The sequence below is a fragment of the Chiloscyllium plagiosum genome, unplaced genomic scaffold (genome assembly GCF_037043375.1).
Source record: "Chiloscyllium plagiosum isolate Xiang-an unplaced genomic scaffold, Cpla_swu_hap1 HiC_scaffold_5, whole genome shotgun sequence".
Taxonomy (NCBI): domain Eukaryota; kingdom Metazoa; phylum Chordata; class Chondrichthyes; order Orectolobiformes; family Hemiscylliidae; genus Chiloscyllium; species Chiloscyllium plagiosum.
The window spans coordinates 122,136,138-122,208,226 of NW_028270143.1; the positions used below are offsets into that span (position 1 = coordinate 122,136,138).

Below are 72,089 nucleotides of genomic sequence, written 5' to 3' on the forward strand. Positions count from 1 at the left end.
ATCAACTTCACCAACACATTCCACCCTGACCTTAAATTTACCTGGACACCTCCATCTCTGACACCTCCCTCCCCTTCCTGGACCTCTCCATCTCCATTAATGACGACCAACTTGACACTGACATTTTTTACAAACCCATTGACTCCCACAGCTACCTGGATTACACCTCTTCCCACCCTACCGCTTGCAAAAATGCCATCCCGTATTCCCAATTCCTCCGCCTCCGCCGTATCTGCTCCCAGGAGGACCAGTTCCACTACAGAACACACCAGATGGCCTCCTTCTTTAGAGACCGCAATTTCCCTTCCCACGTGGTTAAAGGTGCCCTCCAATGCATCTCGTCCACATCCCGCACATCCGTCCTCAGACCCCATCCCTCCAACCGTAACAAGGACAGAACGCCCCGGTGCTCACCTTCCACCCTACCAACCTTCACATAAACCAAATCATCCGCCGACATTTCTGCCACCTCCAAACGGACCCCACCACCAGGGATATATTTCCCTCCCCACCTCTTTCCGCCTTCCGCAAAGACCGTTCCCTCCGTGACTACCTGGTCAGGTCCATGCCCCCCTACAACCCACCCTCCCATCCTGGCACCTTCCCCTGCCACCGCAGGAACTGCAAAACCTGCACCCACACCTCCTCCCTCACCTCCATCCAAGGCCCTAAAGGAGCCTTCCACATCCATCAAAGTTTTACTTGCACATCCACTAATATCATTTATTGTATCCATTGCTCCCAATGCAGTCTCCTCTACATTGGGGAGACTGGACATCTCCTAGCAGAGCGCTTTAGGGAACATTTCCGGGACACCTGCACCAATCAACCACACCGCCCCGTGGCCCAACATTTCAACTCCCCCTCCCACTCTGCCGAGGACATGGAGGTCCTGGGCCTCCTTCACCACCGCTCCCTCACCACCAGACGCCTGGAGGAAGAACACCTCATCTTCCACCTCGGAACACTTCAACCCCAGGGCATCAATGTGGACTTCAACAGTTTCCTCATTTCCCCTTCCCCCACCTCACCCTAGTTCCAAACTTCCAGCTCAGCACTGTCCCCATGACTTGTCCTCCCTGCCTATCTTCTTTTCCACCTATCCACTCCACCCTACCCCCGCCCCTGACCTATCACCTTCATCTCCACCCCCACTCACCTATTGTACTCTATACTACTTTCTCCACCCCCACCCTCCTCTAGCTTATCTCTCCACCCTTCAGGCTCTCTGCCTTTATTCATTATGAAGGGCTTTTGCCCGAAACGTCAATTTTACTGCTCCTCGGATGCTGCCTGAACTGCTGTGCTCTTCCAGCACCACTAATTGAATTCTAGCTGTTACAACCTATGTGTCCCTGATGTAATGTGGACATGATATCCTCGCATAGTGCCTTTGGTATCAGGACTGAAAGCGACTGGTTGGGATATTCCAAGTTCATCTCTGTCAGGCCAAAATCAACAAATCCTCTCAGATAATTTTTTAATGCTGTCAGGCTGATAATGAGCTTTTGCCACTTTTGTAGTTGCTCAACTTTGGCAGCTGTCAATTGCGGCCATTCACACTGACTCTGGTCAAAGTCTAACAAATCAAGGCAGAAAGCATCAGAGACAAAAGTATCTACAGTGCACAGTGGTTGGTACTGCTACCTTACAATACCAGGGACCCAGATTCAATTCCAGCTTTGCACATTCTCCCTGTGTCTGCGTGGGTTTCCTCCCACAATCCAATGATATACAGGTTTGGATATCCCTGCCCTCCCCTTCACTGTTTGATCACGCAGCATTGCCCTTTCACGTGAAAGAGCACTGTTTGTCACTGGCCACTTGGGTGTTTCTTTTCTTCCTGGTGGTGGAAATTGAATAAAGATTTACAAACCCTGTGTCTTTCACTGTGTCTCACACCCGCACACACACAACGTGGGTGCTGGGGTAAAATAAGCACTACAGCAGATAGGCAGTAGTGTGGGGGATTTTCAAAAAAAAAACAGGAGTGTTGGAGGTTCTGTTCACTCTGAGAGAGCTGGAACCAGCGTGGAGTGAAGGACTCTGCTCTTTAAAAAGAGGAGATTGATTTTTGTTGGCATGCTCGCATTGAGGAGATTATTTTGAAGTTCTTTGTTTCTTCTTTATTATTTATTGAGATTGTTTGTTTGTTTTCTGGCTTTTCTTTTCTTTTGAAGCTGTGAAAGAGAAAAGAAAAAGAACGAGTTTATGTTCAAGCCGGGTGTCCCTGGAGAAGGAGCACGCGGTGTCCACCAACACCCTCGAGATTTTCAGGGAAATGTGGGCACTGCAGGGAGTGGAGTGTATCATTTCCCTCTCCAACTCTATTTTGATTTAATCCCTGCCTTCCCCTTCACTGTTTGATCACACAGCATTGCCCTTTGAGAAGGGCACTGCTTGGGTGTTTCCTTTCTTCCTGCTGGTGGAATATGAATAAAGGTTTACAAGCTTGCTGTTTTTCACTGTGTCTGATGTCTGCACACACACGACATGGGTGCTAGGGAGAAATAGACATTGCCGCTGTGAGGTGGTAGTGTGGGGGAAAGGAAAAGCACAAGAGTTTACGTTCGAGCATGGGTGTCCCTGGAGAAGGAGGACACGGTGTCCACCAACACCCTTGAGATTTTCAGGGAGAGGTGGGCACCTCAGGGAGCAGAGTGTATTATTTCCCCCTCCAACTCAATTTTGAGTTAATCCCTGCCCTCCCCATCACTGTTTGATCACACAGCATTGCCCTTTGAGAAGGGCACTGCTCGTCACTGGCCACTCGGGTGTTTCCTCTCTTTCTGATGGTGGAATATCAATAGCGATTTACACACTTGTTGTTTTCACTGCGTCCGACACCTGCGCACACAAAAAAAGGAAAAAAATAAATAAACAGGAGTGTTTGAGGTTCTGTTCATTCTGAGAAAAATATAAACAGGAGGGTCAGGGGTTCTGTTCACTCGGATAGAGCTGGATCAGTGAGTGGAGTGAAGGACTCTCCATTTTTCTGTGTTAAAGGAGGAGAGGAGACTGACTTCTGAACAGCCTGGCCCTACAAAGTGTATGTCATTTATTGCTGTTGGTGTCTTAAAAAAAAGGAGTTTACATTCAAGCCCGGGGATCCCTGGAGAAGGAACACGTGGTGTCCACCAACACTCTCGAGATTTTCAGGGAGAGGTGGGCTCCGCAGGGAGTGTATTACTTCCCCCTCTAACTCTATTTTGATTTAATCCCTGCCCTCCCCTTCACTGTTCGATCACGCAGCCTTGTCGTCCGAGAAGGGCACTGCTTGTCACTGGCCACTCGGGTGTTTCCTTTCTTCCAGGTGGTGGAATATCAATAAAGATTTGCACATGTTGTTCTTCACTGTGTCCCACACCTGCATACACACTACATGGGTGCTGGGGTAAAATAAGCACGACTGCAGTTAGGTGAACAAGAAAAACAGGAGTGTCAAAGTTTCTGTCCACTCAGAGCTGCCTCTGAGGGAGCTGGATCAGTGCCTGAAGGACTCTCTACTTTTTTGTGTTCGGGAGAGGAGACTGACCTCTGAACTGCCTGGACCACACAGTCAGCGTGTCTTATTACCACTGTTGGTGCCTCCTACTGAGGAGGGTTTCCTCTCCTGTCTCTTCCCCTTGTTTCAGGTAGACGTTGCTTTGATTTCTTTATTGTTTATTGTGATTTTTTTGGGTTTTCTTTCTGTTAATTTGAAGCTGTGCTCAGCTGCACAGGCAGCTACTACCATTGCTGCAGCCTGGGCCTTGCTGCTGGGGCCCCACTGATGCCCTGGTCTGTACTGCTGCCTGGACCTCACTTACACTCAGGACTGCTGCTGCCTGGGCTTTCCCAACACCTGAGACTGTTGCTGCTCGGGCCAAACCCCTCTGCTGACACTGCTATGGCCCCAGCCTCTGTGTTGTGACCATCGTTGCCTGAGGCCCAGGAAGTGGAAGGTGTTATGAAGGTGTGGGTGTACCTTGAGAGATTAAAAGCAGCAGAACTACTCAATAAGGTAACAACGTAACCCTTGCTTGAACAATTCGATTAGCTCGTTGCCCGGAGACTAAAACAAATTTGAATTCGGCCAACCAGTTTAAATTATACCCAGAGAAATATCAAGCTCCAATCCAGATTGAATTTAGTATATTGACAATCTTAAAAGCCAGTGACAATCTGATGCTTTGGGGGGGGGGGGTATAAGACCAGGGAAAATTGAACAATTGAGAGGAGAACTGACACACCCAGCATGTAAACAGACTACCTGAAAAACAGCTCTCTTAAAAAGGTCCCTTTTCAATCAGTAACCTGTGACGAAGAAATTCCTAAGAAGAAGAAAAGATGACACAGGAAGATCCCAATAGAAAAACGAAAGCTGTCTGGTTTTGAGATAAGATTTACAGAACAAGACTTCTTAAGTGGGAGTTTTATTGGACCAGCATTATAGAAGGGAACGTAACAGATATGTTAGAGTAAGGAATGGTAAATAGTTGTTAGTTAATTATTCTCTGTTATACTTTAAGAAATAAAGCTGTTAATTTTTACATTAAATAGTCCTTGGCCACTCAAAATTTTACAGATTACTGCATGGGATAAATTATTTCTGTGCTGTTGGTTTTAAATTAAGCTGGAGGGTTTGTCCTGTGTCGTAACAAAGGAACACCAGGCTCACCCAGGAGCACATTATGGCGAGCCCAAAAGCAGCAGGCCCTAGCCGTATCTATGCTGGGGTAGCCACTGCCTTAGGCTCGGCTGCTCCAGGCCAAGCTACAACGCTGACCCCCTTCAGGGTCCTCACTAAACACCTGGGGGGGGGAAGTTTAAGGCTAATCCCCACATGAGTATGACCATTGAGGGCTGTAGTAAGGTCATGGTCGGCCCTCTAGCCATTGTTGCTGCAGCCCAGATGTACGGGGAGGCCGTACTTTTCTTTCAGACAGAGCAGGCGTCCCACCTAGCTGTGGATAGGGGCCTCACTGTGGGTGAGACCTTTCTCCCTGCTGACCCATTGGAGGTCATGGCCCAGAGGGTCGTGATCTCCAATGCCCCACCTTTCATTTCCAGTGAGCTCCTTCTCCCCCACCTCAACATGCTCCTCCTGCTTGGTCTGAAGGACCCTTAGGCACGTCTACTCCTCCCAGCGCCAGATGTTCCTTTGCCTGGCCCGGAAGGAGTTCACTGAGAGTTCATTTACCCTCTTCCATGAGGGTGTGGCCTACCGCGTCTTCTGGATGGCAGATAGTGTGCGGTGCCACCTGTGCCACGAACAACTGCCCCACACAGAATGCTGCCCAGCCCACATCAGCCGCCACAGGTGGCGCTGCCGAACCCACACCCGTCCCCCGAAGACAACACTGAAGGCCTCATCAGCGGGGGTTAAGCCAAGGGCTACCAGTGCCTTGGTCTGTGGCGGAGAGGGAGGTGAGCATCTGGCTGGACAGAGGGTGCGAAAAACGATGCAACACACCAAGCCCACCACGGTGGAGACAACCCTGCCCCCGCCTTGAAATCTGACCTTTGCCCTGCCCCATCCTGGCACAGAAATGCCCCTGCGACTGTGCCAGCGTCACCCCGGTGTGGGAACCCTGACCCCCCGCGCTCCGCTTCTGTGCCTGAACCCTGCCCTATTGTGACAACCCTTGGGGCAGCAGTGACTGACCCTCGCCTAATTGATCTTGGGATCCCTGAGCCTGAACCCTGCCCCACGCCTCCAGGCCCCAGTTTTGACCTCAGGGAACCTGCTGCAGCTGTCTGTCTGGGTTTTAGGCAGGAAGCTGGGCCCCTACTCCGCCCGCCATCACCTGATAGCCCAGGGACAGGACAGGAAGTGACATGGATGCCCCTCGCTGACCTTGCCAGGCCGGCTGCCTTCCCAAGCCAATCATATTCAGAGAAATGCTGAGGGGAGGAGCCTCAGGCCCCATGACCACCAGTGCGGGCAGGTCAGGAAAGCGTTCCCCACAGGCACTGTCACCTCAGGAAAGAGTTGTCGTCCCCAGAAGGGGGAGGGCTTCCCTGCAGCACACCTTCCGCGTTACTCATCCCTGGCGGGGTTGCCCGTGGTGCCTCCTGCCTTTCCCACACCGCGGCCTGAATGACCTGGAGTCCTGGAGGGTGCAGCGGAATCCCCTGCTGCAGCTATTCCACCACCTTTTGGGGACAAACCTGTGCCCTGTGCAGGCTGCGGTGCAGGCTGTAATAATATCTTTAATGCTGTCGGGTCATTGAGTGGTGAAGAGGAAGGTGTTATCCTCACTCTTCCCTCCCAGACTGCTTTTCCAGGCACCTTGGCCCTGGGGGAGAACTTTCTCACCAAGGAGGTGGGCATCCCGGTATTGGGAGAGGAGTGGGGCCTCAAGCCTCCACTGCCCAATAGAGTCATAGAGATGTACAGCATGGAAACAGACCTTTCAGTCCAACCTGTCCATGCTGACCAGATATCCCAACCCAATCGAGTCCCACCTGCTAGCACCCGGCCCATATCCCTCCAAACCCTTCCTATTCATATACCCATCCAAATGTCTCTTAAATGTTGCAATTGTACCAGTCTCCACCACATCCTCTGGCAGCTCATTCCAAACCCTTTCAAGTTTCACAACATCTTTCCGATAGGAAGAAGATCAGAATTGCACACAATATTCTGACAGTGGCCTAACCAATGTCCTGTATAGCCGCAACATGACCTCCCAACTCCTGTACTCAATACTCTGACCAATAAAGGAAAGCGTACCAAGCGCCTTCTTCACTGCGACTCCACTTTCAAGGAACTATGAACCTGCACTCCAAGGTCTCTTTGTTCAGCAACACTCTCTAGGACCTTACCATTAAGTGTATAAGTCTTGCTTAGATTTGCTTTCCCAAAATGCAGCACCTCGCATTTATCTGAATTAAACTCCATCTGCCACTTCTCAGCCCATTGGCCCATCTGGTCCAGATCCTGTTGTAATCTGAGGTAACACTCTTCGCTGTCCACGACACCTCCAATTTTGGTGTCATCTGCAAACTTACTAACTGTACCTCTTATGCTCGCATCCAAATCATTTATGTAAATGACAAAAACGAGAGGACCCAGCACCGATCCTTGTGGCACTCCACTGGTCACAGGCCTCCAGTCTGAAAAATAATCCTTCACCACTGCCCTCTGTCTTCTACCTTTGAGCCAGTTCTGTACCAAATGACTAGCTCTCCCTGTATTCTGTGAGATCTAACCTTGCTAATCAGTCTCCCGTGAGGAACCTTGTTGAACGTCTTACTGAAGTCCATACACATCATGTCTACCGCTCCGCCCTCATCAATCCTCTTTGGTACTTCTTCAAAAAACTTAATCAAGTTTGTGAGACATGATTTCCCACGCACAAAGCCATGTTGACTATCCCTAATCAGCCCTTGCCTTTCCAAATACATGTACATCCTGTCCCTCAGAATTGCCTCCAACAACTTGCCCACCACTGAGGTCAAGCTCACCGGTCTATAGTTCCCTGGCTTGTCTTTACCACCCTTCTTAAACAGTGGCACTACGTTTGCCAACCTCCGGTCGTCCGGCACCTCACCTGTGACTATCGATGATACAAATATCACAGCAAGAGGCCCAGCAATCACTTCTCTAGCTTCCCACAAAGTTCTCGGGTACACCTGATCAAGTCCTGGGGATTTATCCACCTTTAACCATTTCAAGATATCCAGCACTTCCTCCTCTGTAATCTGGACATTTTGCAAGATGTCACCATCTATTTCCCTACAGTCCATATCTTCCATATCCTTTTCCACAGTAAATACTCATGCAAAATATTCATTTAGTATCTCCCTCATTTTCTGTGGCTCCACACAAAGACTGCCTGGCTGATCTTTGAGGGGCCCTATTATCTCCCTAGTTAACCTTTTGTCCTTAATATATTTGTAAAAACCCTTTGGATTCTCCTTAATTCTATTTGCCAATGCTATCTCATGTCCCCGTTTTGCCCTCCTGATTTCCCTCTTAAATATACTTCTACTTTCTTTATACTCTTCTAAGGATTCATTTGATCTATCCTGTATATACCTGACATATGCTTCCTTCTTTTTCTGAACCAAACCCTCAATTTGTTTAGTCATCCAGCATTCCCTATACCTACCAGCCTTCCCTTTCACCCTGACAGGAATACTTTCTCTGGATTCTTGTTATCTCATTTCTGAAGGCTTCCCATTTTCCAGCCGTCCCTTTAGCTGCGAACATCTGCCTCCAATCAGTTCTTGCCTAATACTGTCAAAATTGGCCTTTCTCCAATTTAGAACTTCAACTTTTAGATCTGGTCTATCCTTTTCCATCACTATTTTAAAACGAGTAGAATTATGGTCGCTGGTCCCAAAGTGCTCCCCCACTGACACCTCAGTCACCTGCCCTGCCTTATTTCCCAAGAGTAGGTCAAGTTTTGCACCTTCTCTAGTAGGTACATCCACATATTGAATCAGACAATTGTCTTGTACACACTTAAGAAATTCCTCTTCTTCTAAACCCTTAACACTATGGCAGTCCCAGTCGATGTTTGGAAATTTAAAATCCCCTACCATAACTACCCTATTATTCTTCCAGATAGCTGAGATCTCCTTACAAGTTTGTTTCTCAATTTCTCTCTGACTATTCAGGGGTCTATAATACAATCCCAATGAGGTGATCATCCCTTTCTTATTTCTCAGTTCCACCCAATTAACTTCCCTGGATGCATTTCTGGGAATATCCTCCCTCAGCACAGCTGTAATGCTATCCATTATCAAAATTGCCTGTAGCATTTGTATCCTGGAACATTAAGCTGCCAGTCCTGCTCATCCCTTAGCCATGTTTCCATAATTGCTATGATATCCCAATCCCATGTTCTTAACCATGCCCTGAGTTCATCTGCCTTCCCTGTTAGGCCCTTTGCATTGAAATAAATGCAGTTTAATTTATTAGTCCTACCTTGTCCCTGCCTGTTTGACTCACTTCTGTTCTCAGCTGTACCCGTCTCAGATCGATCTCTTTTCTCACTATCTCCCTGGGTCCCACCCCCCCCCCCCCCCACCTTACTAGTTTAAATCCTCCCAAGCAGTTATAGCAAATTTCCCTGCCAGTATATTAGTTCCCTTCCAATTTAGGTGCAATCTGTCCTTCACAGGTCAACCCGAATCCGGGGCACTCCAAGAAGTTACCACCAGTGACGCTGGGGTGGCGTTGCTGGGGGTTTTATGGCCAATTGGTGGTGCCAGACCAGCCCCCACTCTCACCATGGAGGTGAGGTCCGGTGACTGAGGGCAACTTCCCGGAGGAGGGTTCAAGTTCGATGGTGGGCACTGGGGACGATGCGGAGTCCGTCCCTGGGAATTTGTCGAGGAAACTCGTAGTTGCTGGGACTCGATTGCTGGAGCTCCTTTGAGCTGGTTTACAGAGGGCTTTTGTCCGAAATGTCGATTTTCCTGCTCCTTCGATGCTGCCTGACTTGCTGTGCTTTTCCAGCACCCCTCTAATCTAGACTCTGGTTTCCAGCATCTGCAGTACTCACTTTTGCCTGATTTACTGGTCAGCCCAGGCTCCTTGCCAAGCACCTGGGCCGGATGCAAACCAGTAAAAGCGCATCAGAATCTTCCTCGGTGCACTCCTGGTGAGGGAGAGTGATTTCATCGTCCCTCCTTCATCCTTCCAGTAACTGTATATAGGTTAAATCATATTGGTGGTGGTTGCACAATACTACTGATGTGAAGACAACTATGGCCAGCCTCAACATCAATGGCAGCAGGGAGTCACAGCACAGATTCCAGACCTTGGTCCTTCAGGACAAGAAGTATGAGGTGTGCTTCCAACAAGAAGCCCACTCTATCCCGGGAGACGAAGCCACCTGGCTCCTGGAGTGGCAAGGGGGGAGGTCTATAAGAGTCACCTCACCCGCAGATCTTGTTGGCTCCACATTTTCAGCCAGAGATCTTGGGGGTCAGGGAGCCTATGCCAGAGCTTCACCTGGGGGAGGGAGGGCGCAGTGCTTCACATGGTGAACGTTAACACTCCCTTGGCCTAAGAAGTGTCCACTCATCTGTCCTCTATCGACGAGAGCTAGTGCGTTGTCCTTGGGGGAGATTTTAACTGCATCCGAGGACAGAGATCACGGTGGTGCCCAGTCTGGTTGGGGAGGAAGTTGGGGGACTTAGTCAAGTCCTTTGACTTGGTGGACATCTAGCGGAATCTCCATCTCGACTCCATCGCCCTCATCTTCGTGAGGCCTGGAGTCGGAGCATCCAGAATTGACCAACTGTATGTTTCATGGGTATACACTCCTGCTTTCTGGTGGCCTCCATGTGTCAGGTTCCATGCACGGATCATCATCTGGCGTGGGCGGAACTCCTTCCATTTGGCGTCCAACTTGGGTCTTCGTACTGGCACTTTAACAACCTGCTGCTGGAGGACGACTTGTTCCGGGACTCATTTCGTTGGTTCTGAGCCAGCTGGAGAAGGAAGCGGGGAAGCTTCCCCTCCCTGAGGTTATGGTGGGACATGGGCAAGGCTCACGAATGCATTTTCTGTCATGAGTACGCAAGAAGGTCGACAAAGAGGTGGAAATCCAGGATCAAGGAGTTGGAGAAGGTGGTGTTTGACCTGGATTCATGTCTCAATCAGCGTCATGTGGACCTGGCCCTATGCGGGGGGATGTACAAAGCGAAGAGGGCCTGCTCGTCGGGTCCGGGGTGCGTACATGAGGTCATAGATTCAGTTCCTCCAGGATCTGGACCGCAGCTCCCCCTTCTTGTAATCGCTGGAAAAAAGGCACAGCACCCGTCAACAGTTCCTTGTGCTGCTGGTCGACGACGGGTCCCTTGTCTCGGATCCGCACTGTGTCAGGGCCCAAATTCACTCCTACTACACGGCTCTGTCCTCTCTGGATCCGTCCCGCGAGGATGCTCGCAGAGCTCTGTGGGAGGACCTGCCGCAGCTCAGCCCAGAGGATGCCAGAAGGCCCGACTCTCCCGTAACTAGAGGAGCTGACCTGTGCCCTCGACCAGCTCTTGAGGAGCAAGTCCCCGGAGCTGGAAGGGCTGACTGTAGAGTTCTTCAGGGCACTCTGGGATGTTCTGGGGAGTGACCACACACAGGTCATGGGTATGTGTCGAACTGCCAGAGAGCTGCCCTTTTCTTGGCACAGGGCGGAAGAGGGGGGACCTTCGTTCTTTAAAGAACTGGCATCCAGTCTCCCTCCTCAGCACAGATGACAATGTTTACCAGGTGTGTTGTCTTCTTGCCTGGCTTCTGTGCCGGCCCACATGATTCATCCAGACCAGTCCTTCATGGTCCCGGGCCAGAGGATACATGACAACGTCCACCTGGTCTGGGACCTGATCCATTTCTGTTGATGTGCTGGTCTACGGGGCGCCTTCTTTCCAGAAGAAGGCGTTCGACAGGGTCAATCACGAGTATCTGCTTGGGACTCTGTGGGCATTTGGGTTCAGGACGCAGTTCATCATTCAGATGCAACTTATGTAGACCTCTGCAGAGTGTCTGGTTAACGTTAACGGATCCCTGATGGCATCCCTTCACTTTGGGAGAGGAGTACGTCAAGGCTGCCCCCTGTCCAGCCAGCTGTATTCCTTATGCATGGAGCCTTTCTTGTCGCTCTTGAGGATGAGGTTGTCGGGGCTGGTTCTACACGGTTGGGGCACGGGGGTGGTCCTCTCCGCTTACACCAACATGTGCCTCACTTTCACTGACCTGGTTGACTTGGAGAGGATACATGAGTGCCAGGCTGTGTACTCGGCGGCATCTTCTGCCAGGATCAACTCAGCCAAATGTTCCGGGCTATTGGTCAGTCCGTGGTGCTGGACTCTCCGCCGGAGGAGTTACAGGGGTTCAGCTGGAGTCCCACCCATCTCCTCTACCTGGGGGTCCAACCCGTCTATGCCGACCAGATATCTCAACCCAATCTAGTCCCACCTGCCAGCAACCGGCCAATCCCTCCAAACCCTTCCTATTCATATACCCAGACAGTAAAAGAGTTCTACTCGACCTAAATTGAGTAAGAGAACTCATAAGCCAGTATCCAGGAGAATGCACATCTTTTAAGTCCAGCTACCATCTGGTTTGGAACACAAATTGTTTAGCAACATCTAAATCAGAATTAATCAACTGTCTGGTTAAATGTCACCCAGTTCTAATTGAGGTCAATACTGGCACAACTGTTTCAGTGATTGCAGAACTAGTCTTTAGCAAATTTGCTCTGGACTCCAATCCTTAAGTTTGTGCAAGACCTCAGCTAGACTGAGAAACTCTATTGGGGAGCCTTTACAGATTAAAAACAAACTTCAGTTCCAGTCTCTTACAAGAAGCAGCTAGTTCAGTTATTATAGTAAAAGGCTCAGGTCCAAGCTTGAAATTAGTTTAGAACAAGTCACCTAGATTTGGTCAATACTTTTTGATTAGAAAATGGCTGCCTAAGTGAAGTCCTAATTAAGTCTTAAGCTTTTTTTCAGGAAGGTCTAGGGACTATCAAAGAACCAAGGACACCTTGCAAGTTGATGCATTTTCCAACACTTGGCCCATATCCCTCCAAACTCTTCCTATTCATATAACATGATTTGGAGATGCCGGTGTTGGACAGGGATGTACAAAGTTAAAAATCAACTAGGCAAAAGTGAGGACTGCAGATGCTGGAAACCAGAGTTTAGATCAGAGTGGTGCTGGAAAAGCACAGCAGGTCAGGCAGCATCCGAGGAGCAGGAAAATTGACATTTCGGGCAAAAGCCCTTCACCAGGAATAGAGGAATTTAAAAATCACACAACATCAGGTTATAGTCCAACAGGTTTAATTGGAAACACTAGCTTTGGAGCGCTGAACTACCTGATGAAGGAGCGGCACTCCAAAAGCTAGTGCTTCCAATTAAACCTGTTGGATTATAACCTGGTGTTGTGTGATTTTTAACTTTATTCAGATGCCCACCCAAATACTTTTTACGTGTTGTAATTGTACTAGCCTCCACCACTTCCTCTGACAGCTAATTCCACACACGCACCACTCTCTACATGGTCCTTTCCCCTCTCACCCTAAACCTATGCCCCTCTAGTTCTGGACTCCCCCACCCCAGGGAAAAGATCTTGTCTACTTATCCCTCATGATTTTATAATTTGGAGATGCTGGTGTTGGACTGGGGTATACAAAGTTAAAATCTCACAATACCAGGTTATAGTCCAACTGGTTTAATTGCAAGCACACTAACTTTCGGAGCGTCGCTCCTTCATCAGGTGGTAGTGGAGGGCTCAATCCTAATGCACAGAATTTATAGCAAAAATTTACAGTGTGATGTAACTGAAATTATACATTGAAAAACTGATTGTCTGTTAAGCCTTTTATCTGTTAGAATACCATGATAGTTTCACTTCTTTCAATGTGTAAATCACAAAACCTTCTTTTAAAAAAGTTGCATTCTTGGGTTAGCTGTTAACAATGGTGATAGCTAGACAATATGTTGAAGGTGTTGGCCCCCTGTGTTCTCTGTCTAGGCCATGATGCTTAGATTGATTCTAATCTAAAAAGTGATATAATGGAGTTTTACATGAATTCATGCAGTTTTTGAGCAAAGTACAATGTAACCCTGCAAGTACAAATTCACCCCACAAAATATGTGTGCATGTGGGTCTTTGTCTGTCTGTGTGTGTGTGTTTGTCTGGGTTGGGGGCTGTGAGTGTGATAAAGTGTATGTGTGTGTGTGTAGTGAGTGCAGAGTGTCTTAAGTCTATGAGGGGGTGCATGTGTGAGTGTGGGAGTGCGTGTGTCTGTAAGGGTGTGTGTCGGTGTCTGTGTGCACGTCTGTGTATATGTGTGTCTGTGTGTATAGGAGTGCCTGTGTGTGTGTGAGGAGTGTGTGTGTATAGTGCAATGGTGGTCACCTGTAATATGACATGAACCCAAGGTCCCGGTTGAGGCCCTCCCTATGGGTACCGAACTTAGCTATCAGCCTCTGTTCGGCCATTTTTCGCTGCTGCCTGTCCCAAAGTCCACCTTGGAGGATGGTCACCCGAAGGTCTGAGATCGAATGTCCTGGACCACTGAAGTGTTCCCCAGCTGGGAGGGAACCCTCCTGTCTGTTGATTGTTGTGCGGTGCCCATTCATCTGTTGTCGAAACCATTGCTCGGTTTCCCCAATGTACCATGCCTCCGGGCATCCTTGCCTGCAACGTATAACATAGACAACATTGGCTGAGTCACATGAGTACCTGCCATGTACAAGGTGGGAGGTGTCCCCACGCGTAATGGTGGTATCTATGTCCACACTCAAACGTCTTGCAGTGCCTACCGTGACAGGGTTGTATGGAGTTGTCATGAGAGCCGGGCAGCTTGCTACGAACAACGATCTGTTTGAGGTTTGGCGGTTGTTTAAAGGCAAGTAGTGGAGGTGTGGGGAAGGTCTTGGTGAGGTGCTCATCCTCATTGATAATGTGTTGCAGGTCACGAAGAACATGGCGTAATTTTTCAGCTCCTGGGAAATACTGAACAATGAAGGGTACCCTGTTGGTTGCAGCACGTGTCTGTCTCCTGAGGAGGTCATTAAGGTTCCTTGCTGTGGCACGTCAGAACTGGCGGTCGATGAGTTGGGCATTGTACCCAGTTCTTGTGAGGGCATCCCTGAGTACTTCCAGGTGTCCGTCACGTTCCTCCTCTTCTGAGCAGATCCGGTGTACGCATAGGGCTTGCCCATAGGGGATGGCTGTTTTAATATGTTTTGGGTGGAAGCTGGAGAAGTGTAGCATTGTGAGGTTGTCTGTGGGTTTGCGGTAGAGTGTGGTGCTGAGGTGTCCATCCTTGATGGAGATGCATGTGTCCAGAATGAGACATATAGTCGAGTGTAGTCCATGGTGAGTTTGATGGTGGGATGAAACTTGTTGATGTCACTGCGTAGTTTTATCAGTGACTGCTCGCCATGGGTCCAGAAGAAGAAAATGTCATCAATGTACCTGGTGTATAATGTTGTTTGGAGATCCTGCATAGATAAGAATCTTGTTCGAACCTGTGCATAAAAAAGTTGGCATATTGGGGTGCAAATTTGGTCCCCATGGCTGTTCCGTGTGTCTGGATGAAGAACTGGTTGTCAAAGGTGAAGACGTAGTGATCAAAGGTAAAGCGGATGAGTTGTTGGATGGTATTTGGAGATTGGCAGTTGTTGGTGTTGAGTACTGAGGCTGTTGCCGCGATTCCATCATTGTGGGGGACGCTGGTGTAGAGTGCGGAAACGTCCATTGTGATGAGGAAGTGGGTGCTGAGTTTCTGTCAGAAATCCATAGTGTCGCGACAGAAGCTGGAGATCCCCTGTACAATAGGCTTCAAGATGCCTTCCACATAGCTGGAGGGATTCTCACAAAGAGTCTCATTGCCTGACACGATGGGACGTCCTGGTATGTTGGCTTTGTTACCTTTGGAAGGCAGTAGAAGTCGCCTACACGAGAAGTACGTGGGATGAGGGCGCATAGGGAACTCTGAAGGACTGGATCCAAAGTTCTGATCAGTGTGTTTAATTCACGGGTGTGTTCTTTGGTTGAATCAGCTGGTAGTTGCCTGTAGTCTTCCTGGTTGTTCAGTTGTCGGTACACTTCCTTGCAGTAATCTGTTCTATTCTGAATGACAATGGCTCCTCCTTTATCTGCTGGTTTGATGACAATGTTGTGGTTGGTTTTGAGAGCCTGGATGACATTGCGTTGTGAATGGGTGATGTTTTGCTCTACCTTGTGGGTACGGCTGATGAATCTGGCATTTTTATATTTCCTGACGGTTTGAGCATACATGTCAAGCACAGGGCAGCGGCCTTCCGGTAGGGTCCAAGTTGACACCTTCTTTGGTCGCTTCTCTACAGATCCCTGTGATGACTGTTCGAGTTCATCAGTGGGCTCATTGGGATCACTGCTGGCACCTTGAAAGAATTCCCGGAGTCTCATTCGTCTGATGAACTCCTCTGTGTCTGCTGCCAGAACCAACGGGTCCATTTTGGTGGTGGGGCAGAGGTTGAGACCCCATCTCAGGACTTCAATCTCTTCCGGTCGAAGGGTGTGGTGCGATAAGTTGATAATAGACTTCCCCGCAGTGAAAATGTTGTCTACTGTGGTTCCAGGGTGGGCTTTGCTCTCACTGGTGAGAATGTCAAGTTTCTCCAGTTTTTTGTTCTTGGCGTGCACGTACGTGGTGTAGGTTTGTCGCCTTCTCTGTTTGGCCGTGTCGTGTAATTGTACTGATGTATCCTGAGTGCAGGCTGAGAGTGTGGACTCCATCTGAATTTCAAGGTTGTGGCGCCTGCTGTAGAGTCGGTGCATGAGATGATTGAGGAGTTTACGAGAGGTGCGGTGGCAAAGTCTCTCTGCGTAGTCTGTGTTGTAGGTCGACTTAAGTAGGTTCATGATCTGTAATCCTTTTGAGATCTTTCCTGCTTGCCTGCATTCCTGTAGAAACTTGATGTCTGTGTCGATATGTGCGATCTTCTTGGAGATCCTCTCCACTTTAAGCTGGCGGTTAGTGGTGTCGATAGTAGTCATGATTTGGAGATGCCGGTGTTGGACTGTGGTGTACAAAGTTAAAAATCACACAACACCAGATTTTATAAATTCTTAAGAATTTCTGTTTTTTAAAATGTAACACACAGCGACATTATTTTTCCCCCTCCTTCATGAATACACATCACTTCTCTTTTGGTTCAGGATTAAACACCATTGTCCCAGTAACCGTCCAATTTTTGAATTTCCCGCTTACCGGCACGAGGGAGGCAGGGTGGACCCGGAAGTCACGTGCAGCCCCTTGGGCAGCCATCTTCATCTGCGTCCGCTTTCTGAGGGCGCTCAGGGGGTTTCTGCTGTTTCTTTGGAAACTGTGTAGCCGAGGACGTTGTGAGCTTTGGATTCGGAGCGGTGCGTGTTTCGGGGTTGCGCCAAAACAGCAGCTGTCGCCACCGAGCAAGGAGAAGTGGGTTCGCCTGCCGTCAGGAGCGGGCGACAGAAACTACAATTCCCGGCATGCCGGGCGGGTCGCGCATGCGCTGATGCTGCCCGCCGTGGCGGGCATGCGCAATGCCGATGGCCCGTTCATAAGGAGCAAGAGGTGAGGCTCGCGAAATGAAATCAGTGTTTGGTCCCAGTGGTAAATCTGAAATATCCTCTTGATATGTGATCAATTTAATCCTTTTGTTGACCTTTCTTACTTGAGGGGCGAGGTGATTGCATGTGACTAGGTGAAAAAGTAGGGAGTTGAAAAGAATGGCCCTCAAGCGAGCAGGGTGAATTGACTTGCATTGAGATAGCTTCCCCCTCCCACTTCCCACCTCGAGGACTCCTAGAGTGCAGTGGTAATATCCCTACCTCTGTGCCGGGAGGCCCACGTTCAAGTGCCCCACTTCCTCCAGAGGCATGTTATGATGTCTCTGAACAGGTTGAATGGATTGCGGAAATATCTATGACTGGATGTTTATTATAGTACAGTGGTAATATCCCTGTCTCTGAGTTAGGGGCACAGGTTCAAGTCCTGCCTGCTCTTGAGGTGTGGTACGTATATATCAGAAATATAGCCCCCGTCATGATCTCATATGTCTCATTGAAGGAGTTGTTTTTATGGTTGTAGGAAATGTGGCTGCTGCTCAGTCTGCAAAACATAGATAAGCTACTTTAGTAATTTGGGCTGAGGGATTAATAGACATTTTCCTGTCAACCTGTTTTTTTTTCTAACCTATTAGTACCTATGGAGCAGGTGACATTTGAACCCATGCTTCCTGACTCAAGAGTTAGGAACATTATCGCTGGACCACAAGGACTCTTTAAGGAATTGATATATTAGATTACTTACAGTGTGGAAACAGGCCCTTCGGGCCAACAAGTCCACACTGACCCGTCGAAGTGCACCCACCCAGATCCATTCCCCTACATTTACCGCTGCACCTAACACTACGGGCAATTTAGCGTGGCCAATTCACCTAACCTGTACATTTTTGGACTGTGGGAGGAAACCCACACAGCCACGGGGAGAATGTGCAAACTCCACACAGTCAGTCGCCTGAGGCAGGAATTGAACCCGGGTCTCTGGCGCTGTGAGGCAGCAGTGCTAACCACTGTGCCACCGTGCCACCCACACTTGCAGTATTGACTGTTATGAGTGGGTGTACTGCACTCCTTTTCTTTGAATACTATGTAGGGAATCTTGTTTTTGCCCACCTTAGATTTTTCTGCATCAGCCATGACTCAGTTGATCTTACGTCTAGCTCAGAAGGATGTTAGTTCAATTCCTATTCCAAGATTTCATCACTGAAATCTAGGCCAACAATATAATGTAGAACAAAAGGAGTTGTGCATTGTCTGTCTTGGGTGCCGTCTTTCAGAGGGGTATTAAATCAGGACTGCCCTCTCAAACTTATGAGAAAATTCCTTTGTTTTAAGGAAGAGTAAGGGTGTTATCATCCATATTCTGGTCAATATTTATCCTTTTAATAAACAATATTATCTGATCGCTATCACTTTACTCTTTGTCAGAGCTTACTGTGTGATTTTTGGCTGCAGTTATGTTAATATATTTCAAAAGTTCCTCATTCACATTAAGCACTTTTGGATGACCCAAGGTTATGAAAGGTGCTATGCAAGTTTTCTTTAAATATGGGATAAAGGACCTCCTGTGGTATACATTTTATGTGATTCCATAATATCTGTTTAATTGTTTCATTAATGTTTTGTTCCAATTCCATGAAAAGTTTTTTTTAAATCATCTATTTTAAGTATTATGTTGTGTTCTGCTCTACACAATATTTTATTGAGGAGCAAATCCTATGTAAGGTGTTGCAAGTTGAGAATTATGAGAACTTTTAATGGTAGAAGAAACCATTGACAAGAAACACTGCTCAAAAATTATTTTAAAAATTAGATTGAAGGAAAATCATTCTTTAAGTATGCATAGGTTTTGTTTATTCTGAAAGTTGAAACTTTATTGCTGGAACAGCACAGCAGGTCACGCAGCATCCAGGGAACAGGAGATTCGACGTTTCGGGCACAGGCCCTTCAGGAATGCTCTACACAATATTTTATTGAGGAGCAAATCCTATGTAAGGTGTTGCAAGTTGAGAATTATGAGAACTTTTAATGGTAGAAGAAACCTGAAGAAGGGCCTGTGCCCGAAACGTCGAATCTCCTGTTCCCTGGATGCTGCCTGACTTGCTGTGCTGTTCCAGCAATAAAGTTTCAACTTTGATCTCCAGCATCTGCAGACCTCACTTTCTCCTTATTCTGAAAGTTGTCAATTTAGGTAGTTTCCCCTCTGCTCAAGGGATTTCAATGAAAGTGGAACTGAATTAATGTTTATTATTGCTGTTTTTAACTCTGGCTGATTCAGAATCAAAGCCACGCAGCTTGCAAAGTCCCAAACCTGCTGGGTTGTATGAGCAGTAATTGCAGTGTTACAACTGTAATCAGCACCTTTGGACTTGTAATATATAAAAATTCATTAATGGCTGCACCTTCTGATCGTAAGTTGGGTGATGATGAGATCAGGTTGGCTGATCCCATGGTGTCAGTCACGAAGCATGGATCAGCATATTAAGAATACAAAGTTAAGTTGCTATCAGAATCATATTGCTGCAGCATTTAGCTTCTGAAGAGTACAGTGATCAAGTTTGTAGATATTTCTCAGGGTGTGGTGGCTCCCTAAGAATCCATTTGAGCCAGTAAAGTTAGTACTTGCTGTTTAAAGAGAAATATGCAAATAATTGGAAGAAATATGCAGTCAGAAAACAAAACAGATTCAAAACCTCATCGCCATTTCTTTGCATAAGTTTGTCTTCAGAGGCAAACAAATGAGCGTGACAGTGTAATGTTCATGTAAAACCTAGCCTTCAGAAAACCTTGAAAACTGGAAATTGCCTCAGCTTTAAGTCACCCCAACTACAATGCTCTTAAATTAAAGGTCTGTATGTTTTTCTGAGCTCATTGGTTAAATATCTCTTATTTATTTAATGTTAAATTTATGGTAAAGATGTTTCTTAAAAATTGCTGAGGCAGGAAACGTGAGCTGGAGTGAACGGTTATACATGCTTACCTCAACCTGAACTCTTGATTACTGCTACTTATACTGTGTGACAGACTTACAGGAGTTTAACTTGATGTAGAAAGGGCTGATGAAGGGCTTGTGCCTGAAACGTCGATTCTCCTGCTCCTCGGATGCTGCCTGACCTGCTGTGCTTTTCCAGCACCATACTCTCGACTCTGATCTCTAGCATCTGCGTTCCTCACTTTGTCCTTTTCTTTGTGTGACCCTAGATTGTAACTGCAGAGTATTTGAGTTTGGTGAAGCTCACAGCAGAACACAGTCCAGCATATGATATTCGCATACCTTCTGTTTACTTTGGAGGGCTTCGGAGAGAACACCTCTGGGACAACTGGACCAACCAACTCAACCACCCCGTAACCCAACACTTTAACTTCCCCTCCCACTCCACCAAGGACATGCAGGTCCTTGGACTCCTCCATCGCCAGACCATGGCAACACGACGGTTGGAGGAAGAGCGCCTCATCTTCTGCCTGGGAACCCTCCAACCACAAGGGATGAACTCAGATTTCTCCAGTTTCCTCATTTCCCGTCCCCCCACCTTGTCTCAGTCAAATCCTTCAAACTCAGCACCGCCTTCCTAACCTGCAATCTTCTTCCTGACCTCTCCGCCCCCACCCCACTCCGGTCTATCACCCTCGCCTTGACCTCCCTCCACCTATCGCAATTCCAGCGCCCCTCCCCCAAGTCCCTCCTCCCTACCTTTTATCTTAGCCTGCTGGACACACTTTCCTCATTCCTGAAGAAGGGTTTATGCCCGAAACGTCGATTCTCCTGTTCCTTGGATGCTGCCTGACCTGCTGCGCTTTTCCAGCAACACATTTTCAGCTCTGATCTCCAGCATCTGCAGTCCTCACTTTCTCCTCGAGGGCTTCTAGTTAATCAATGGAGTCAACACTGGCGGATTTGCCCTGCCTAATGCAGAACACCACCATCTCCAAGTTCCCCATCCAAGAAACACACCAGCCGACTTCAAACTGTAGAATGGGAAAGCGCCAAAGGAGGTCATTTGACGCACTATATTTGCTGGATTCTTGAAAGAGCTATTCAATTAGTCCCACTTGAACAGTTACCACTGTTCCTCCAGTTTCACTAGGTTAAAATCCTGAAACTCCTGACTTTACAGCACTCTGAGAGTCTGCAATGGCTCAAAAAGATGGATAACCATGACCGTCTCAGGGCAGTTGGGAATGGGCAATTAATGTCAGCAACATCCACATCTGTTTTTGTGTTTAAAAATGTGCTGAGCAACACAACTAATCTTGGCACATAGCAGGAATCCTGGATCTAGTTGTCTGTGTGGCTCACCTGCACTAACAAAATCTGAGGTGGAGATGCATATTGATGTATTACTTGTTTATGATTTCAGCAATAGCCTTCATGAATACCGAAGAAGACCATGTCTATGATCCTGTTTGCCTATGTGGCCCGTGTGACGGATGGGCTTCCTCTCTCTGCGTCTACAGACTTTGAGTGCAGCAGGGAGCTGCAAGAGTGTAAAAAGCAACTGAAAGTTGTGTCTAAAATGCTTGGGCAGTTTCCTGGCCGTGGAACCGTGAAGAACAATCAACTTCATATACAGTGAGTACCCCATTGCACACATCAGCAATGGGAATGCTAGAAATAGCTTCCTACACCTGAGTTATTGGAACACATGTTCCCAGTTTTTCTGAAAGCTGAGTGTATTGAAATGTAACATTTGAGATGTGCTCTTTAACTTCAGCATCAGCATCCTATACAGATCATTCCTCTCTGATGCAGCTTAGTAAGACAGTGATGCCTGTTGCTAACCAGGAAACCAGTCAACGGAGCAGGCAGCAGATGTGGAGAGATAAATGGAGTTACTGCTTCACGTCTGTGATCGTTTGGCTGGAGTCTGGACAAAAGGAGACACCGCTGACACACTGACCACGATTATTTCTCCACAGATTCTGCCTGATAACCTGGATATTTCCAGCATTTTTCAGCATCCATTCTATTTTGTAAAAGTGATGGGTGTGGCACTACAGCCTACTGTGTGTCAATTTTAGGTTAGAGATGAGGGGAGTCCTTTCTCTCAGGGCTGTTCATCTAGGAAATTCTCTTCACAATGATCCATTGGTGGCTGAGTCATTGAATTTATTCAAGGCAGAATTAGAAAGATTTTTGAGAGTCCAAGGGTATTAGGGTTGTGGCAGAAAAATGGTTGAGAACATAATTGGATTTGTTGTGATCTTGTTGAAAGGCAGAACTGCTCAAGTGACTAACTCTTGCTCCTAAATCCTGTGATACCGTATTCTGAGGCTTTGGGTCATTTGTGGAGCAGTTTAGCAATGAGATTGAGTACAGTTGTTGGGGTTCATGGTTAGTGCACAGCTTCAAATTTCTGGGTTTGCATCCAGTAAATAGAATGGCAAATGTTCTCATTCTGCCTCTTCATACTGTCTCATACATTTCACATGAACAGGTCATTGAACACATTTGACTCAAGGCTGTTTTCTGCTATGAGCTTCCCAGTAAAATTACTGTCCATATCTTACACTCTCTACTGTTTTTTTGTATTCAAGACAGTACTGTATCAAATTTTAAGGGAATTTATGGGCTCTGTGACTACAAATTCCCTGTTTTGAGCATGCCTGTGTAAAGGTATTACCCCAGGTAGTAACGTCTCCATAGTGACCAGCATTAAAATGTAACTCCAATAAGACCCATTCCTACTTCTGCAATTCTTTATGGCAGTGTTTAAGTGTCCTATTTTGGAGAGGAGGGCAAGTTTATTATTAAAACCAAGTGCCCACAGTACAGTTGAGGACCTGTTTTTAGTTTAGCTATTGCTGCTGAGTTACTCAGGGCTGAAGGAAGCATTGCAGTGAAAAGAAGCTGTGTTTTTACTGTATTCCTGTGGACTGGAGAAGCTGGAGGACTGCACCTAAATCTTTTAAGGGAGTCTTCAACCTCCTCTTGCTGATTTCAGCTATTTTTGAGCATTGCTATGATTAGCAACACAAAGTCCTGATAGCATAACGTCCCATTCTTCCCATAATCAAGGGCAAGCAACAAGAACACCCCTCAGCCTCACCCCCACCCTCTCCAAGTTCCAAAATGGATTTTCATGATGCATTGGTCTCAGTTAGCTGGACAGTTGTTTCTTTTCTAATCTCACTATAATGAAGTGCATAGAATTTATATGCAATATTGCATCTTAATTTAAAGTGTTGTTAAACAAGTTCAGTATTAGCCTTGTTATTTTCCATCCTATGCTTGGGTATATTTGAGATAATTTTGATTAATGTTGTCTTATCTTAGTACTGGGCAAAGGTCTGTACTTTCAACTTGCTAGAGTGTAGTGCCAAATCAGGAAGCTGTAATTTAGGGTTTTGGGTGTAAGGCATAGACTAATTCTCTTTTGATATTAAAACAAATTTATTGTGCACCATTTGGAGTTGTATCCTGCGTTGGGCTGTGCACTGAATCTCAGTGAAATATTAACTCTGGCTAACAGAACTTGCATGCTTAGATCAAAGAATTTATGTACTCAAAAAAGAAACCGAACTTTTACCCCACTTTTGAAAGTTTTTAAATACATGGTTATTGTAGTTTTCCATTAATTCACTTGCACACTTTCCAGCCAATCCATATGCTTTCTAGTGGGGTATTCCCTGGATTCATTGTGGGGTATTCCCTGGATTCATTGTGCCTCTTTTCCTCCCACTCACAGTTTTCTGAGTGTTTTGCTTTTTTTCATCTTGAAATGCTACAGGTTCTGCTTTCCTTCTCCCTCTGTAATAAGTCTTAGACTGGGGAAACAACAGAGGAGAATGTGAACTTGTACTTATCCTTTTTCGTTAGCACTGAGCATCACTGCTTTAAAAAGCAGCACCGATCTTTGAGGGAACAATCCCACACAGTATAGGTAATTGCATTCCAAAGCCCTGGTTGGAGCTGGTTGAGAAAAGGAACTGGGAAAGTAGCAATTGAGAGAATAAATTTTGAAACCTGGGACAATTAATGGTGTAAATTCTGCACCCTTCAAACTCAGGAGGCAAATTTAAGCAAGGTTTTGATTATATGGCCTAAAGAGGCAACAAGAACAACATGCACTTATTTAGAATCTTTTCTCAGTGTAAGAATTTATTATTGAGCCATTAAAGGAAGGCAAAGGGTGATCACAGGTTTAAAGAATGGGAGAGAGATAGCGGGACAAGAACTTTAGGGAGGGAGGCCATTCCACAGCTTCTAGGCTGGGCACTTGACGGTTGTGAATTGAAGCACAGCTACAGTTATACACAATAGAAGAGATAGACAACATAATCTTCTCTGTCAGTACTATAAAGGAGTGCTGTTAAAATTAATGAGATTTACAGGTATTTCTAATGCTATAGTGTTATAGAAAAAACGTGCTTAAAGTGTTGGCGATATAATTACATGACAGCCAGCACACGTTTTAAAAGTTTGCACTTTAGAAACAATGTCCTCGTTCGTCAATCGTGTTATAGTGAATTCATGCTAACGAAACACTTGTTATAGCAGAATGACCTGTATTTGCCATATGTTTCAAAATTTTCAGATTTGTGCTCTATGTAAATAGTTTGATTTAATTCTATTTTCTTCTGCAGAAACTTTTGTTACATTGTTAAAACCAACTCTGGTGCATTGTGTGCTTGTGTTTCAGTAACAGGCCATCTCATTAAAGCTGGGAAGATATAAAATAAGATCCATTAAATCAGATTTCAGACTAGGATCTGATTTGCTCAGTAATAACAAGTGGGACTATAACAAGTTCAAATCTCTAAGAGTATTTTGTAGGTTATACGGGGAATAGAGCCAAATTATGATATATGTTTTGTACTTTTTACAGCTCATTTGCCCTTGGCGGCTGCACCGTAATGTGAAGTGAGTGGAAACCTCTCTGAAGGTTAAGCTGATAATTTCAGCATTTGAATGAACCTTGTAGCTTCACTATTTAACAAACAAAATATATTACTTTAAGTTATGTAATATTTAAGATATAAATTTACTATTCTGTTTCAATATCTTTAATGATCTTCCCCTGCCTGCTCCATCCCCAGTTTTACTTCTTCACAGGGTATCGCCTACATGACCATCTGCTGTAGCTACTACCCCACAACGATGGCATTTTGCTTCTTGGAGGAACTTGGAATGGAGTTTATCTCTTCCTTCGAGATCGCTAAAATTCACATGGTTTCAAGACCCTATGCTTTTCTTGAATTTGGTTAGTCTTCAGTCTTCTCACTGCTTACCTTTGCCAGCCTCTCCATTTTCCGTCACTCATGTCCCTTCCGCCTGTTGATCCCAGTGTTGAACCACAGATTCTTAAATGTTTTAATGAATTCACTGCCTATTAAATTTGCATCTGTGTTTGTTTGAAAGACTGTGTTGAATGTTCTGAGTTGAAACTTCACCAGGCTATGCAGTAGTGAAATTTCCAATAGTTTCTTTAGCTACATGGCAAAATATTAGCTTCTCAGATAGCTGCAGTTTTAAAGTGATCTTTCTCAATGTAATAATATGAGTGCAAATAATAATTTGGTTTTTTTTAGCAACGTGACTGTGAAGCTGCTAGATTGTTATAACAATCAGACTCGTTTACTAGTGGTCTTTTAGGAAAAAAAAAACTATTGTCATCCTGGCTTGTGACTTCAGTTTCACACCAATATGGTTATCTTAATTCTTTTATGATGTGGGTGAAGAAATCAGCTGTCTTGTATCATCTTATAACTGAGCTGCAGCCGTCCAAGAGAATGGAAAATCACCGGGAAATAAAAATAATCCTTTGATTGCATCTCATCGTACATCACGAGAATGACATTTTAAAAACAAATGGATGAGGCAGCTTATTGGTGTGGAAGACTTTGTTGGATTCTTTTTTCTCAACGTTTACATTGTTAGTTCCCAAACCCAGGTTTAAAAATCAGGTAGAAGAGTAGAGGTTTTCCCCAAAGGAAATGGGCAACATTAGGTTTTCTAGTGGGCCTTCTAGTAGTATGGAAACAGAGAGTGGTTTGACCATAAGAAGTAGGAACAGGCCACTAGACATTTGGCCACTCGAGTCTGCTCCTATTCAATAGGATCATGGCTGATTTAACATTCCTTATGTCTGCTTTCCTGCCTTTTCCCAGTAACCTTTGATTCCCCGACTGATCACAAATCTCAGCCTTAAAAATATACAAGGAAGCTGCCCCCACAGCTCTCTGTGGCAACGAGTTCCAAAGACACTCAATCCTCTGAGAGAAGAAATTCCTCCTCATCTCAGTCTTAAATTGGCATCCCTTCATTCTGAGGCAGCGTCATGAGAGAAAATCTCCTCTTAGCATTTACCCTATCAAGTCACTTAAGAATATTTGAAATAAATAAAATTCCCGGTAACTACTTCTGTCACACATTGCTGTTAATGTTGGACTGAGAGCAACACATTTCCACTGTGCTTTTCTCTTCTCCCTCATCTCAGAAGAGCTTTGTACCTCTGACTTATTGAGTTAATCTAACGTAATTGGATTTACTGTGTGTGCTTGTTAAACATAAAATATTACGGCCTTTCCACCTAGTTATGTGTGCTATCCCTTTATGAAAGGACTATGTAATAGCATCAGTCTCCTGCTCTTTCTTCATAACTCTATAGTTCTTCCCTTTTCAAGGACTAACCTAATTCCATATGAAAGTCAGTATTGAATCTGCTTTGACCAGCCTTTCAATTGCAAGTGAAATATGTAAAAGCTAGGAATGCCGCTGATTGTGACCTCCTGAACTATGGATTGATGAGAAGGGAGTCATTGTTATATCTTATTTTTCGACATATCCATTATTCTAACCTTTTTCTTTTTGTTTCATTCGTATCATTGCCCTCTTTACACCTTTAGCATATTTCTTTAGAAGCAAAATTGCAGTGAAAAGTACTCATCTGCTGACACTTCTTTAAAAAGAAAAGGGATAAGAGCTCCTGTGTGAGATGAGAAGTTGCCTTATTCCTTCATTCTTTTTGTTTTGTCGGGGTGTTCAGTTTCAGGTCACTACTTGTGACCCGAGTTAAAATGAATAATTTCACTTATTGGGTTGCACGTCATGGATGGCTTCATTGAGTTAAGTGATCAGAGTCACAGCAGCATGGAACCCAATCTAGAGTAACCTCTGATAGGGCATCTTTGGTTCAAGCTGAGTGAAAAAGGACCATAATAACCTCTCTGTTAAATAACAGCTACAGTTTCCATTGCTTTGCTAAAATAGTGTGTAGTGAAGTAGCTCCTATTGGAAATATTTCTGTTAGCCTTTCACTCTTTGTTCAGTAGATTTACACAAAACATCGGAAGGTCGGTATGGACTTGTTAGGATGAAGGGCCTGTTTCCACACTAGGGAATCTAATCTAATCTGTTAATTTGCAGATAGTACAATACAGAAAATAAAATGGCACTATAACTATTCAAACCGGCCATCAATAAAAATCAGTGTGACCAACATCCAGAGAGAGCTAAAGGTGACACCACCCCGCCAAGTAAATATGGATGATATCATAGTTTCTAATGGGACACTGAACGGACATCTGCTTTTGCAGTCAAGCCCTGGTAAGGCCAGATCAGATACTGTCTTTTGAATGCATTAATGTTGCTCAGAAATGTAATGCTCATATATTCATTTTTTTTCCAATGTCAGAACTTAAATTAGATCATAAGACACAGGCCCATTGAGTCTCCTCTGTTATTCAATCATGGCTGACAGGTTTTTCAACTCCATTTCTCTGCTTTCTCCCCATAACCTTTGATCCCCTTGGCAATCACACACTTCTCTATCTCTGCTTTAAATATATTCAGTGACCTGGCTTCCCCAGCCTTCTGTGGCAATGAATTCCACAGATTCAACACTCTCCTGCTAAAGAAGTTACTCCTGATGAGATTGACAAGGTAAAACCAAAAGGACTGCAGATGCTGGAAATCAGAAACAAAAAGTAGAAATTGCTGGAAAAACTCTGCAGGTCTTGCAACATTTGTGGAGAAAAGTCAAGAGGTAATGTTTTGGGTCGAGTGACCTTTCCTCAGAACTTTTCTGAGGAAGGATCACTGGACTCTAAGTGTTAACACTGATTTCTGTCCTTAGATGCTGCCAGACCTGCTGAGCTTTTCCAGCAATTTTTGTTTTTGTTTGTTAATGGGATCAACAACAGTGATGTTTGCAGACTGCTGTGGAGTTGACTTTAAAATCAAATTCATGTTTTATGGAGAGCCAATCATATTTAAAACACTAGTTAAAAATAAGCATTTAAATTCTAATGTTTAGAACCATATGTATTTATGGGTATAATTGTGAATTTAGTCTGCATATCTCTTTGTAAACAGAATTGCTATTTTGTCTCACACTGTAAGAAGACTTCAGTCCAACTCCCTTGTTACATGATGAAAGTTAGACTAACAAACTGCATTAGGTCACAATTTGACCTTACCATGATTGATTAGATTAGATTCCCTACAGTGTGGAAACAGGCCTTTGGGCCCAACAAGTCCACACCAACCCTCCAAAGAGCAACCCACCCAGACCCATTCCCCTACATTCACCCCTGACTAATGCACCTAACTATGGGCAATTTAACATGGCCAATTCACCTGACCTGCACATCTTTGGATTGTGGGAGGAAACCGGAGTACCCGGAGGAAACCCACGCAGACACGGGGAGAATGTGCACACAGACAGTCACCCGAGGCTGGGACCCTGGCGCTGTGAGGCAGCAGTGCTAACCACTCACCCACCGTGCCGCCTCTAATGTAGATTCAGTGGCTAGATACAGGCATACCATTCAGCAGTGTTAGCCATTTAGGGATACAGAGTGCTAGGGTTTCCATGCAACTTTGTGGAATGTGATGCAAAGATTTTATGAAGGTGATAGTTACCACACTCTGCTTTTCTCATTATGATTGATGTGGAGACTAGCTGGTTTCCAAAAGGCTGCTTTTGTGGCCAACATTCATGCATTGTAAAATTAAAATATTACTTTGCTGATGAACACTCATTATAAAGCAATATTTATCAAACAAGTAAGTTAAACCTAGGAATAACTGTTAATTCCCTACACTGTCCATCAAAAAAGTCAGTCTTAATGTTGATTTTTATTCGTTCCATTGTAAGATATGAACAGGCCAAGTGAAAGTCGTCCTCAGCAAAGTAATTATTTTAGACTTAATGCCAATTTGAGAGTCTCAGAGCGGCTCCTCGTGCTGGTTGTTTCAAGTTTTCCTTTAGTAATATTTGGAATGATGCAGCTTCAGTCGTGAGCTGCTTTTGGCACAACTCACCTGTTACTAGCTTTAATGGCCTTAAGTTACAGCAGAGACCTGTAGTTATGTAAGCTAGATACATTTACAGTTTTTGAAAGTGCATCAGGGCTTTTATGTGAATCATGTGATCTTGTGCGTGCAACTGCACATTTGCAGTGGATGTAGTCGGCCACCTTTAACCATGGTGTTATTTCTCCCACATTGGAGAATCATGCAGAGTTTCTGACCATAACACTTTGGGGAGAGCTTTGCTTTCATATAGCTTCTTGTCAATAGAATCACAACTATTGTTGGATATATCTTCATAGAAAGAGGAATTGGATTTAAGTAGTAGTTTTCTCCCTTAAAAGCTGCTGTTCCAAATTTGTCATGATGGAATTATCAGTGTTGGTACTGTCGCAGCTCTATTTTGCATCTTCCTGTCCTTATTGTGTACTGCAGAGACACTCCTAAGACCATAAAACTATAAAATGTAAGAGCAGAATTAGGCTGTTCAGCCCATTTGAGTTTACTGTGGCATTTGATAATTGCGGTTTCTCAACCCCATTCTCCTGCCTTCTCCCTGTAACCCAATCACTCTTACACTTTTCACTATTTATTTGTTAAATACAAGCTACAATATATCATTCAATTCAGTTCAATCAAGAACCTATCTATCTCTGTCTCAAATACATTCAATGACTTTGTGCATCCACAGCCTTTTGTGGTAATGAGTTCCACAGGTGAACTATGCTTTGGCTGAAGAAATTCCTTCTCATTTCAGTTACATAGAACATTACAGTGCAATACAGGCCCTTTTTCCCTCGTTGCGCCGACCTGTGGAACCAATCTAAAGCCTATCTATCCTACACTATTCCAATTTCATCCATATGTTTATTCAATGACCATTTAAATGCCCTTAAAGTTGGCGAGTCTACTACCGGTGCAGGCCAGGTGTTCCATAGCCTTACTTTGACTGAATAAAGAAACAACCTCTGACATCTGTCCTATATCTACCACCCATTTCCCCCCCCCCCCCCACCAGTTTAAAGCTATGTCCCCTCGTGCTAGCCATCACCATCCGAGGAAAAAGGTTCTCACTTTCTACCTTATGTAATCCTCTGATCATCTTGTATGTCTCTATTAAGTCACCTTTCAAGCTTCTCTCTAAAGAAAACAGCCTCAAGTCCGTCAGCCATTTCTCATAAGACCTTCCTTTCATACCAGGCAACCAGGTAAATCTCCTCTGCACCCTTTCCAAAGCTTCCACGTTCTTCCTATTTTGTGGTGACAAGAACTGCATGCAATATTCCAAACGTCACACCAGAGTTTTGTACAGCTGTAGCATGACCTGATGGTTCCAAAACTCAATCCCTCTACCAATAAAAGCTAACACACCATATGCCTTTTAAAACCCTATCAAACTGGGTGGCAACTTTCAGGGACACCGAGATCTCTCTGCTTATCCACACAACCAAGAATCTTACCATTAGCCCAGCATTCCTGTTACTCCTTCCAAAGTGAATCACCTCATACTTTTGTGCATTAAACTCCATTTGCCACCTCTCAGCCCAGTTCTGCAGCTTATCTATGTCCTTTTGTAACCTGCAACATTCTTTGGCACTGTCCACAACTCCACCGACCTTAGTATCATCTGCAAATGTACTAACCCATCCTTCTAAGCCCTCATCCAGGTCATTGATAAGAATGACAGACAGCTGTGGCCCCAAAACAGATCCTTGTGGTATACACTGGTAACTGAACTTCAGGATAAACATTTCCCATCAACCACTATCCTCTGTCTTCTTTCAGCTAGCCAATTTCTGATCCAAACCGCTAAATCACCCTCAATCCCAAGCCTCTGTATTTTGTGCAATAGCCTACTGTGGGGAACCTTATCAAACACCTTACTGAAATCCATAGACACCATATCAACTGCTTTACCCTCATCCACCTGTTTGGTCACCTTCTCAAAGAACTCGGTAAGGTTTGTGAGGCACGACTATCCCTAATCAACTTATTCCTTTAATCTTATCTCTTGTAACCCTCTCCAACACTTTACCCACAACCGATGTAAGGCTCACAGGTTTATAATTCCCAGGGTTGTCTCTACCTCCCCTTCTTGAACAAGGGAAACAACATTTGCTATCCTTCAGTCTTCTGGCACTATTCCTGTAGACAATGACGACATCAAGATCAAAGCCAACGCTTCAGCAATCTCTTCCCTGGTTTCCCAGAGAATCCTAGGACAAATCTCATCTGGCCCAGGGAACTTACCTATTTTTACACTTTCCAGAATTGCTAACACCTCTTCCTTGTGAACCTCAATCAAATCTAGTCTAGTAACCTATATCTCAGTATTCCCCTTGACCATGTTGTCTTTATCTAGAATTAATACTGACAAAAAGTATTAATTTAGCACTTCCCCTATCTCCTTTGACTCCATGCACAACTTCACACTCCTATCCTTGATTGACCCTAATCTTACAGTAGTCATTCTTTTATTCCTTTTATACCTATAAAAAGCCTGAGGGTTTACCTTGATCTTATCCGCCAACAACTTCTCACGTCTCCTCCTGGCTCTTCGTAGCTCTCTCTTTAGGTCTTTCCTGGCTAACTTGCAAGATTCAAGCGCCCTAACTGAGCCTTCACATCTCATCTTAACATGAGCCGCCGTCTTCCTCTTGACAAGAGATTCAACTTTCTTAGTCAACCACAGCTCCTGCGCTCGACATCTTCCTCCCTGCCTGAACGGTACGTACTTATCAAGGACCTGCAGTAGCTGGTCCTTGTATAAGCTCCACATTTCTATTGTGCCCTGCAGTTTCCTCACCCAGCCTATGCATCCTAAATCTTGCCTAATTGCATCATAGTTGCCTTTCCCTCAGCTTTACTCTTGCCCTGTAGTATATACCCATCCTTTTCCATCGCCGAAGTAAACATAACCGAATTGTGGTCACTATCACTGAAGTGCTCACCTACTTCCAAATCTAACAGCTGGCTGGGTTCATTACCCAGTACCAAATCTAATGTGGCCTCACCCCTTGTTGGCCTGTCTATGTCTGGTTTCAGGAAATCCTCCTGCACACATTGGACAAAAACTGACCCATCTAAAGTACTTCAACTATAGTATTCCCAGTCAATATTTGCAAAGTTAAAGTCCCCCATAACAACTACCCTGTCACACACCCTCCTATCAAGGATCATCTATGCTATGCTTTCCTCTACATCTCTAACTATTTGGAGGCCTATAGAAAACTCCCAACAGTTCTCCTTTCCTGATTCTAATCTCAGCCCATACTACCTCAGTAGAGGAGTCCTCAAACGTCCTTTCTGCAACCGTAATACTGTCCTTGACTAACAGTACCACACCACCTTTTCTTTTGTCATTTTCTCTGTTCTTACTGAAACATCTAAATCTCGGAACCTGCAATAACTATTCCTGTCCCTGCTCTACTCATGTTTCTGAAATGGCCACAATATCGAAATCCCAGGTACCAACCCATGCTGCAAGGTCACCCACCTTATTCCGGATGCTCCTGGCCTTGAAATAGACACACTTCAAACCAACTACTTGCTTGCTGATGCCTTCTTGTGATCTTGAAATCTTAGTTCTGACTTCACCACTCTCATCCTCCCATACACTCGAACTACAATTTTGGTTCCCATTCCCCTGCTGAATTAGTTTAAACCCACCCACCCGAAGAGCATTAGCAAATTCCCATCCCCCCAGGATATTGGTACCCCTGTGGTTCAGGTGAAGACCATCCAGTTTGTAGAGGTCTCACCTACCCAGAAAGAGCCCCAATTATCCAGGAATCCAAAACCTTCCCTCCTGCACCATCCCTGTAGCCACGTGTTCAACTCCCCTCTCTCCTTATTCTGCGCCTCACTAGCACATGGCACGGGCAACAAGCCGGAGACAACCACTCTGTTCTAGCTTCCACCCTAGTTCCCTGAATTTCCAACTTAAATTCCCATCGCTCTTCCTCCCTATGTTGTTGGGGCCTGTGTGGACCACGACTTGGGGCAGCTCCCTCTCCCCCTTGAGGATCCCAAAAACATGATCAGAGACATCATGAATCCTGGCACCTGGGAGGCAACACACCAACTGAGTACTTCTCATTCTGACAGAACTTCCTACTTGTTCCCCCTAACTATGGAGTCCCCAATGACTAATGCTGTGCTCCTCTTTCTCCTTCCCTTCTGAGCAAAGGTACAGACTGTGTGCCAGGGACCTGTGCCCCACTGATTACCCCTGGTAAGTCGTCTCCTCCAACAGTGTCTGAGCTGGTATACTTATCATTGAGGGAAACGGCCACAGGGGACCCCTGCACTGTCTGCCAGTTCCCTTTCCTTCCCCTGACGGTAACCCATCTATCATCTTCTTTTAGTTGAGGTGTGACTACCTCCCTGTAACTCTTTTCAATCACCCCCTCTAACTCCTGAATGATCTAAAGTTCATCCTTTGCTCTTTGCTGTTTGTATTCTATGCCTCTTGAAATCAATGATAATATTGCATTTGCATTCCTAACTGCCAACTGAACCTGCATGTTAACATTAGGGAAATCCTGAATCTAGGGTTCGCAAGTCCCTTTGTGGTTCCGGTTTCTGGAGACTTTTCTCGTTTAGAAAATAGTTTGTGCCTCTAGTCTAACGACCAAAGTGCATAACCTCATACTTACCCATGTAATATTTCATCTGCTACTTCTTTGCCCACTCTCCTAGGATATCCTAGTCCTTCTGCAGCCTCCTCATTTCCTCAACACTATCAGGGTGAAAGTGAGGACTGCAGATCTTCCGCCTCAGAAACCTACAACCACACGGCATGAACATTGAGTTCATCAGTTTCCAAATCTCCCCTATCCCCACCCCATCCCAGATTCAACCCTCCCACTCAGATTTGTCCTCTTGACCTGACCTACCTGTCCATCTTCCTTCCCACCAACCTATTACCATCTACCTTTGCCCACCTATCGCCAATCATCTACCTTTCCCTAGCCCCACCCCCCTCATTTATCTCTTTGCCTTCTTCCCCCTCCCCAGCCCTGAAGAAAGGTTATGCTCAAAACTTTGACTCTCTTGCTCCTCGAATGCTGCCTGACCTGTTGTGCTTTACCAAATGCCACACTTTCTCAACAGTGTCTGTCCCTCCACCTATCTTTATGTCATCTGCAAACTTGGTCGCAGTGTCCTCAGTTCCTTCATCCAGATCGTTAATGTATAGCATGAATGGTGTGGTCCCTATACTGACCCCTACAGAACTTCACTAGTCACTGGCTGTCTTCCTGAAAAAAAAACCCTTCTTCCCTACTTTCTGCCCTCTGCCAGTCAGTCAGTTCTCTATGCTTGCCAATATCTTTCCTAACAGCGTGGACTTTTAAGTAGTAGCCTCCTGTGTGGTACCGTGTCAAACGCCTTCTGGCTATCCAAATAGATTACGTCCATTGGCTCTCCTTCATCTAATTTGCTCATTAACCTCCTAAAAGAATTCTAACAGATTTGTCATGCACTTCGAAGTGCTTCCTAATCTCATCCTTAATGAAGGACTCTAAAATTTTATCTCCTATATTTCATCTGTTTCTCCTTTAGAATTAATGGCCACAAAATGGAAATTTGAATTATATTTGAGCTTATTCCCCATGGATTAACTGTACTTCTCCTGAAGTCAAAACGTGTTGCCCTAGAAAAGCACATCCAGTCAGGCAACATCCAAGGTGCAGGAGAGTGGACATTTCGAGCATAAGCTCTTCAGTGTTCCTGATGAAGAGCTTATGTTCGAAACATGCCACACTTTTTGGCTCTGATTTCCAGCATCTGCAGTCCTCACTTTCTCCTTGTACTTCTCCTGAACACAACTCTTAGGAACAGGAGTAGGCCATTTGGTTTCTTGAACTTTTGCTGGAGATAGTGACCGTGATAATGTCATTTGACTTGGTTTGTAATCCAGACCCCCCAGGTAATGCTTGAGGGACATGTGTACAGATCACACTAGTTAATTTGGTGGAATTTAAATTCAAACAGTAAGGAGGAAAAATATTTGGAATTAAAAGATAGCTGACCATGAAATCCCATGGATCGTCCTATAGACCTGTCTGATGAGGATGTTTGCAGTCTCCTATGGGAGACACTGCTGTAGCCCAGCCTAATGCTCTGGGGAAACTAGTTTAACTCCCACCATTCCAAATATTTGAATTGAAATTAAATTCAGAAGTCTGGAATCATAGTGACCATGGCATAGATCATTCATTGTTGTGAAAACCCATCTAATACCATTTTAATCCTCTTTGGGAAAGGAAAAACTGTCATCCTTACTTGGTCTAGTCTCCAGATCCACATCAACTCTTAAGTGCCCTGTGAAATACTCGAGTAAGCTAAGTCAGATCAAGGACAAATGCTGGCCTCAGCGGAGATACGCACGTCTCATGAAAGAATTCCCACCTTTGACACCTAGAAGGAGCCTAGAACCTAGAAGTAGCTGATACATGGAACACCCCCATCTTCAAGTTCCCATTCAAGCTACAACACCCTTATTTAGAAATGTATTGCTGTCCCTTTAATGTTGTTGGGTCGCAAATCTTAGAATTCCCTCCTTGACGGTACTGTTGTGTACCTACATCACACAGACTACAGCTGTTCAAAAAGGCAGTGGTTCAATAAATGCTGGTGTACCTAGCACACTGACATCCTAAAAATGAATTTTTGAAAAATGCCTGATTTCCTACCTCTCAATGACTTGGGTCAGGCCTGTAAATTAGTTGATGAAAAATAGGCTGTCAGAGAGTAAATGAGAATAAAATTGGCAAGCTGTGAAAATCTGTCCCTCAAAAATGAGAAAATCTTGTATTTGTACAGGGCAGTTATTTTGCTATCAGGCTGTACTAGTCATATTGAGAGAAATATTGATAAGACTGTCGTTATAGCAAATTGTCTATCTTTACAAATACAATTTATTTATCCACAGCACCCAGTTACAGACTGGAACCAGTAAGTGCAGTTGGGATCCTCTCAGTTATCCTTAATATTATGTGTGGAGCTCTCAACTTGATCCGTGGAGTTCACCTCATAGAACACAATTTTCAGGTAATTGAGAAATTTTAAACATAGCTTCAGGGAATCTGAAAATAACAGCAAAGCTGAATAACATTTCCTTTTTGTTTTTGCCCTCCGTGAAAAACATGCAATAAATTGTAAATCAGTACATAATGTAACAAATCACTACATTTCTCCATTTATGTATGAAATTAAGTTAACAGAAAGGGGCTGTTAAGGGTTGATGTGTGGAGGATGTTTCCCTGGCTGATGAGTCTAGAACATGAGGTCACTGTCTTAAAATAAGAGGTCAGGCATTTAGGACTGCAATGAGGAGACATTTCTTTGTTGAAGGGATTGTGACTGTTTGGACTGCACAACTTTGGATGCTTAGCCTTTGCGATACTTTTGGATACCAGTGAATTAACAGATGTAGGGTTAGTGCCAGAAAGTGTATTGAGATTAAAGATCATTCATAATCTTATAAAATGAAGGAGCAGGCTCACAAGGTTAAATGGTCCATCCCACCACCTATTTCTTATATTCTCATGTTTATTTACTACAATGTGTGCTTATATAGTGATCATATAACTTTGTCATGTTTGACGTTTTGTCAACATAGAGCTAAGAGCAGCAAGGAGGGGACATGAAAGGTCCTTAGTCGGTAGGATTAGGGAAAACCCTAAGGCTTTCTATAGGTATGTTAGGAATAAAAGAATGACTAGGGTAGGAATAGGTCAAGTCAAGGATAGTAGTGGGAAGTTGCGTGTGGAGGCGGAAGAGATTGGGGAGACACTGAATGAATACTTTTCTTCAGTATTTACTCAGGAACAGGGCATTGTCGTCGATGTGAATACTGAGTCACAAATAAGTAGAATGGATGGCTTTGAGGTATGTAGAGAAGAGGTGTTGGAAATCCTGGAAAAGGTGAAAATAGATAAGTCCCCTGGGCCTGATGGCATTTATCCTAGGATTCTCTGGGAAGCAAGGGAGGAGATTGCAGAGCCATTGGCCTTGATTTTTATGTCCTCTTTGTCGACAGGAGTAGTGCCAGAAGACTGGAGGATAGCAAATGTGGTTCCCTTGTTCAAAAAGGGGAGTAGGGATAACCCTAGTAACTATAGGCCGGTGAGTCTCACTTCTGTTGTGGGCAAAGTCTTAGAGAGAATTGTAAGGGATAGGATTTATGCACATCTGGATAGGAATAATGTGATCAAGGATAGTCAGCATGGTTTTGTGAAGGGCAGGTCGTGCCTCACAAACCTTATTGAATTCTTTGAAAAGGTGACGAAGGAGGTTGATGAGGGGAAAGCGGTAGATGTGGTATATATGGATTTTAGTAAGGCGTTTGATAAGGTTCCCCATGGTAGGCTACTGAAGAAAATACGGAGATATGGCATTGAGGGTGAGTTGGAGGTTTGGATTAGGAATTGGCTGGATGGAAGAAGACAGAGGGTAGTAGTTGATGGCAAAGTTTCTTCATGGAGTGCCGTCACTAGCGGTGTTCCGCAAGGATCTGTTTTGGGACCATTGCTGTTTGTCATTTTTATAAATGACCTGGAAGAGGGGTTAGAAGGTTGGGTGAGCAAGTTTGCGGATGATACGAAAGTCGGAGGAGTTGTTGACAGTGAGGAAGGATGTGGCAGGTTACAGCAGGATATAGAGAAGCTGCAGAGCTGGGCAGAAAGGTGGCAAATGGAATTCAATGTAGCTAAGTGTGAGGTGATTCACTTTGGGAAGAATAACAAAAAGATGGGGTACTGGGCTAATGGTCGGATACTTGGTAGTGTGGATGAGCAGAGGGATCTTGGTGTCCATGTACACAGATCTCTGAAAGTTGCCACCCAGGTAAATAGTGCGGTGAGGAAGGCATATGGCGTACTGGCTTTTATTGGTAGAGGAATTGAGTTCCGGAGTCCTGAGGTCATGATGCAGTTGTATAAGACTCTGGTGCGGCCGCATCTGGAATATTGTGTGCAGTTTTGGTCGCCATACTATAGGAAGGATGTGGAGGCACTGGAACGGGTGCAGAGGAGGTTTACCAGGATGTTGCCTGGTATGGAAGGAAGATCGTATGAGGAAAGACTGAGACACTTGGGGCTGTTTTCATTAGAGAAAAGAAGGTTTAGGGGTGACTTGATTGAGGTGTACAAGATGATTAGGGGGTTAGATAGGGTTGACAGTGTGAACCTTTTTCCGCGTATGGAGTCGGGTATTACAAGGGGGCATAGCTTTAAATTAAGGGGGGGTAGATATAGGACTGAAGTTAGGGGTAGGTTCTTCACTCAGCGAGTCGTAAGTTCATGGAATGCCCTGCCAGTAGCAGTGGTGGACTCTCCCTCTTTATGGGCATTTAAGCGGGCATTGGATAGGTATATGGAGGATAGTAGGTTAGTATAGGTTAGGTGGGCTTGGATCGGCGCAACATCGAGGGCCAAAGGGCCTGTACTGCGCTGTATTCTTCTCTATGTTCTCTATGTTCTCTATAACATTTGAAGAAATATCTTCTTCTATATTTATGAATTCAGTGAGCAAGATGAGACCAAGTATATCCATAAACCTTTTGTAAAGTTGGACCTTAACAATAAATTAGCTAGCTAAGTGTCACTTCTGTCTGGTGCCATGGAGTGTTATTCTTTCCCGAGGTTGAGTGAGCTTTCTCATGCTATCATCCCAAGCTTCCTCTGCCTGTCAACTACCATGTGATTTGTTGTCATGGAGGTGAACAGCTTGGGCTGTGAAAAGACAGAGACTCTTTGTCAGACTAGAAGAGAAACCTGCAGGTCTGCAGCAGCCAAAAAACTTAAGATGTGGTCTGTCCTTGTCTGATGGCAATGAGAGACTTTGTGGCACTGTTTTGAAGAACAGTGGCAATGCTTATTTCTCTCCTGACATTGTTTGGCTGTTATCAAGTTGTTGTTTGTGGGAACTTGCTGCACAAATTGGCATTTTCTACATTACCATGGTGACTGCACTTAAGAACTTTATTGGCTTTGAGGACATAATGAGCTTGGAAAAGATATTTCGTTAGTGCAACCCTTTCTTTTGCAAGCTGCTCTTGTTCTTATGCCAAAATATCTAAGATCTTCACATTCAAAAATTATGTAATTCTTTCTGATAGTCTAAAGACTTCTGAAATGTCTCTAAACTCCCCCCAGTGTCTCAATGAAATATAATAAAGGAGGCAATTACCTAGTTGTATTATTGCGAGACTATTAATCCAGAGACCTAACTAATGTTCTGAAGAATTGGGTTCAAATCCAGCCTTTGCTGAGATGTGGAATTTGCATTCAATAAGTATCTGGAATTAAGAATCCAATGATGATTGTGAAACCGTTGTCAATTATCAGAAAACCCCATCTGGTTCACTAATGTCCTTCAGGGAAGGAAATTGCCATCCTTACCTGGTCTAGCCTACATGTGACTCCAGGTCCACATCAATGTAGCAGACTCTTAACTGCCCTCTGGGCAATTAGGGATGAGCAATACATAGTAGCCCAGCCAGCAGCACCTAGATCCGGTGAATGGATGAAAAAAAGGCCTTGATTGAATCTCTCATTTGAAAGACTGCACCTCTGACAGTGCAATGTTCCCTCATACAATGCTGAGCTACAGAATTCTGTAGAACACTAAGCAAAGGCTAACAGTGAGTAATTGCAGGGAAAAATTATGCCAGTTTCAATCTCTAGCATGTGCCAAGTTATCTTAACTTAGCCAGGGCAGTCGTAACCCAACACAGTTAACTATCCAGCTAGGGATGAGAAAATCTGACCAGGGATTACTGCTTCAGATCTATTCAGTCACCTCTCTGGCGTGCTGTCTCTCACTCACCCTCTCTCTCTCTTTCTTTCTCCCTCTCTCACCCACGTCCTTTTACACTCCTGGTTTGTCGAAAGGTAAGAAGAGGTTACTGAATTCCCTGAGATTGAACATTTACACTCATGGTCCAGATACAATCAGTGGCTGCTTGTTGGTGATGTTGGAGTGTTACTAACATTTATGGAATCTGTATGAATCGAGACAAGAAGGGAGCAAAATAATGCAAAATGAGGATGGGAATTCCAATGAATTGAAGGTTTATTGATTTTAAATCAATGCTCAGCAATCATTAGAGTCTCGATGCTCAGCTGAAAGCATTACAATATACATGGGAGTGAGTTGGACAGATTTTCAATTGACAGTAGAGTCAACTTCTATGGGGAGCAGTCAGGAAAGTTTTTAATTATGGCCACAATTGGATCAGCCGTGATCTGATTGAATAGTGGAGAAGGTTTAAGGGGATGAATGGTCTAATGTTACTCCTATTTCTCATGATCTTAGGATCTTATAATTAACAACAACTCATGAAACTCAACATTCTTTCAATATAAGTGTGAGACTTGCAAGAAAGAGCAGGGGTGTGAGGTTTATTTGGAAGATTTTCAAACAGTTCATTGAATGTTTTGCTTTGGCACTATGTAATTTCGAAGTTCTCTATTCAATGCTTTCTTGCATATACTTTCCACTATTCTTTTGAAATGCGTTTATTATTGAATTAGAGGTAGAAGGTCAACTACGTAAGAGATTATTTCATTCTCTATGTAATTGTATACAGTCTGTATTTTCAGACAAGCAATTTTATGCTGGTTTTAGTTTGGAGGGTGCTAGAAATTGATATTGATCGCAGCAGAGTTGAATTTTCTAATCTTTTTCATTGAATTATCTGAGTGAAGAGTTAAAAATTAAAGCATAGCAACTAGCAAAAACTGCTGGTAATTGACAAGATTGATACAAATGAGGAAAGAAATTTGACTCATCTTGGCTCACCTAGCCGCAAAGACGTTACAGTCTCCACTACGGTTTCAGATTGATAAATGATTCCAGGGATTTTTGCCTTCATTACTGCCCCTCAGTCAATTCTGCCTATTGATTTTCCTGTGTGGAGTGCAGTTCCAATGAAATATTCATGGCACCTCATTAGTTTAAACCTGTGCTGTTTGTACTGTTGTTTTTGAGATTGAGGTAATAATTCACATATGTGGTATGCTACCTTGCCAACCTGTCTCATGTCACTTTTCTAAGTCAACCCCCTCAATGAACAGTCCACATTTGTAACCACAATTCAGTATTTCATACTATGGACCAGGTCTCTTGGCTCCTTTTCGAACTGTCTCCAGGGCTGACTGTCTCCCAATGTTTTGTCAACGACTATCAGTTTGAGTATGGAACTTTACATGACTTGTGCTCAACATTTTTCCTGACTGTATAATTCATTATTCTTGTCATTTTCTTGCTCACTGCAATATCGTGTTAGAATGTTGAATCTATAAATACCTAATAGAATTCTTTTCAATTCATTCTAAGCTACATGTACGCCATCACAGATTGAATGTCATCCATTTTTTCTTTCTTCCTATGTGCAGTGTGTTATCCCAATCTTTATTAACTCTTGGCCACTTCTTCCAACCGCTAATAGTGTCCAACTGACTGGAACCACCATCTTATTAGTTATTAAATGTTATCTGATTTATTCATTGTCAATTTTTATTTATTCTTTGACGGGTTGACACTAGGCCAGCATTTATTGCCCATCTGAGAGGACAGTTAAGAGTCAACCACATTGTTGCTAGGCCAGACCAGGTAAGGATGGCAACTTCCTTCCCAGAAGGACATTTGTGAACCAGATGATAATCGACAGTGGTTTCATGGTCATTATTAGATTCTTTAATTCCAGATTTTTATTGAATTCAATTTCCACCATCTGCTGTGGCGGGATTCGAACTTTGGCCCCCAGAATATTACCTGGATCTCTGGATTAACAGTCCATGATAATGTCATGGGCCATTGCCTCTCTCTGTGTCAGGATAAAGATCTGAATTTTGAAAGTGAAATTATTCAACTTTTGTTGCTGACTGATAGAAGTTTGTTTTGGTAATTGTTCATTATTACTTTGTTAATTTTACTTCTCCCTAGGATGGTGATGAAGAAAAGGGTTCAGTTATTGCATTTCTTATAGCTTTTATAACCTGTGTATTCCAGGTAAGATTATCTTTGTTTATAATTGCTGTTAAACATATACCTTTTCACGTAAAGCTGCTGTAAATGATGCACCATTCTCACATACATCATTGTGTTAGGGTTCAGGTGATTAGGTCACCAGAGAACAGAGAGTAGGGAGAAAGTTCCTTGTAATGGTCTCCAGAAAAATAAAGGCTGAAGTTGATCTAATGGAGATTCTTCAAATTGTGCAAAGGTCTGATAAGTTAGACATGCTGAAGATGTTTCCACATGAAGGTAAAACCAGGAGTAGGGGCTATAAATGTAAGATAATATATGATATGCTATAGGAGTTTTTTTTGCTTCTGTATTCAAGAGAGAGGGACCTTGTTGATAGTGAGAACACTGTGGACCAGTTGAATCGGCTTAAACAGATTGTTATTAAGAAAGTGGATGTGCTGGAAATTCTGGGAAGCATCAAGGTAAGTCCCCAGGGCAGACCAGATATATCCAAAGTTACTATGGGAAGCGAGGAATGCGATTGCTGCGCTTCTGACGATGATCTGTGCATCCTCACTCTCCACAGGAGTAGTACCAGATGATTGGAAGGAAGCGAATGATGTTCCTCTTTTCAAGAAAGGGAATAGGGAAATCCCTGGGAATTACATACCAGTCAATCTTACATCTGTGGTAAAGAAGGTGCTGGAAAGGATTCTGAGAGATAGAGTTTATGACTATTTGTAAGTAGTTTGATTAAAGATAGTCAGCATGGCTTTGTGATGGGCAGGTCATGCCCTACAAGCCTTATTGAGTTCTTTGAGGATGTGACGAGACATGTTGACAAAGGTCGAGCAGTGGATGTGGTATATATGAATTTCAGTAAGGCATTTGATAAGGTTCACCGTGGTAGGCTCATTCAGAAAGTTAGGAGGTATGGGATACAGAATTGGCTGGCCAAAAGAAGACCATGAGTGGTAGTGGATGGAAAGTATTCTGCCTGGAGGTTGGTGACCAGTGGTGTCTTGCAGGGATCTGTTCTTGGGTCTCTGCTCTTTGTAGTTTTTGTAAATGATGGATGAAGAAATGGAGGGATGGGTTAGCAAGTTTGCTGATGACACAAAAGTCAGTGGTATTGTAGATACTGTCGAGGGCTGTTGCAGGCTACAACAAGACATTGGCAGGATGCAGAGCTGGGCTGAGAAGTGGCAGATGGAGTTCAACCTGGGTAAATGTGAAATGATTCATTTTGGAAAGTCAAATTTGAATGCTGAATACAGGGTTAATGACAGGATTCTTGGCAGTGTGGAGGAACAGTGGGATCTTGGGGTACATGTAAATAGATCTCTCAAAAGTACCACCCAAGTTAACAGGGTTGTTAAGAATGCACACAGTGCTTTCATTAACAGGCGTACAGTGCTTTCATTAACAGGGGGACTGAGTTTGAACCGTGAGGTTTTGTTGCAGCTCTATACAACCCTGGTGAGACCACACTCGGAGTATTATGTTCAGTTCTGGTCACCTCATTATAGGAAGAATGTAGCTGCTTTAGCGAGGGTGCAGAGGAGATTAACCAGGATGCCACCTAGATTGGAGGTTTTGTCTTATGAAGAGAGGTTGAGTGAGCTACGGCTTTTCATGTTGGAGAGACAAAGGATGAGAGGTGACTTGATAAAGGTGTACAGGTAATGAGAGGCACAGATCAAGTAGATAGCCAGAGACTTTTCCCCAAGGCAGAAATGGCTGTCGTGAGGGGTCATAATTTTAAGGTGATTGGAGGAAGGTATAGGGGAGATGTCAGAGATAGGTTCTTTACACAGAGAGTGGTGGGTGTGTGGAATGCACTGCCAGTGGTGGTAGTAGATTCAGAGACGTTAGAGACATTTCAGTGTCTGCTGGACAAGCACATGGATGGCAGTAAATTGAGGGATGTGTACGTTAGGTTGATCTTAGATTAAGATAAATGCTCAGCACCACATTGTGGGCTGAAGGGCCTGTACTGTGATGTACTGTTCAATGTTCTATGTGCTATACCACTCAGGGTCTTAGCTGTTTGAATTAAGTTCCCTCTTACTCTTTAAACCTCCAGCAGATACAAGCCTAGTTTATCCAACCTTTTCTCATGAGATAATTTGCCCTTTTTCGTCAGGTAAATCTTCTTGGAATTGCTTCCAAAGCATTTACAGCCTTCCTGATATAAGGAGGCCAGTATAGTATAGAATTTCAGATGAGGTATCCCCAGTACCCTATATAACTGAGGCATAATCTCTCTACTTTTTATTCAATTGCCTTTTCAATAAAGACAACATTCTATTAGCTTTCCTAATTATGCTCACCTCGACTGCTTCTCTGGTATTGTTATGTTTCATTACTGTCTATGATCTATTTACAGTCTATTATCTATAACATTTACCATCTGCCATCAAATCTTGTTTTTAGAGGCCAGTAAAGAAGCTTCTCTTTCTCATGATTGTTAAACTCAATGCTTTTTTAATCAGCCACTTTAATGCATGGATAACAGGTGTCTAAACTGGAGCAGGAGCTGCTTGTGTGCTTAGCAAGTTCTTTAGTCTTGCTGTGGTATTACTACCAACCAGATGGCACTGATCCCTTTATCCTTCCATATGAACGTGCAATTTAGCGTGTGGACTAAAATGGGGAAAGTGACACTTCAGTAGTCATTTACATTATCCAGTGCAGCTACGGTAATCAGGTTCTGTTTTATACACCAGTGACCATAGCCTTTTGAAAGATTGTCCACATCTCAGGAAAGCGATATTGGTTTGCAGTACAGATTCATCAAGTGATCCCAAAGCTAATGGAGGGAAATATTAGGATATGTTGTATAGACTTGACTTGTATTTCCTTGAGTGTAGAAGATTTAGGGTTGAATTAATTCATGTGATTAAATGATAAAGGGATCCAGTCAAGTAGAATACAAATATCTCACTCTGATTATACCGGAGGAAGAAAAAGCATATTTCTAAAAAAAAAAGAGGTAAAAAAGGGGTAGTGGAAATCTGGAACTCGATTCCTCCGAAAAATCGGGAAACACATGATGAACTGACATATTCAAAACTGAGGTTGGTAGAGTTTTCTTAATTAAGAGTATTGTGTGATAGTGATGAGAGGCAGACCAGCCAGGATCTCAGAGATTGGCCTTCTTTCTGTGGCAAGAAGAGTTCAGGCTTGCAGAGGATTATTAAACAAAATGAAATCAAACCATTTTCCATTTGTTTTAATCTCGTTCAGTTTCTGAGTTGGTTAATACTTGAGCACTTCAGCTGACTTGAGTGAAATATAAACAAGGTTTTCTTTTTGATTTGTGACAAAAATTCCATCACTTTTTTTTAAAATGATTGAATCCATTCCCTTTCCAGTGTTACCTGTACCTGTTCTTCATCTCAACGCGGATGATCAAGGCAGCTGGAGCGTTTATTCTCATTTGTATATGCAATTTTTATTTATTTGGGCTGAGGAACGTTTGGCAGATTCTCTTCCACTTAGGGGTGGCCTTTCTCTCCACGCATCAGATATTATCAAGAAAACTCACTGAGAAACAGCCCGATTGTGGAGTTTGATACTCAAGTACCTGGGACCAAGGACTCATCCGCACTTATGGAAAGGAATCAAAACTGAGTGTTCTCAAATGTGCCTTCAATATGTTTAATAATATTGTCATCATCACCACAGAAACAAAACTCTTGAGACTTAAAGGAGGGAAGATAAATTGGTCCCCATTCTCAAATGGATTTTTTTTGAGGAGGAAAGGAACATAATGACTTGTTTACTGTGTGTTACCTTACAAATACTTAACACTAATCCACAAGATCAGCAGTGGAACACTAAAACCATAATTCCTGTGGTGCTGAATGAAGAAGTCAAGATGACAAGTTAGTTTCCAAGGGAAGCAGGTTTACAGGCAGAAAGTCATTGGACAAGGGAAATGCGGATGTATTCAACCCTTATCTTAAAGTCACGATTCTGCTCTTTTATATTTCAGCTCTAAATTGCTACATCCAGGTTTGTTATGGCAATTGCCTGTGAAAGCTTGCCTCACTGTCCCTGGTAGTGTTACCAGTAATAGTACTGCAGTGTGACCACTTTGAAGAGGTGTAACTAGAAGATGATAGGTTTACATGTGCAGGCTCCATTCTAAGTGTGAATGTTAGCAGCTTCTAATAGAAAAAGGGAGAAATATGTGTAAATACATAAGTTTTATTTATAAATGCAAAGATGGTACTCATGATAAATTGCTCTACATAAAACAAATGGTGAGTTAAGCCTGTTGTCTACATGTTAAGTTAGAAAGCCTTTGCTCAGGCAGCTGGATCTTAAGTTCTTTCACCTCGCATTTTAGGTGCCAGATTCATATTCATGTTTAACTGTTTTGAGTGAAGTGGGTTTTCAGTGTTGAAAGATTTTATCTTATGCATCAGGACAGAATTACAAAAATACCAGATCTCACTGGGAGTGACAACTGATGCTTCAGAAGGCATTGAATGGTTGACAAGTGAACTCTGATTAGTCAAGGTATTGCATGGAGAATGCTTGGAGGAGCAGTTGACTCCCGAACTTTTGTTTAATTTCACACTAGGAAAATCACCTCTGATTGATCAAGGCATTGCTAAGGTGAATGCACCGGGGATATTGTCCCACAACCTTGCATTTGGTTCAGAAAGTCTCAGAAGAACATGTTCTTTCTATTTCTGAAGGACAATGCCCTGAGTATGAATATATGTAGCTTCTAGCAAGAGTAGGTAAGTTGTGTTGCAAAACTTAGAACATAGTATCAAACTTTAGATATGATTCCATAATTAAACAATACTTACTAAACAACTGTGATTGTGCTAAGAATTATGTGAATGGTCAATTTAAGATTATAAGATTATTTGCTGTTCTTGTGATTCTGTTCTGACAAATGCAAGGCAACAAGTTTCAACAGGGATGACTTTGTTAATCTTGAATATTGATAGGGAAAAAATCATTTATGGGACACATCAGGGGATAAGGTGTCAAAGTTTAATCCAATAGTTCACATTTCCAAATGTAATTATACCGTCTGAGAAGAAAGGTGATGTGATTTGTCTGAGCTCAGCTGTTTCAGGAGACTGGCCTTTTGTTTAATTAGGAGGTTGTACTAACATCATGCTGTGTTTTTGCAGCCAAATTACTTAATCACCCTCCCTCCTGTATTAAGGGCACCCAAATTATTCTAATCCATCTTTTCTATGCTATGTGATGCAGCACAGGTGAGCATATTCTGACGGCGCAGTAATATGCTTATGGAAGGATGGAAATTGATGAACATAAAGTTACTTTAATAAACAGTGACTCAAAGACCATGGAATAATTATGGCACAGAGAAAGGCCATTCAGACGTCATGTCTGAACCGGCTAAAAGGAATGGAAATCTCATGCTTACGTTTGAATCATAGAATTACTTCAGATGTTACAGAACCCCCATTACTTGGTAAGTTTGCCTTATTTATTTCGCAGGGTGAATTTGTTGGCAAAGGCAGGAGTTCAGCTTGCACTGGCTGTTGCTCAGAGTTGCACCCTGTTGGGATGGTAATTGTAAGAATTGCATTGTAAGCCTATATGAGCTAAATGGCAGCAGCTTCCTATTGGTCATCAGCCATCATGGAGTATTGTCAGTATTAACATCTGCTGATGCAAGCAATGTCAACCATTCAACCATCCAGTAATCCCATCCCAAAATTGAGGCAGAGGTTGTAGGGGAGTTGCTGAACCATGTATCGTAAGCATTATTTAATTTATTTCATATTTACATAGCTGGCATTAATTGCCCTTCCCTGGTGCCCAAAAAGGTGAAAAGAGGATCTGCCTGGACCACTATAGTCTTTGATAAGATCTTCATCACAGAGACTATGTTAGGTAGAGATTTCTAGAGCTTTGCACCCAGCAATGATGACATAATGGTTTTACCCAGAATTATCTTAAAGTTAGATTACTGTTGTTGCTTATTTTAGTTTCAGTGCACAAAATGTTGGCTAGAATTTTAATTTCTTTTTATAGCATGAATTATTTTTAAAGGAAATTTTTAAATGCATTTTATTTATTCTACTTTAAATGTCATGCCTTGGCTGGCAATTTCATGGAAGAGTTGTCTTGTAGATGTTACTCAATGGTTTCCTTCTGTGCTGTTACAGATTTTCAATGTTCTAAAATCACTGTACTTTGCAGAACCTATTCACATTTTGGAACAAAAGGAATTGTTTTTGTGAATAATGTTTTAAACTTGATTCTCCACTAAGAAGCATAAGTTTTAAATGGCAGTTGGTGCCCATCTAAAGGGACTACTCAAATCTTATACACAACAGGATCATAGCAGAGCACAGAAGGATGGCAGTCAGCCCATCTAACCAGTGCTCCCCCATCATTCCTCTCCATCTTTGTACATGCTTTCCCTTGCATTCTAAACCATAACCACTAGCTGTGCTTAGAAAAAAATGAATTTTGCCATGTTGTCATTCAGTTTGAAGGCAATAATTTTTCTCTGTCCACTTTGGTTAGGCTTCTTATTATTTAGAACACTTCTATCAAATCTTCACAACCTTTCCTGTTACAGGTTTTATAATTACATGAGCACTCATCTAGTGATTAACCGTCTTTGCCCTAGTATCCAGGTAATGTACACAAATCTAACCTGATGTTCTTCTTGTCATATGCCTTCAGAACCAGAACAAGTAATAGGTTTCAAAGCAGTATGGAAGTTCTGGTCCCTTGACATTCATGACTGTTGTGCTGGTATTGGGAGGAATGCCCACATTCAGGGTAATATAGGTGTGCTAACCTTAAGAGCAAGAGGAAGTGCTCTCATATACAGCATGGCTTTGCACTAAATAGGCTGTACTGGTCAAAGGGTGGAATCTTCACTCTGATAGTTAGATATCTTGTAGAGGGAGACAAACAAGTTACTGAGTGGTGTGGAGAAAGGACAAGTACTAAGAAGACAAGTCTGTCTCAGACTCTAACAAAATAGCAGGTCAAACCTTTTGGTGAAAATGTCCCAACGTCTCTTTATGCCCCAGCAGTTTACAGCAAGTGCACCTGGGCAGAGATCTCTGAGCTGGCACTTTTGTTTTGAGTCAGCAGGTGTTCTGTTGGGGTCTGTGAGGGAGCCAGGGTTAGTGAGAGGTTGTGTAATCTGTATTCTAAATGAACTGTATTATTTTGTGAACAGCATACTGCTGAGGACAATGGAGGGCTCTTCTGGTGCACTGGTACTGTCCTACCTCTGAGTCAGAAAGCCCAGGCTCAAATCCCACCTGGTCCAGATGTCTTATAACATCTCTGAACAGGTTGGTTAGAAAATGTCTTTTGGGGACACCGGTGACCTCAGTGCACATTTCCTGTCAACCGACTAAAAATGACTCTGTGAAATTGTTGCAGTGGGATTGTTTTGCAATCACAACAACACAGTTTTGAGGAAGGGTCACTCATCCTGAAGCATTAATTCTGATTTCTCTCCACAGATGCTGCCTAGCGTGCTGAGCTTTTCCAGCAGTTTGTATTATTGTTTATGTTTGGAAGCCTCATCGCTAATGAAGTATATGTGCACGGGGAAAGGTGTTATAAGTTTAAAAAAAAATCATTCGTCTTTTATATTTATCTGATTTAGGTAGGAAAATCACACCCAAACCCTAAATATTGCACGTCAGAGTGACTATAGCCACCTAAATAGTTTGAGAGCAACTCAGTTAAGTTTGTTGACGTCTTAAACATTAAGCTTCATAAAACAGGGAGACCAGGAATTTGCCACTTTGATGTGAGTGGTAAATGAAACTGCTCATATGACAGAAGTTTACTCCCTGGGATTTCAGGCTTTGGAAGGAGTTAAGGGGATTCTTTTTGACTTCGGGCAATAAAGTGGATGATTGTTGCTGAAGATGCCAATTATACATCTCTTCCTGTTTTTGTTGATCCAAGTGAATCTTGATAGATTGGATAGCCCTGCTCTTGTTCCTGTATGTACAGTGGGAGTGGTGTGTAACACGTAGATGAAACAATACTTGATCATTTCACATTTGTGTCATGATCCTAAATTGGCCCTTTTTATAACCACCTTCATCAATTTCAAAAGCACTTCAGGAAAATTCGTAACCATTTTCGGGGAAATGGGATCACATTCCCTTTCACTAAGGACCCTGTAGTGTGGCTAAGATCATGCTTATCTAGTGGCCCACTTGCTGTGGTTAAGTGTGGTAGAGAACTTCCTTGTGTTTTTCTTGTGACTACACTTGCATTCAGATGATGTACCAGGATGATTGGTTTGCAGGTAGCTGGACAGATTTTGCAATGTGTGAGAGCATAAGAATTTGTAAAGTATAGGAAATTGCCAACATACTTATTATATTCTTGTACATTGACTACATGAATCTGTCATTTTGCTGTCAAAATCCCTGCACAATCTCCAGTGCATGTGTGTGGGATGGATTTAGATCCACTTCTTGATGATGAGCAGACTGCCATTCATGACCAGAAATGTCGGAGTGTTATTGAAATTTAGTGCCTCTGCTCCATAGTTTGAAGTAATCAAATTCTCTTGAGTTTAGACAGTTTTGTGCAATGTGGAGGGATGTTGATTGAGTGAGGAAAAGCAAGGATGAAATACAGATAAAGTAATGGAAGAAAGAACAGACCAGAGGGACTGATGGCCTACTGCTCCTCCTGTGTTGCTGCAGAGAGGACATTAATTCAGTTAGAGCCATAGAGATGTAGAGCATGGAAACAGACCCTTCGGTCCAATTCGTCCATGCTGACCATTGATCCGAACCTAATCGAGTTCCATTTGCCAGCACTTGGCCCATATCCCTCCAAACCCTTCATATTCATATACCCATCCAGATGCGTCTTAAATATTGCAATTGTACCAGTCTTTATTTTAATTTTAATGCCACCTTTGCAGATTTCACAAGACAATGCTTGATCATTATAATTTCAGAGCTCCCAGACACGGGGAACGTTTTCACAACTTACTAGTGCATTGATAGCTTTTTTTCAAAGAAAGCCTCAACTAACAAGAGGGGCTTTTCTTTATTCAGAGCTAGTATAATTGATCTGTGACCAGCTCTTGCTTTGCATGTTACATTGATTGGTCATTTGTCTACATGACCTTTAGAGTCTGCCTTATTCATCAAATGCAGTGTCACTGACTGTAGAATATAAGTCATGTAGTTAGAAGAGATGAAAAAACCCCATTGATATTGCTTTGCATTCTAACTTCTAGACTCTTAAGTGTGGAGCAGTGTTTTAGCATGTGTTAATAACTCATCTACTTGGGCGGCACAAAAAATGTAGCTTTGCTACTTTATGTTAACACACCTGCAGTGTGATTATTGGAACATGTATTTTCAAGGATAAACCAGCCTTGATTTAGAGATAGCTTTGCACCATTCCAGTTTCACATCAGCTATATTATACAACTGCTTTCCTTGCTGTGTAAGATTTTAAAAAGAGAGGGGAAGAAATGCACAGGCAGTTAAGCCATCTAGCAAGGTTTTAAATGCCACTTGTTACTATTTCATTGTGAACCTTCTTTCCCATTGCTAATATTAATATGCAACTAACTTCTGGATGGCATTGTGTAGAGCTGTAGACTTGAGTGTGCAGTGTTCTCTTCTGCCTAACTGGAGATGAGGCACATGCTAAAATCTGACTTGTGCTTGCTAGCTCAGCGGCCATTGACGGAAGCTATCGGTCTCTACCTGTGCAATGATAGCTAACCGTCTAACTGAGGGAATGGTGGGACAGTTGTCTTCAGCTGGAAAACATGGAGGGAGTTTGGTACCATCAAATATCTTCTAATCATTTATTAGTTTGAGAAGAGCTCTACTTTAAAAATTACTTTGGAATTATGTCAGACTTTGTAAAAAAAAAAGCAAATGTCATGATGTATTTTATGTGACAGTCAGAGGTACTTTTAAAATCTTACAGCATAGAACTAGGCTGTTTGGCCTGTCTTACCTGTGTAGATCAGTCCCGTGAAAAACTGAATAAAATTTCAAAGTATAGTTATAAACCTTTACTTCAACTGAAAAGGTGTACCTTTCAAAATGATCCATTTTGCACTGTGCTACAATAACTAAAGGAAAATGTCTATCAATATTTTATATGCTGTGTTTCTCATTAGTCTCAATTCTATTGCATGTCAAAGGAAATTTCTTTATGCATCATTGAGGAAATTACTGAAAAATAAAGATCTATTCTTCAAACATATTTGATTTTAGTTTGAACCAAGCCCCAGTTGCAACCATGAGGACAGCCACGACCTTGATGAAGAAAGACACAAAGTAATCGGAAGAATCTGAAGAAGAGTCACTGGACTCAAAATGTTGACTATTTTTCTCTTCACAGATCGCTAGCATTTGCTGTTTTTGTTTTCTATTAACCTGAATGATGAATTTGGTTGCTGTGTGCTATTGCTTAAACTGGCACAGGATGAATATAGTCAGGGAGTTAAATACATTGCTTAAAGTGTATTATGGGAGGAATGTGTTTCACTTATTGGGACAGAGGCACCAATCTAGAAATAGAAGAGAGTTCTTCCAGTGAAGTAGGCTTCATTTTGAACTATCCTGGTGTCAGTATCTTGGTGTCAGCATCCTGGCAAATCGAATGACTAGGAGAGCAGAGAGAGCTTTTTAACAGGAAGGTGGGATAATAAGCAAAGAAGGTTATGGCAACTATTTTGATTATGATACACAAAATGGGACAGAAAGGGACAGTATACAAGCGTAGGAAAACAGCAGCAGTTAGGGTCAAAGCGGGACGGTGAGAAGCGAAATGTAAAACGGTGAAGCCAATTTTGGATTACTGTATTCAATTCTGGTCTCCCTGCTATAGGAAAGATGTTAAACTTGAAAGGGTGCAGAAAAGATTTTCAAGGATATTCCTGGGGTTGGAGAATTGGAGCCATAGGGAGAGGCTGAATAGGCTGGGGCTATTTCCCTGGAGTGTTTGAGGCTAAGGGGTGACCTTATGGCACTTTATTAAATTATTGAGGGACATGGATAGGGTGAATAGCCAAAGTCTTTTCCCAGGGTAGGGGAGTCCAAACTAGAGAGCTTAGTTTTAAGGTGAGGGGGAAAGGTAGAAAAGGAACCTAAGGGTCTATGTTTTCACATAGAGGGTGATGCGTGTATAGAATGAGCTGCCAGTGCGAGTGGTGGAGGCTGGTACAACTACAACATTTAAAAAGGCAACTGGATGGGTATATGAATAGGAAGAGTTTAGAGGGATATGGATCAAATGCTGGCAAATGGGAATCGATTAGGATATCTGGTCGGCATGGACAAGTTGGACTTTCTGTACTGTATAGCTTCATGACACTAAAAAGGCAAAATTAATAGCTGTTAATTACAGTCAGGGGAAAATATCCTGAGGGCAAACAAGTAATATAAAACGAGCAGTAAATGTATTTATATGTAAATATACAAAAAAGGAAGAGAGGCAAAAGTGAACCCAAGTACCTTAGAGAATGAGGCTGGGAAATCTGGAAATGGCAGAGGATCTGAATAAATATCTTGCATCAGTCTTCACAGTAGATGACACTAATAGCATTTCGCAAACACTATATAACCAAGGGGTTAAAGGTAGGCAGGACATAAAATAATGATCACTAGAGAAAAAGTATTAGGAAAAACTAATGGGTCTAAAGATTGAGACGTTCCCTGAGTCTGATGGGATATATCCCAGGGTATTAATGGATGTAGCTGCAGAGATAGTGGATGCCGTAGTAAGAATCTTCTGAGAATCCCAGAAAAGATTTAGGAAAAGCCCTACTGGATTGGAAAGCTGCCTTATTCAAAAAGGGGAAAGCCAAAAAGCAGCGTCTATCGAGCACTTCGATTAACGTCTGTCATTGGGAAAGCGTTAGATTATACAGCATGGAAATGGACCCTTTGGTCCAACTTGTCCATGCAGACCAAGTTTCCCAAGATAAACTAAGCCTGTTTGTCTGCATATCCCTTTAAACTTTTCCTATTCATGTATCTTTCAAATGTCTTTTAAATGTTGTAACTGTACCTGCATCACCACCTTGTCTAACAATTTATTCCACACATAAACTAGTCTCTGTGTGAAAAAGTTGCCCCTTTTAAATCTCTCACCTTTCACTTTAGCTGTTGATCAGTGGTTGATTTTTAATGCTTGATGTTTAAAAAAAATTAAATATTCAATTTTTAAAATCTTTCGCATGCTTAAGATTAAAATCTGTCTGTCAGAAAGAGTAGTTTTTCAGAGTGACGGTTGATAGATTAAGAGCTGGTTTCACAGTAGGATCAGTCAGATAGATGGGTGACTGTTAGGAAAGGTGAGAAGGTAGTTCAGAAGTCTCATGTGGCTATTCCCCTGTCAAGCAGATACCTTGTTTTGGGTACTGTTGCAGGGCATAGTCTCTCAGTGGAAAATAGATATGGCGATCAGATCTTGGGCCTAAGAATGAATCTTATGTTCAGTGGGGTTTGCCAAGATTTAAAAGAATAATTGTTACAGAAATAATTGTTTTCAGGGACTCAAATAGGAGATTCTGCGGCAGTGAGCTTGAATCAAAGTTAGTATGTTGCCTTCCTGGTGCCCAGGTTAATGAAGTCTCAAAACAGTTGAAACATGTTGTCAAAGAGAAGAAGGAGAAGCTGGAAGTTGTTGAACACATTGGTAAGAATGATATGGTTAGGGAATAGAGTCATAGAAATGTACAGCACAGAAACAGGCCCTTCGGTCCAAACTGTTCAGGCCGACCAGATATCCCAACCCAATCTAGTCCCACCTGCCAGCACCTAGCCCATATCCCTCCAAACTCTTCCTATTCATATACCCATCCAAATGCCTTTTAAATGTTGCAATTGTACCAGCCTCCACCACTTCTTCTGACAGCTCATTCCATACACACACCACCCTCTGCGTGAAAAGGTTGCCCCTTAAGTCTCTTTTACATCTTTCCCCTCTCACCCTGAACCTATACCCTCTAGTTCTAGACTGCCTGACCCCAGGGAAAAGACTTTGTCTTATTTATCCTATCCATACCCCTCATGATTTTGTAAACCTCTATAAGGTCACCCCTCAGCCTCTGATTCCAACAGTGGCCTAACCAATGTCATGTACAGCTGCAACGTGACCTCCCAACTCCTGTACTCAATATTCTGACCAATAAAGAAAAGTATACCAAACACCTTCTTCACTATCCTATCTACCTGCGACTCCCCTTTTAAGGAGCTATGAACCTGCACTCCAAGGTCTTTTTGTTCAGCAAATCTCCCTAAGACCTTACCATTAATTGTATAAGTCCTGCTAAGATTTACTTTCCCAAAATGCAGTACCTCGCATTTATCTGAATTAAGCTCCATCTGCCACTTCTCAGCCCATTGGCCCATCTGATCAAGATTCTGTTGTAATCTTAGGTAACCTTCGCTGTCCACTACACCTCCAATTTTGGTGTCATCTGCAAAATTGCTAACTGTACCTCTTATGCTCGCATCCAAATCATTTATGTAAATGACAAAAAGTAGAGGACCCAGTACCGATCCTTGTGGCACTCCACTGGTCACAGGCCTCCAGTTTGAAAAACAACCCTCCACCACCACCCTCTACCTTTTCTACCTTTGAGCCAGTTCTGTATCCAAATGGCTAGTTCTCTTGTATTCTGTGAGATCTAACCTTGCTAATCAGTTTCTCATGGGGAACCTTGTCGAACGCCTTACTGAAGTCCACATAGATCACATCTACTGCTCTGCCCTCATCAATCCTCTTTGTTACTTCCTCAAAAAACGCAATCAAGTTTGTGAGACATGATTTCCCATGCACAAAGCCATGTTGACTATGGCTCTAGCTTCCCACAGAGTTCTATGGTACGCCTGATCAGGTCCTGGGGATTTATCCACCTTTATGCATTTCAAGCCATCCAGCACTTCCTCCTCTGTAATATGGACATTTTTTAAGATGTCACCATCTACTTCCCTACATTCTATATCTTCCATGTCCTTTTCCACAGTAAATACTGATGCAAAATACTCGACTAAGGCTTTGCAGAATGAATATATGAGGTGAGAGAGAAGGCTAAAATGCAGAACCTCAGAGGTAGTAATCTCTGGTTTATTCCCAGACCCATGTTCTAATGAGAGCAGGAATAAAAAGGGCAGATAAATCAATGGCTGCAGAAATGGTGCAATCTTAAGGATTCAGTTTTTTGAATCATTGGAATCTCTTCTAGGATGGAAAAGACCAGTTCAAAAGAGATGTTTCACATGAACTGGAAAGGAGCCAATGTCACCTTTCTTTAAACTAGTGATTGCAGCGGGCGGGGGGGGGGGGGGGGGGGAGTGGAGGAGGAGAAGGGCATAATGGCACATGTAAGAAGATACCACCCAGAAAGTGACAATGAGTTGCACTGTCCTGAAAGCTTGGGCTTGGTGCCATCTGGAGTATGATGATGGACTTAAGTTGTCGTCTCACCAACAATCTCTGAGGTTGTCTAACCATCACAACCTCAAAGGACTTTGTCTATCACCAAATTCACTAGTAGTCCGACAGCCCAAAGTAATCATGAATCCTTCAGGGGCAGCACTCACACCTCTTCAAGGCATTACACACACACACACACGCACATTAATCAACATGCTTCCTCTCAAAGATAAAATGGGATGCAATAAGCGACAGCAGGAAAGAACTGGTGAAGCACAATCATTCCCCTTGAAGTATTAATATTGGCAGGACTGAGAGAAGGGTGTATTATGCCACAGCTAGAGGCAGAGTGGAGGCATATGTGCCCAGAGGTTGAGATACATACTAGACTTCATCTTTGATACCCATGCACCCACTCTGAATCATATCTTCACTCCCAAGCTCCTAATGTTGTTGATGCACATATTTGGTCCCCTATAGGACAATGTGTTGCACCTCAACCCTTCGACCCACAGAAATTACAGATGTGATGGGGGTAATGGGGCTTGGCTTGTGTTGGATGGTAGCCATGATGTGAACGTGCTGGTGTTGGACTGGGGTGGACAAAGTTAAAAATCACGCAACACTTGGTTACGGTCCAAAAGGTTATGGTCCAAATGGGCTTCAGCTTGGTGTGACAGGTCAGCACAACATTGAGGGCCGAAGGGCCTGTACTGCGCTGTAATGTTCTATGTTCTAGGTTTATTTGGAAGTACTAGCTTTTAGAGCACTGCTCCTTAATCAGGTAGCTGTGGAGCAGGATGATAATACACAGAATTGATCCTACTCCACAGCTACCTGATGGAGAGCAATGCTCCAAACACTAGGACTTCCAAACCCTGTTGGACTATAACCCAGTCGTGTCTGATTTTTAACTAGTGGATGGAACAGTAATGCAGAAACAGCGTCTCGATGTGTATTGTCAGCTTGTTAAATCTCAACAAACACCTCAGCTGAATTAAGTCACAATGTCCCCATTTACACAGGAGGGCATTTGTGGCACAGTGATAGTGTGCCAACTTCTGGACCAAGTGGACTGGATTCCAGTCTTGGTAAAAACATCCATCAAAGTTTTACCTGCACATCCACTAATATCATTTATTGTATCCGTTGCTCCCGATGCGGTCTCCTCTTCATTGGGGAGACTGGGCGCCTCCTCGCAGAGCGCTTTAGGGAACATCTCCGGGACACCCGCACCAATCAACCAAACCGCCCCGTGGCTCAACATTTCAACTCCCCCTCCCACTCTGCTGAGGATATGGAGGTGCTGGGCCTCCTCCACCGCCGCTCCCTCACCACCAGACGCCTGGAGGAAGAACGCCTCATCTTCTGCCTCAGAACACTTCAACCCCAGGGCATCAATGTGGATTTCAACAGCTTCCTCATTTCCCCTTCCCCCACCTCATCCTAGTTTCTAACCTCCAGCAACACTGTCCCCCTTGACTTGTCCGGACTTGTCCGACCTGCCCAACTCCTTTTCCACCTATCCACTCCACCCTCTCCTCCCTGACCTATCACCTTCATCTCCTCCCCCACTGACCTATTGTACTCTATGCTACTCTATCCCCACCTCCACCCTCCTTTTTTTTAGATTAGATTACTTACAGTGTGGAAACAGGCCCTTCGGCCCAACAAGTTCACACTGACCCGCCGAAGCGCAACCCACCCATACCCCTACATGTACCCCTTTTTACCTAACACTACGGGCAATTTAGCATGGCCAATTCACCTGACCTGCACATCTTTGGACTGTGGGAGGAAACCGGAGCACCCGGAGGAAACCCACGCAGACACGGGGAGAATGTGCAAACTCCACACAGTCAGTCGCCTGAGTTGGGAATTGAACCCGGGTCTCTGGCTTATCTCTCCACGCTTCAGGCTCTCTGCCTTTATTCCTGATGAAGGGCTTTTGCCCGAAATGTCGATTTCGAAACTCCTCGGATGCTGCCTGAACTGCTGTGCTCTTCCAGCACCACTGATCCAGAATTTGGATTCCAGTCTTGTCAGCTCCAGAGGTATGCCATAACATAACTGAGGTGCAAGAACACACACACATGTACACACTTTATAATTTGAAATTACAATCACTCTTTGAAGAGAGAATCTTGAATCAGTGCTCCATCTCAAGTAATCTTTTGCTTTTATCTACCCTACTTGCCAACTTGTGCTAAAATGCTGAAGGAGGGTGTAGTTACTACGTGTTGCCCCTTGAGGGTGCTGCAGTACCATTGGTTGAGATGGTCTGTCATGGCTCCACTGACTGAAAGTGAACACTTCCAGTGTACATTCCTGTTTAGGATAAGAATGGAAATGCCTGGAGATTAAGTAGCAGCATACATGCGCACATTTTCCTACGAGATCTTTGAGGAAGTACTGCTGCATTGATGAAGGAGAAGTGACAAATAAACCTGTTGGATTATAACCTGGTGTTGTGTAATTTTTAACTTTGAGGAAGTAGCAAGTGATTGGATAAAAGCATCCAATAAATTTGGATTTCCAAATATGTGTTTAACACAGTGCCACATCAAAGCTTACTACAGAAGGTAAGTGCAAGGGATAATATGATTAATATGGATTGAGGGTAGACTAGCTAACAACAAAAAGAGATGAGGCATAAATGGGTTCCTTTTTGGCTGGCAAGCTGTGTCTATGTTATCTATGCTGAGATCTCAACTATTTACAGGAAATGGTCCAGCACTTGATGAAGGAGCAGTGCTCCAAATAAACCCATTGGACTATAACCTGGTGTCGTCTGACACACATGTTGGTAGGAAAGTAAGTTGTGATGAGGACATAACAAACCTGTAAAGGAATAGAGATTGGTTACATTGATAAGCAAAAATGTGGCAGATGGAGCATATTGTGGGAAAATGTAAACTTGTCCACTTTGGCAGTATGACTGGAAAAGTAATATGTTATTTAGTAGAGAAAGATTAGAGAAAGAGGTTAGCTTGAGAAAATGTAGTGATGGTGATATATTTCCAAGTGAGGATGGTGAATGACTTGGAGGGAGTTCCGTTGTATCTGTTACCCTTGTCCTTCCAGATGGAAATGGTTCTTGGTTTGGAAGGTGATGTCTAAGGCTCTTAGGTAAGTTTATCCCGTGCATCTTGTAGATAGTACACAATGCTGCTACTGAGTGTTGGTGGTGAAAGGCATGGATGCTTGAGGATGTGTTGCCAATAAAACAAGCTGCCTTGTCCTGGATCGCTTCCAGCTTCTTGAGTGTTGGAGCTGTACCCATCTAGGCATGTGGGGAGTATACCATCACCCTCCTGACTTGAGCCTTGTAGATGGTGGACAGGCTTTGAGGAGTCAGGAGGTGAGTTACTTGTTGCAGTATTCCAATCCTATGACCTGCTCATGTAGTCACAGTCTTTATTGGTGTGTCCAGTTGAGTTTCTGGTTGATGATAACCCCTAGGAATTTGATATTGGTATTTGATTTGATATTTTAAAATATATTGAACCAAAATTGGAGGTGTAGTGGACAGCAAAGAAGGTTATCTCAGATTAGATTACTTACAGTGTGGAAACAGGCCCTTCGGCCCAACAAGTCCACACCGACCCGCCGAAGCGCAACCCACCCAGACCCATTCCCCTACATTTACCCCTTCACCTAACACTACGGGCAATTTAGCATGGCCAATTCACCTAACCTACACATTTTTGGACTGTGGGAGGAAACCGGAGCACCCGGAGGAAACCCACGCAGACACGGGGAGAATGTGCAAACTGCACATAGACAGTTGCCTGAGGCGGGAGTTGAACTCAGGTCTCTGGCGCTGTGAGGCAGCAGTGCTAACCACTGTCCCACCGTGCTGCCACGGGATCTTGACCAGATGGGCCAATGGGCTGAGAAGTGGCAGATGGTGTTTAATTCAAATAAATGTGAGGTGCTGCATTTTGGGAAAGCAAATCTTAGCAGGACTTATACACTTAATGGTAAGGACCTAGGGAGTGTTGCTGAACAAAGATGCCTTGGAGTGCAGGTTCATAGCTCCTTGAAAGTGGAGTCGCAGATAGATGGGATAGTGAAGGAAGTGTTTGATATGCTTTCCTTAATTGGTCAGAGTATTGAGTACAGGAGTTGGGAGGTCATGTTGTGGCTGTACAGGACATTGGTTAGACCACTGTTGGAATATTGTGTGCAATTCTGGTCTCCTTCCTATTGGAAAGATGTTGTGAAACTTGAAAGGGTTCAGAAAAGATTTACAAGGATGTTGCCAGGTTTGGAGGACTTGAGGTATAGGGCAAGGCTGAGGGGTGACCTTATAGAGGTTTACAAAATTATGAGGGGCATGGATAGGATAAATAGACAATGCAGCATTTAAAAGGCATTTGGATAGGTATATGAATAGGAAGGGTTTGGAGGGATATGGGCCGGGTGCTGGCAGGTGAGACGAGAATGGGTTGGGATACCTGGTCAGCATGGACAGGTTGGACCGAAGGGTCTGTTTCCTTGTACATACATATGACTCTATATTGTAACACCTTTGAATGTCAAGAGGCGATGGTTAAATTGTCTCTTACTGAAGATGGTCATTGCTCTGCATTTGTGTGGCACGACTGTTACTTACCACTTGTCCGCTTAAGACTGGATATTGTCCACACCTTGTTGCATTTGAACATGGACTTCAGTATCTGAGGAGTTGTGAATGATGCTGAACATTGTGCAATCATCAGCAAACATCTGACCTTATGATTGAGGGAAGGTCATTGATGAAGCCGCTGAAGATGCTGGGCCTAGGACACTCCCCTGAGGAACTCCTGCGGAAATGTCCTGGAGCTGAGATGACTGATGTCCAACAATGACAACCATCTTCCTATATGCCGAATATGACTCCAACAAGTAGAGAATTTGCCTTCTGATATTCATTGATTCTAGTTTGCCAGTGAATTCCTATTCTAACCACACACTGCATAACGTGCTTGTGTCACCTTTAGTTCTTCCACTATTTTCCTTTAATCCATGATCCCTGCTTCTTGATCATTCCCCCCAAACTGGGAACATTGTATAACCCTGTCTACTCTGCCCAGATCCTTCAGGATTTTGAATCCCTCTATCAAGACATCCCTCAGCATTCTCTTTTCCAGGGTGAAAACCCCCAATTCTTCCCAATCTACCAACACTTGAATTCCTTCCTCGGTGGAGCTATTCGCATGAATCTTTTCTACACCCTCTCTAAGGCTTTCACGTTCTTCCTAAAGTGAGGTGACCAGATTACTCCACTTGAGACTGAATCATTTATTTATAAAAGCTCACCATAACCACCTTCCTTTTACATTCTATGTGTCTACTTTAAAAAAAAATCTCTCCTGTGATGTGGGTGCCACTGCTAATGCCAACATTAGTTACCATTCTAGTTAGCACTCACATTTTCAAGCTGCCCCTGTCTCCTTCAATGATTTATGCACATGTACAGCCAAGACCCTCCCTTCCTGCACCCCCTTTACAGTTGTATCCTTTATTTTGCATCATCTGTCCATGTTGTTCCTAGCTAAATAAATCACTTCTCAGCACTTGCACCCATTTCGTCGACCTCTGGCATTTGTTTGTGGCCTTTGCACATTTTGAGATTGTGCCCTATGCCTTCAGTTTAGCTTAGTAATGTTGATAAGAAGATCTGTGGTACTAAAAATGTTTGACTTCTATGAGCACAACTGGGTTCATCCATTTCTAGTCTGAAATACAACAGCTAACCATTCCTTTGCCACTCAGCCAACTTTGCATCCATAGAACATATAACATAACAGCGCAGTACAGGCCCTTCGGCCCTGGATGTTGCATCGACCAGTGAACCAATCTGAAGCCCATCGAACCATCTATTCAATTTCCATTATGTTTATCAAATGACCATTTAAAGGCCCTTAAAGTTGGCATGTCTATTACTGTTGCAGGCAGTGCGTTCCATGCCCCTACTACTCTCTGAGTAAAGAAACTACCTCTGACATCTGTCCTACATCAATCACCCCTCAATTTAAAGCTGTGACCCCTCGTGCTAGCCATCACCATCTGATGAAAAAGGCCCTCACTGCCCAACTGATCTAACCCTCTGATTATCTTGTATGTCTCAATTAAGTCACCTCTCAAATTTCTTCTCACTAATTACAACAGCCTCAAGTCCCTCAACCTTTCCCCTTAAGACCTTCCCTCCATACCAGGCAACATCCTAGTAAATCTCCTCTGAATCCTTTTCAAAGCTTCCACATCCTTCCTATAACACAGTAACCAGAACTGTATGCAATACTCCAAGTGCGACCACACCAGAGTTTTGTAGAGCTGTAACATGACTTAGTCATAGAGATGTACAGCATGGGACCAGACCCTTCGGTCCAACCCGTCCATGTCGACCAGATATCCCAACTCAATCTAGTCCCACCTGCCACCACCCAGTCCATATCCCTCCAACTCTTCCTATTCATATACCCATCCAAATGCCTCTTAAATGCTGCAATTGTACCAGACTCCACCACATCCTCTGGCAGCTCATTCCATACACATGCCACCCTCTGTGTGAAAACGTTGCCCCTTAGGTCTCTTTTATATCTTTCCTTTCTCACCCTAAAGCTATGCCCTCTAGTTCTGGACTCCAGACCCCAGGGAAAAGATTTTGCCTATTTATCCTATCCATGCCCCTCATAATTTTATAAACCTCTAAAAGGTCACCCCTCAGCCTCTGACGGTCCAGGGAAAACAGCCCCAGCCTATTCAGCCTCTCCTTATAGCTCAAATCCTCCAACCCTGGCAACATCCTTGTAAATCTTTTCTGAACCCTTTCAAGTTTCACAACATCTTTCCAATAGGAAGACCAGAATTGCACACAATATTCCAACAGTGGCCTAACCAATGCCCTGTACAGCCTCAACATGACCTCCCAACTCCTGTACTCAATACTCTGACCAATAAAGGAAAGCATACCAAACAACTTCTTCACTGTCCTATCTACCTGCGACTCTACTTTCAAGGAGCTATGAACCTGCACTTCAAGATCTCTTTGTTCAGCAACACTCTCTTGGACCTTACCATGAAGTGTACAAGTCCTGCTAAGATTTGTTTTCCCAAAATGCAGTACCTTGCATTTATCTGAATTAAACTCCATCTGCCACTTCTCAGCCCATTGGCTCATCTGATCAAGATCCAGTTGTAATCTGAGGTAACCTTCGCTGTCCACTACACCTCCAATTTTGGTGTCATCTGCAAACTTACTAACTGTACCTCTTATGCTTGAAACATCTCAGCAAGAGGCCCAGCAACCACTTCTCTAGCTTCTCACAGAGTTCTAGGATACACCTGATCAGGTCCTGGGGATTTATCCATCTTTATGCATTTTAAGACATCTAGCACTTCCTCCTCTGTAATATGGACATTGTCAAGGTGTTGCCATCTATTTCCCTACATTTTATATCTTCCATATCCTTTTCCACAGTAAATACTGATGCAAAATACTTGGTTAGTATCTCCCCCATTTTCTGCGGCTCCCCACAAAGGCCGCCTTGCTGATCTTTGAGGGGCCCTATTCTCTCCCTAGTTACTCTTTTGTCCTTAATGTATTTGTAAAAACCCTTTGGATTCTCCTTAATTCTATTTGCCAAAGCTATCTCATGTACCCTTTTTGCCCTCCTGATTTCCCTCTCATGGTTCTGAAACTCAAATCCCTCTACTCATGAAAGCTAACACACCATATGCCTTCTTAACTCTATCAACCTGGGTGGCAACTTTCAGGGATCTATGTACATGGACACCAAGATCGCTCTGCTCATCTACACTACCAAGAATCTTACCATTAGTCCAGTACTCTGCATTCCTGTTGCTCCTTCCAAAGTGGATCACCTCACACTTTTTCACGTTAAATTCCATTTGCCACCTCCCAGCCCAGCTCTGTAGCTTATCTATATCCCCGTGTAACCTACAATATCCACCATCACTATCCAGAACTCTCGACCTTAGTGTCATTGGCAAGTTTACTAACCCATCCTTCTAAGCCCTCATCTAGGTCGTTTATAAAAATGACAGACAGCAGTGGACCCAAAATAGATCCTTGCGGTACACCACTAGTAACTAAATTCGGGGATGAACATTTCGAATCAACCACCACCCTCTGTCTTCTTTCAGCTAGCCAATTTCTGATCCAAACTGCTAGATTACCCTCAATCCCATGCCTCCATATTTTGTGCAATAGCCTACCGTGGGGAACCTTATCAAACGCCTTACTCAAATCCATATACCCAATATCAACTGCTTTACCCTCATGCACCTGTTTAGTTCACCTTCTTAAAGAACCCAATAGGGTTTGTGAGGCACAACCTACCCTTCACAAAACCGTGTTGACTATCCCTTATCAACTTATTCCTTTCTAGATGATTATAAATCCTATCTCTTGTAACCTTTTCCAACACTTTACCCACAACTGAAGTAAAGCTCACAGGTCTATAATTACCAAGGTTGAAAAAGGGAACAACATCTGCTATCTTCCAGTCTTCTGGCACCATTCCTGTAGACAATGACGACATAAAGATTAAAAGCAAAGGCTGAGCAATCTCCTCCCTGGCTTCCCAGAGAATCCCAGGTTAAATCCCATCCAGCCCAGGGGACTTAGCCACTTTCCAGAATTGCTAACACCTCCTCCTTGTGAACCTCAATCCCATCTAGTGTAGTAGCCTGTATCTCAGTATTCTCCTTGACAATGTTGTCTTTTTCTGGTGTGAATACTGATGAAAAATAATCATTTAACACTTCTATCTCCTCTGACTCCACGCACAACGTCCCACAACCATCCTTGTTTGGCCCTAATCTTACTCTTGTCATTCTTTTATTCCTGATATACCTATAGAAAGCCTGAGGGTTTTCCTTGATCCTATCCACTAACGAATCTCATGTCCCCTCCTGGCTCTTCTTAACTCTGTTTTTGTGTCTTTCCTGGCTAACTTGTAACTCTCAAGTGCCCTAACTGAGCCTTCACATTTCATCCTAACATGAGCGTTCATCGTCCTCTTGACAAGAAACTCAACTTCCTAAGTAAACTATGGCTCCCGTGCTTGACAACTTCCTCCCTGCCTGCCTGGTACCTACTTATCAAGGACCCGCAATAGCTGTTCCTTAGATAACCCAACATTTCAGTTGTGCCCACCCCCTTGGTATGGACTAAGCCAGACCACCCAAAACATTCTTAAGCAGGCAGCTCAGACCATAACTTTGCAATTTTATTTGGAAGTGCACAGTGAAAGTCACCCGGAGTAAGATAGTTAGGTTGACTACTAGATTTTAAAACAGACAAAACTTTATTCACAAAATTACACAAGAAACACAAAGAACAGAATAAAGAACCCCTACAGAACTCAACCTATCCAACTAAACTTAATTATGCTGTTTCGAATATACACGACAGTCCCAATAAACAAACTCCCTTTAAAAACCAGTATAAATGGAACACATGTTTACAGGTTAAAGTTGAAGATCAGAAAAAGAGAGAGAGTTTCCACACAGCTCTCTGTTGAACTTCCAACCAGTTCAAGACTGACTAAACTGTTCAGCTCAGCTAGAGAGCTGACTACTCCCCTTTCTTTATACAGGTCACTTCTAAACCATGACCACTTTGGCCTGAAGTCTCATCTGTTTACATATAAACAAAAGGCCTCTCAAAATCCTTTTCATCTCTGAAAAAAATCAAGGACAGAGTACCCTTGAGCCAAGGAACAGCTTTTAGAAAAAAAAAGGCCTAGCTTTGTGACACCCTGCAGTTTCCTTCCCCATTCTATGCAGCCTAACGCTTACCTAATCGCATCGTAATTGCCTTTTTCCCAGCTATAACTCTTGCCCAGCAGTATATACCTATCCCTTTCCATCGCCAAAGTAAACATAACCGAATTGTGGTCACTATCACCAAAGTGCTCATCTACCTCCAAATCTAATACCTGGCCGGGTTCATAATCCAGTACCAAATCTAATGTGACCTTGCCCCTTCTGGGCCTGTCTACATACTGTGTCAGGAAACCCTCCTGCACACATTGGACAAGAACTGACCCATCTAAATTACATGAACTTTTGTATTTCCAGTCAATATTTGGAAAGTTAAACTCCCCCATAACAATTACCCTGTCATTCTCGCTCCTATCCGGAAACATCTTTGCTATCCTTTCCTCTACATCTTTGGAACTATTTGGAGGCCTACAGAAAACTACCAAGAGGGTGACCTCTCCTTCCCCGTTTCTTACCTCAGCCCATACTACCTCAGTAGAGGAGTCCTCAAACATCCTTTTTGCAACCATAATCCTGTCCTTGACTAACAGTGCCACACCACTCCACCCATTCCTGTTCCCATCTTTTCGGTTCTTACTGAAACATCTAAATCCCGGAACCTGCACTGCTCCACCATGTCTCCGAAATTGCCCCAGCATTGAAATCCCAGGTACCAACCCATGCTGCAAGTTCACCCAACTTATTTCGGATGCTCCTGGCATTGAAGTAGACACACTTCAAACCAATTTCTTGCTTGCCGGTGCCCTCTTGTCACCTGGAAACCTTTGGACCTCATTATACTCAACCTCCTGTATACCTGAGCTACAACTTTGGTTCCCACCCCCCTGCTGAATTAGTTTAAATTCACCTGAAGAGCATTAGTAAATTGCACTCCCCTCCCCCTCAGGATATTGGTTCCCCTCTGGCTTAGGTGTAGACCATCCTGTTTGTAGAGGTCACACCTACCCCGAAAGAACCCCAAATATACAAGAATCCAAAACCCTCCCTCCTGCACCATCCCTGTAGCTACATGTTCAACTCCTCTCTCTCCCTATTCCTCACCTTGCTTGCACGTGGCATGGGCAACAAACCAGAGATAACAACTCTGTCCTAGCTCTAAGCTTCCACCTGAACTCCCTGAATTTCTACCTTAAATCCCCATCTCTCTTCCTACCTATGTCATTGGTGCCTTGGGGTTGCTCCCCCTCCCCCTATATCCATGTTACCATTGTCTTTTTATTCCATGGAATAGATATATGATAAAGGGGAGGCAATGGTCCAGTGGTGTTAGCGCTGGGTGTGTTAATGCAGTGACCCAGATACTGTTTCAGGGACCTGGGTTCAAATCCTGACATAGTAGATGCTGAAAAGTGTAGTAATGAAGGGTTTATGCCCGAAACATCGATTCTCCTGCTCCTTGGATGCTACCTGATTAACTGTGCTTTTCCAGCACCACACTCTTCCACTCTGATGACCAGCATCTGCAATCCTTACTTTCTCCACAACAGATGGTGAAAATTGAATTCAATAAAAATATGACATTAAGCATCTGACCCTGAATTGATTGTTGGGGTAAAACCCATCTGCTTTACTAACACCCTTTAGGGAAGGAAGCAATGTGTGACTCCACAGCAATGGGGTTGACTCTTAACTGCCCTCTGGGCATTTAAGGATGGCCAATAAATGTTGCCGAGCCAGTGATGCTTACATTCTATGAATGAATATTTTTAAGAAGTGCCACTTTATCAAATCTCAACTTCTCAGAGGCAACTGGGGATTGGCAATGTATGCTGGCCAGCCAGCAATATCCACCTCCCACAAATGATTAAAAATAGTCCACCTTGTCAGTTTTATAAAGAAAATACGGAAACAGCAGGAAACAAAGATAGAAAAGAAAGATGATGCAAATTTGCAGCAGCATATTGTTTGGTATCACTACGTGCTTGTGTGAGAATTTGCATCAGCAATGAATCATGGAATGAACTTCAGTGGTCAACAGTCTCTCTGGAAAACATTGAAAGGAATTTGTACTCTCTAAGAATGAGAGGCTAAGGGGTAATGAGGTATCTCCTGTTCAGGTTCTTGGCCAAGTTCAGGAAAACTGAGAAATACTGAGTTCAAGTTGAATCAAAATAACCCATGGAAACTGCACACCGATATCAGCATGTTCACAGCTAATCCCTGTTTTAAAAGTTACATTGCTGAGCAACGTTGAATCTTAACATGTTGGATTAGATTCTTACCTGCAGGTCCTGCTTTTAATCAATGAGTGGTGCAGTCGTACTGTCCCTCCTTCTGAGCCAGGAGGCCTGGATTCAAGACCCACCTGCCCCAGAGATGTGTATTAACATCTCTGAGGAGAAAGTGAGGGCTACAGATGCTGGAGATCAGAGTTGAGAGCGTGGTGCTTTAAATGCATAGCAGGTTAGGCAGCATCCGAGGAGCAGGAGAATTGACGTTTCAGGCAAGAACCCTTCATTAGGAAGGGGTGGTGAAGGGCTCTTGCCCGAAGCGTCGATTCTCCTGCTCCTCAGATGTTGCCTGATCTGCTGTGCTTTTCCAGTATGGAATGAGCTTCCAGAGGAAGTGATGGAGGCTGGTACAATTGCAACATTTAAAAGGCATTTGAATGGGTATATGCATAGGAAGGGTTTGGAGGGATATGGGCCGGTTGCTGGCAGGTGGGACTCGATTGGGTTAGGATGGCATGGACGGGTTGGACTGAAGGGTCTGTTTCCGTGCTGTACATCTCTATGACTCTATGACACCACACTCTCGATTATTAACTTCTCTGAGCAGGTTGATGAGAAAAGAAGATTAACTGGCTAACAGGAAGCAGAGAGTAGGAATAAATGGATGCTTATAGCTTGTCAGGATGGCATCTAAAAGCAAAATACTGCGGATACCGAAAATCTGAAACTAGCACAAAGTCCCGGAGAAATTCAGCAGGTCTGGCAGAATCTGTGGATAGAGAATCAGAGCTAATGCTTTGAGTTTGGTCTGTACTGTAATTGAGGATCCATAAGTGTTACAGTACAAAGAGTTGAATGGCCTCATGAAGAGGTAAGCAAACAGCCTCAGCGACAGCCTAAGTGTGGACATACAGACTTTTCTCTAATTTATTCATTTTGTGGGATGTAGGCATCGCTGGCAGGCCAGCATTTATTGCCCTTCACTTGTTGCCCTTGAGACTGGGAAAGTTGAGCTTGTATCTCAAAGTGGAAGCAGCAATACTGACTTAAAGCACAAGGTAAAGCACTGGCAGAGAATGGCAGGAACTTTGGTTGTTTTACAAATTGATGACACTGGTTGTACAGGAGTAGAGTGACTTCAATAAGCCAATGGCTGAATCTTAACTCACTGTATCCTCCACCCTTCAACCATTGCAACTGACTGGACGGAAGAGGCATTTTATGCAAGACCTCAGAGATTTGGGCTCATTCACAACAGAAATTCAGCTGATGATTTTGTGCTCATTGACGGTGCATGTTTCTGAACCTTTTGACAAGGCCACAAGGGGGCAGTGGTCTCTGTAAGAGAAAGGATTCATGACCAATAAGCTTCAGCTTTGTTCCACTGTCCAAAGTCTGTTTGTGTGGGACTTGCACTCACATAAAGTCAGATCCCTGATCCTGCTCCATCTCCCATCACTGGAATCTTCATAATTTAACCTCTGAATAGTAATAATTGCCCACTGCTGCACTTTCATAGAGTTTCATAGCTTCTTGTTCATTTTCCTTTGTGGAAGGCTTGAATGGATTGACACATTTATTTGCATCACAGCCAAGCCATTAACAGTCAACTAGACCTGGGATGGGGAGGAAAACCCAGGGAATCTCACTCACAGGCAGCTATAAGACCCCTCCCTACTGATACATTACACATGCACCCATGCCTTCCTGCTGATATATTACACACTCCCCCACCCACTCCGTGCTGATATATTATACACACTCCCCAACCCCCTCCCTGCTGATATATTATACACACACTCCCCCACCCACTCCGTGCTGATATATTACCCCCTCCCTGCTGATATATTACAAACACACTCCCCAACCCCCTCCCTGCTGATATATTACACATACTCCCCCACCCCCCCGCTGATATAATACACACATAGTCCCCCACCCCCTCCCTGCTGATATATTACACACACACTCCTCAACCCCCTCCCTGCTGATATATTACACATACATTCCCCCACCCCCTCCCTGCTGATATATTACACACACACTCCCCATCCCCTCCATGCTGATATATTACACACGCACTTCCCCCATCCCCTCCATGCTGATATATTACACACGCACTCCTCCACCCCCTCCCTACTGATATATTACACACTCCCCCACCTCCTCCCTGCCGATATATTATACACACACACTCCCCCACCCCCTCCCTGCTGATACATTACACACACATTCCCCAACCCCCTCCCTGTTGATACATTACACACACACTCCCCCACCCCCTCCCTGCTGATAAATACACACACTCCCTCATCCCTTCCGTGCTGATAAATTACACATACACTCCTCCACCCCCTCCCTACTGATATATTACACACTCCCCCACCCCCTCCCTGCCGATATATTACACACACACACACTCCCCCACCCCCTCTCTGCTCATATATTACACACCTACTCCCCCACTCCCTCCCTGCTGATATATTACACACACACTCCCCCATCCCCTTCCTGCTGATATAATACACACACACTCCCCCACGCCCTCCCTGCTGATATACACAGAGACATCCCTCCCTGCTGATATATTACCCACACAGAGACACCCCCTCCCTGCTGATATATTACCCACACAGAGACACCCCTCCCTGCTGATATATTACCCACACAGAGACACCTCCCCTCCCTGCTGATATATTACCCACACAGAGACACCCCCCACCCTGCTGATATACTAAACACAGAGACACCTGCACCCTGTTGATATGTGACACACAGCTGCTCACCCTTCCTGCTGATACATTACACACAGACACCCCCACCCTGCTGATCTATTACGCACAGAGACACCCCCTTCCTACTGATATATGAGACGCAGGGACTTCCACTCCCTGCTGATACATTACACACAGAGACACTACCATCCTGCTGGTATATTATACAGAGGGGCTCCCCCGTCCTACTGATATATTACACACAGAGACACCACCTCCATACTGATATATTACACACAGAGACACCCCCATCCGTCTGATATATTACACACATGGCCTCCCTCTCCCTACTGATACATTACACACAGACACCTGCACCCTGCTGACATATTACACAAATACACACCTCCACCCTGCAGGTATATTACACACAGAGACTCCCCACCCTGCTGATATTTTAGACACAGAACCACACCCTCCCAGATGATAATTTACCTATAGAGACACCCCCACCTGCTGATATATTACACCCAGAGTCATCCCCAACCTGCTGATATACTACACACAGAGACACCCCCTTCCTGCTGATATATTACACACAGTGACACCGCATCCCTGCTGATATATTACAAAAAGAGATCCCCCTCCATACCAATCCATTACACGTAGAGACACCCCCATCCTGCTGATATATTACACACAGAGAC

At 43.7% G+C, this 72,089-nt stretch overlaps 1 protein-coding gene across 3 annotated transcripts; it reads left to right on the plus strand.

The window, feature by feature from the left end:
* The first annotated feature begins 16,800 nt into the window (after positions 1 to 16,800).
* On the plus strand, positions 16,801 to 54,492 carry sec22c (SEC22 homolog C, vesicle trafficking protein). 3 transcript variants are annotated; one of them, XR_006311754.2, is made up of 8 exons: positions 16,801 to 17,054; positions 21,403 to 21,614; positions 25,082 to 25,245; positions 27,411 to 27,590; positions 36,235 to 36,353; positions 42,255 to 42,320; positions 45,656 to 47,748; positions 52,529 to 54,492. XR_006311754.2 is itself a non-coding variant. In XM_043690840.2 (7 exons), exons 2-7 carry the CDS (start codon positions 21,433 to 21,435, stop codon positions 52,607 to 52,609), a joined length of 792 nt encoding a protein of 263 aa, XP_043546775.2. In that variant the 5' UTR covers positions 16,801 to 17,054; positions 21,403 to 21,432; the 3' UTR covers positions 52,610 to 54,492. The 3 variants fall into 3 exon arrangements, 2 of the variants coding, with proteins under 2 accessions (XP_043546775.2, XP_043546774.1); XM_043690840.2 differs by lacking the exon at positions 45,656 to 47,748; XM_043690839.2 differs by lacking the exon at positions 52,529 to 54,492 and having other exon boundaries at positions 45,656 to 52,513.
* The last annotated feature ends 17,597 nt before the right edge of the window (positions 54,493 to 72,089 follow it).

What these genes read in the sequence shown, in the direction of transcription:
- sec22c (XM_043690839.2), top strand. Translation starts at nt 21,433, where the DNA reads ATGTCTATGATCCTGTTTGCCTATGTGGCCCGTGTGACGGATGGGCTT. An exon ending in GCTTTTGCAGTCAAGCCCTG is followed by an intron (nt 27,591 to 36,234) that starts GTAAGGCCAGAT and finishes ATTTATCCACAG; the next exon opens with CACCCAGTTACAGACTGGAA. An exon ending in TTATAACCTGTGTATTCCAG is followed by an intron (nt 42,321 to 45,655) that starts GTAAGATTATCT and finishes TTCCCTTTCCAG; the next exon opens with TGTTACCTGTACCTGTTCTT.